The 72089-nt window shown below is 43.6% G+C and overlaps 1 long non-coding RNA gene across 1 annotated transcript; it reads right to left on the reverse strand.

Moving 5' to 3' along the window:
* Positions 1 to 23407: 23407 nt before the first annotated feature.
* On the reverse strand, positions 23408 to 40470 carry Gm41031. Its single transcript, XR_873842.1, has 3 exons — positions 39934 to 40470; positions 27728 to 27939; positions 23408 to 23885 (listed from the first exon to the last, which is right to left on the reverse strand). It is a non-coding gene; the product is annotated as a predicted gene, 41031 (long non-coding RNA).
* Between the last annotated feature and the right edge of the window lie 31619 nt (positions 40471 to 72089).

Below are 72089 nucleotides of genomic sequence, written 5' to 3' on the forward strand. Positions count from 1 at the left end.
ACACGATAATGTGCCGTTGATGGAGTGGGCTTGTCTTCCACTGTGGTACATGGCGAATATAACAGTGAATGGATTTGCAAGGGGTGGGGGTGGGGAGCCCGAGGAGCAGACAGACCCTGACTTTATCCCCAGCAGCTGCAACAGAGAAAGTGAGAAAAGCCCCGTTCTTTACCTAGGGAATGGCCCCAACTTTAAGACATATTGAACTATGTTCATTTACAGGCCTTCCAAAACAGTCATTTTATTTCATCCAGCTGTGGGGCCTGACTTTTGGCTAGAAAGGAGAGCCAGAAAGAGGAGGGGGTCAGAAATGGAAAAATAAATCCACAGGATGCCTGTCAGTACCTGCTTCTAGGCTGGGAGGTGGGGCAGGGGGTGGTGGTGGTGGTGCAGCAAAGTCACATGGGCAATTTGACATATGCCACCATCTCCTGCTAGCTTTGAATGCCCCCCTGTTTTCCTCTGCCAATGGCTAGAGAGGTAAAAATCCTCCAAGCTTTGAGCAGATCATGAAACTCTCCAGCTTTCAGTCCCCTTCAATGAGATGCACATAGCCATTGAACAAAATGCAGAAAGGCTGGGCTAATCAGGTGGCTGCAAGTAACAGAAAACTATTATAGTTGACTCGAGCTGAAAAAGAATTCTACTAGAGGAAGACTGAATAGCTCGTAGAGCAGAAGAAGTGCAGATAGAAAGGGAGTCATGTTGTGACCACGGCCAGGATCACATCACAGAAAGGCCTGGGTTGTCACTGCACTTTCCCTGAATCCCCCAGTAAGTAAGCATTTGCACTGCAGACAGGGACCCACTTAATCCTTGGGTATTCTGTGGTTCTCTGCATCATCCATTTAGATCCAGGACATTTGCTTTCAACTCTCGTACCAAGTCAGGACAGGGAACTCTGACCTAGGTTACCTCTAAGATGTCTTGGGATGTTCTGGTGTCAGGATGACAAAACTACCACCTTCTTCTTGCAACAACAAGGCCTTCTCTAACATCAAGAGCTCTACTGGCCTCAGGGGCCTAATGACCTCTATAGATCACGTGTACTTCAAATTTCCTAGATGTTTCCATTTCTCTAGTCCAATCTGAAGGAGAATTGGCTTAGAGGTTGTTTGAGCCCGGGATGTTCATGTGGAGGGTTTGGACACCTGGATCCGTGGGCCATACTATGATGGCATCGTCCTTTCACACAAAGAACGGAGCAAGAGATGCAAACATCCCACACCCATAAAACCACAGTCTCCTCTTTACAAGCTGAGGGAGTAGTTTGATCCTAATAGAAAAATCAAAGGCAACTGTTTATTTCCCGAAACGCCTCACCAGACATGATCTGTCTGGTTAGCCTGGAGACTTAAAGACACAGCTCAGGGTAGAGTCTGTTTGGCCTCTGTAGTCATCATATGTTTATGTTGAATCCATGTCAGCCAACACAGCTCCCCAGATCCAAACCTCACACTGCTCTGGAAGGGAATAATTTCCAGCCACCTGTCCTCCTCCTCTACTACTGTCCTAAGGAGGGGGTGGGCTGAGATACAGAGAAAGAAAGCCACTGGAGGACACAGGCTCAAGAGAGCACAGCACCAGACCCTTCAGGACATTTACCTTAGAGATATGATGAAGAAAGACCCTTCTGCTCTGAAAATGAGACAGAGAAGTATGGACTTTAAGCATAGTGGCTAAAGGTTTGGTGGCCCTAAAGAGAGATAGAGAAAAATACGAGACTACCACCCATCCTGAGGTTCAGCATTTCCGACAGTTCAGATAAGTACAGATTTGTCAATTGTTGAAATATGTCTGTGTGTCAAGCACCTACTGCTACTCACTTGAGACTTCCTAATGCTGTCTACGCATGGATTTTCCCTCAGCTGAAGAATTCACAGGAGATAAAATGCTTCCTACACAATAAGCATGCAAATTCAATACTGATTTCATAACAAAGCTGGAATTGTAATGCACAAGTAATTAAAAAATAAAACACACACACACACAGTTCACCGGAACCGGAAGCTTCATGTGTGATTAGGTACAGAGTAATGAGAAAGTAAGCTCCAAGCAGGGGTGCCCAGGAGAGCAGAGAGGACACTAAACCAGAGCTACTCTCCTGCCTCACCACTACTACCACACCTCTTGTGGTAACCAGTTTTATTGTGACTATTAGTACATACCCAACAGAAGCCATTTCAGGGGGGAAATATGAGTTTTATTCAGGTTTCAGTCAAGTGAAGTTGCACAGAACAACTCACACCACAGAGGACAGGAAGCGTCATGCAGCAGAGACAAGAAGCCAGGGCAAGATACAGCTTCCAGGGATACACCCCAGTGGTCCTCTTCAACCAGGCCATGTGTCCTTAAAGCCACTATGTCCCAATACTCCATTCATGGTTTGAGTCCATCAGACCACTCACTGAGGCAGAGCTCCCATGACCATAGACACACAAGAGGAGTGCTTTATCAATCCAATCCAATTGACAACCAAGATTAACCCTTCGACATCTAAAGTCTGCCCAGGGACTTGTATGAGAATGTTCCTGGGATAGAGTGAATGGTTTGTGTTTAGCAAAGATTCTGCTTGTGGAATATTAAGATCAAATGGATGTTTGACTCGAGAGTTCAACTTGTGAGTTCTATGGTAAGATACGTTTCTTTCGGTCCCTTTCTCTGTTAAGAAAACAGGACACGTGACACTGAAAACATTGAGCATTTCAGATATTATGATATGTTCTTACTGATCCAATTCTTTGAGAAAATACGGGCTAGAACAGATACTCAGGGACTTTGTCGGGGTTAGAAGGCCCCACCTTTTCATCTCTGGAGACTTAACAGGAGGCAACTTGGGGACACCTGTCAAGTTTCACTCTCTTGATTGGCTCCTGAAGACAATTCTCCTTGACTAGAGATGAGAATGACAGTGACAATATATCCAGAAACCTCTCAGACCAGCTCTTATTGAAAAGGCTCCACCCCCTGGGACTTGTGAGACACTTGGGGTTGTATGCCCTGACTTCCAATTTGGCAAATAGGACCCCTGCCCAATATGGGTGGCACACAACTCTTCTTTTCCTCATCTCATGCTAAAGGTCACCAGATTTTATCAGCATAAAGAATGTCAGTGGAGCTCTGTCTCCACCAATAATGTACCTTCTGAAAGCCTTCCTATGACAAAATGCCCAGTAAGTTCTGGGAGGACAAAACAAATTCCAAGGCAACAGGAATGAAGAGTTGAAGCCCATAGTAAAAATAGACGATAAATTGTGACTGAGCCGAGCGTGCTGTACATTTTGGTGCTGTTGAGTTTTAAGATCTTTGCCAGTTGGGGTAGTAGAACCGAGACTCCTGTGTAAACTTTGGACCTCTGAAGTTGAAGTGTTGGCTACAGGGGAAGATTCTAACAAAAGATGGCAACAGAAAGTACAGGGTTGATCCGGGTTTTGAGTGGTGAAAAAGTCTCCTGGGAAATTCACAGCCTTGTGCTCAGCATCCTGTGAACTTGAACTTACACCACCTGTTCAGTGAGAAATACCATAAGTAGGGAAGTTGGCTCAAAGGTTTCCAAATGACAGTGTTTTGGCACATTTGGCTGGAACCAAATTAGAACTGACCTTAGACGATTCCCAGACAAGAGAAAACAGAATCGGTGTTAGTAAAAGCAAAGGCTGTAGCCTGTCGTTTGATCTGCCCTGTGTGAAGATTTTGATGGAATAATAAATTTGCATTTGTTCTCACTTCTGGTTCTTGGCATGGAAGAATCTCTAAAGCTTTCATTATTTCCTGGGCCATAGGAATGCTAAGTATGTCTTTCATTTATAGCTAGCCTTTGGGTTCAGTTCCTGACCACACTTCAGATTGATAGGAACATCTGATGTTCTACGGAGGTGACCTGAGTTCCTGGTTGGGTCGGCCACCAAAAAGACCAAGCCATGGGTGAGTTGATGCCTGGAACCTGCAGCCTGACCCCTTGTCTTCCACCAAGGAGATTTGACTTGGAGACCTACTTAGTATTGATTATGCCTGGGTGGTAAAACCTTTATACAAATCCATGAATCATAGAAGCCAACAAACTCTAGATTTCTGAACCTGGTAGATGAACCTGAAGGCTGACCTCCCCAGAGAATACACAGAAGCTCTGGTTGTCAATGGCCTATGCATCTCTTCCACTGAGCTGTTTATCTGTATCTTTTTCAACCCATAAAGTAAATGAGTAAGAAATCGTTCCCTGGAGTTCCCTTTGCCAACTTAGCGGATGGTCAAAGAGCCGAAAAGGGAGCTGCAGCAGCAGCATCCACAAATCATGGCCAGGCAGAAAAAAAAACAGGTCACAACCCGCTTGTGGCAGGATGAGTTGATAGGGCTTTCTAAATGCTGAAGTGGGGAGGAGAGCAGAGAGGAAAGGAAGCCAAACTGTAGAAGGGAAACATCCGGCGTGAGCAGAAGACACACCCACACTTCCTTCTCTCAGCCCCACATCAGATTTCCCATGTAGGACAATAAGCCATAGTCTTAGCCTGTAATCTGCTCCTGCAGAGACCAACCCCTACACGTTCTAGAAGAAGAGTTGAGAGGCTTTAACAGTGAAGAGTTCTCGTGTGTCTTCTCTCGTCCCCTTCTAGATCAGCTCTTATTTCCTGATACTCAATCTGTCCCACTCTACACCTCGTGGGAGTATTTTGCAGATATAGGTTAAGACCTTCTTAGAGCGGTAAGGGGATAAAAGGGGTACAGAACAGTGAGAGGGGGAAGCTAAGGTAGAAGAGGGCTCAGGTCAGCCCTCTCCCCACCTCAGCTGCTGGCCGTCACTCCAGCTCTTGCTTCTGCAGGCTTCTAGTTCTTTCCAGGACTTAAAGGCTCTACAAGACCCAGAGACAGACAGTCAAAGTGAACTTGTTTGCTTTGTGATTTTGAAATGTAAAGTTATACATATACTGTTTTAAGTAAGGTACAATTCAAAGTAAATATTTTTAATAAGACTCTCTAAATCGATTTCCGTGTTTGATTTTATTTAAATTATCTCTTACAACTCCATTTAAGCAATAAAATCATCACAGTACTAAGTCATTCTATTTTCCACAAGCCTAATTTCTTGCAGGGCTGCAAGGTTTTAGATTACAGAGTGTTTTTTATTGCTGCTTAGAGTTGGAACACAATTTAATTTTACAGCTTAAGAAACGGTTCACATAGCAAATATTCTTGAAAGAAATCTATGACATGAGTGAGTGTTTAAAATGGTAAGGATGGAGTACTGGTGAGATGGCCCAGCAAGTCAAAGTGCTTGCTACCAGAAGGAGAATCTGCCTCCTACAAGTTGTCCTTTGACCTCCTCTACCATGGTGCAGGTACAAATACAGGCACACACACACACAATTAAAAAAATAAGTCTTTACAAAAATTGTATAGTTAGTGTTATGGCATAAATGAGAAGGAGGTGCAATGTCTATGAAGACCAAAAATTCACGGGCACATGTGAAAAAATGATGACATAAACATTGGGGCTACTGATTATTCTCCCAAGTAAAGTCCCACATCTTCAAAGGAAAGAAATGCGACATAACTGGTTCGACCTGAGCGAAGTCTCAGCCATCATTTTAGAAATGCACTTCTATGCACGGTACAGAGTGTGCCATTACTTTGCCTCCTGAGGTAGTCCTGTGTGTCAAACTCAACATGGGAGAGCAGCACAAACAGGGGGAAGTGTAAGAAGTCATTCTCTAAAACTCACAGGGGGTTGGTGTTCAAGCTGCCTTGCTAGGAGAATGCTCCAGCCGAGTGTAATATAGAAAGTAAAGTAACATAAAATATGAAACGGTTGGGTGTGATGGTGGTACCCATGGTGCGGGCTGGCATAGCAAGATGGTGGGACACAGGGGGAGCTGGCAGCGCCATATATAACAACACCTACTAATACTGGCTCAAACATTGGAGGGGCATTTAAGAGAGAAAAAGAGTAAGTGGGGGAAATCAACTGTGGGACCAGAGCAATGTTGTGCATTAGGCTGCTGGCTGCTAGGCTGCATCTCTGGTTCTGTCTAGACCTCTTTGTGTTCTTCTCTCCCATCAATCTGTCACTCAGGCAGCCTGTTTATGAGGATCACACACACAAAACACATAAATACACAGGTCATAAATGTATTCAACCGAAAGCTCTTTGCCCGGAGGGATGGAGGCACAGCCCATGGGCAGGGAGCTTCACGGTTCTTTTAAATTTCTGTTACACTCATCTCTTTGGGGCTGCATAACAAGCTGGTGAGGTAAGCACCCACTGAGAAAGCCTGATGTAAAACCAAGCGTAAGTACAGCCTGGTGGTTTGAAATCCCTCTTCTCTGTAGTCCCCGGCTCCCTCTAACAACTACCAGCTCTGCAGAGGAGCCAGGTCTGGCCCCTCCTGTGAGCCAGACCCATGTGGTTATTTGAGATCTTATCAGTTCTGGAAAGGAAAGAAGTTAAATTCTCTTCGCCTTCTGGAAAGGATCAACTGCTTTGCCTTTTTACCTGGAGATTCGATTCTTCTTGACAAGGGGGTGATGAGCTAATGTAAGGAACACGTTTTTACAGACCTGGTTTGTTTTCGGCTGCGTTTGTGAAGTTTTCTTGAAGATGTGTCTACTTGTCCATGTGACATACACCAGTGTGTCTGCAGCAAGGCAACCCCTCTTAAAGACGTTACCCCCCAAAGGGCCTTAAAGCCTGGTCATTAACCTTCCCCCTTCAAATGAAGACACCTCTCACTGTGTGCCTCTGGTTCTGCCCCTTTCTGCAACATCACCAGGGAGGGTAAAGAGTTATGCAAGGATATAATATTTCCACCTCAGAAGCCCAACGTCCCATCCTTACATATTCATCGCGTGATCTGATGGAGCTGCGTCTCCAAAGTCAAATTTCTAGGGAAAGTTTCTTTGGGTACAGAATGGCATGCTCAAAAAAAAAAAATCTCGGGAGGTAGGCGGTCCTTCTATCTATCTGTAGCATCTATTGAGATTTGTTCTACTGAGATCAATCAATCAATGTCTTTGCTGATCAGTGGGCTGACAGGAACCTGTCTGGGAGCTCTATTTTAGATTTCATTGCACAAGCTTGGCTGTACCACACTGTTGTGGGTTGCCCTGGTGCTGTTTTGTATTCTGATGTTAATTCTGCTTCCTCAAGAGGAGAGGATCACTCACTCAGGTGGTTTCATGTGAACCTCCTCCCCATTTTAACTGGTCAAATAAAGGCTGTAACTGGGCAGTGGAAGGGAAGCGTGGGGCTGGAGGTTTTAGAGAATGGGGGAAAGAGAGTGAAAGAGAGAGGAGAAGACAGAAGAAGAGGAAGTGTGAGGAAGATGGAGCAGAGCAGAACCACACGGCTTGGAGAAGCCACAAGTAGCGAGAGATCTCATAGCTGGGGAACAGAGTAGTGTAATCTGCCCAGTCTGGGTGTGCAGCTTAAAAATATTGTAATTGATTTGTGTGGTTTTGTATAGGCTTATTGGGATTGGAGATTTATTATATCACCCAATTAGTAGTAACTGCATATCACAATCAACTTCTATTTTCCTAACTAAAGAATGACATTGAGTGTGTCTAAGTGGCAACCACTTTACCAAACATCTTACAATGCCATTCTGTTCTCCTCCCAATCTTCTAATGGGAAAGTTACTGTTAATATTCCCATCTGGTGGATGAGAAAAGCGGAGGCCGGGGGGGGGGGGGAATTGGAAGAAATAGTGGAGCAAACGTCACACTTAGACAATGTCTTGACCTTGGCATATTGTGCTTCTGGGAAAGTCAAGGTGAGTCAGGTATGGGCCAAAGCTTCACAAGCCCACATTCCATGAGAAGAGGCAGAATTCTAAAATAAAAACAACGCAATATAAATGTGATCCTAAAGGAAGATGCTATGAAACTGGCAGATGGTGGGTGTGAGGACAGAGGGGAGAAACACCTCGGCCTGCTTGACTGGGAGGGATGAAAGTCCAGGGACTCTTCAGAGAGTCGAAGACAATTATTTCCATGAGAAAATGTAAACTTCAATGAGCAAACCTTCTCTGATAGATGCATAAAATGAATCCCAAAGCGTGCCCTTTGTAGAAGAGATGAACCTTCAATTAATAAGAGAGACACAGAATGCTCCTGAAGAATTTAGATATGGGGAATGAGTAAAATCTTGCCTCCAGAGAATTAAAGTCCAGAGATGAAGACCCAGAAAGAAATATTAAGCGTCCACATCACTCTGACTCCCTTGGAGGAAAAGTGTTAACTGCAAATAGTTAACGTGGATAAAGAAAGTAGGTACCGTTAAACTAGGAGGTTGGTGAGGCACACTCATGAGCTTAGGTAAAGAGATTCAACACTAAGGGTTAGAATGTTCCCTCTCATTACAGTCATGAGTGGACATGCTACTACTTTAAGACAAAACTACTTCCCAATATGCTACCCCAAACTGTCTGATCCCAGGTGACAGCATTTATAAAAACATCAATCATTCCTTCTATAGAATAAACTCCCCAGATGCTGGTCCCATAGCTTTGTTGCGTTTGGTTTTCAGCTACTGCCTTTATCTCTGGGATAGCAGCTGTGCTACCAGCCCCCACCCAGCTTCCCATGAATCCTCAGACAAAACACACACACACACACACACACACACACACACACACACACACACACACACACACACACACACACTTTGTTCTTTTTCAACTTGCCTTAGGGTACAATTACTGGGTGTTACTATTTCCTGCCTGGAAAAACATGCCCTTAATAATATATTTTGTTCTGCTCCTTCCACCTGCCCTGAACTTCAGAGGCTAGTTCCTAGCCCCTACCAAACATCTATTACCACCCACCTATAGTAGTGGCCACAGGCCCAGCTCCTCCTGAGACCTCACATGGCTGCTGGTTTCTTCCCCCCCCCCCCCCCCAAAAAAAAAACATGGCAGAAATCCTCTCCTTCCTTGTATCTGCCTTTTCCTCCTGGGACCCAGAAGTCCCACCTGTACCTTCGGCCCAGCAATTGGCCCAAAGCTTTCTTTTACTGTCAGATCAAGAACCAATTGGGGAACAGGACCTTAGCATCAGAACTGCCCCTTGCACCTTTGCTTTCCTGGGTTTTGTCTGTAAGGACAGAGTCCTTAGGCCAGACAACCTGTATACCTGCCTGGACTTGACAATAATATTTCTCAGTATAATACAATAAATACCTGGCAAGACCTGCATGGGGTTAGGATTGACCTGACTGGGGCAATAGAGAATAAATTAATTTCAGGCATATATCCAGGAAAGCAGGATCAGGTGAGTTGTGTGCTCTCATGGAGATGCACCAACAGGCCAGAAGTTCAGCACATTTATTATATATAGCTGAACAAAGAGATAGGTTATCTAATCTCTACGTGTGTGTTTGGGTTGTCTCTGTATGGGGGCAGTCTCATCTTGCAGTCATGTAGGAGGAGGAAGTGTGGTTGAAAATTTCTGTATACTCTGTTTAACACTGTAGCTAATCTGTGTGTGTATGGGGTGAGGATTGTCTCTGTATGGGGGCAGCCTCATACTGCAGTCATTAGGGAGGCAGAAGCTATGGTTGCAAGTTTCTGTATACCCTGTCAACACTGGTACTCTGAACAGTGGAAGGCTTTGCCAGTCCTGTGCGTCTGAGCCATTATGGTCCTTGACACGTTCATCTCATGAATGCTCATTTATACAGGGGTATGTATGCTCACTCCTCACAAACACCTATTAATTTTTGTGTATGGTATTAAGGATCAAACATGGGGTCTCTCACTTATCCATCAGGATAAGTGCTATACCACTGATGTACAGGCTAAGCTATGATTATATATATATATATATATATATATATATATTTCACATCAGCCATACAAGAAAAAAAAAACCATAGATTCCATACAACTCCCTTTATATCCTTTCATAAGATATTCTCATCAAACTAAAATCCTGCCATGAGGAAAGCCCTCTTCCCCACTACACTGCACAGAAACAATTTGACTCTAAAATACATTTAAAACATAGACTTATTGGAGTTCATAATTTATCAGTGAGGTGTGAAATATCAGAGATCAAGGACTCCCTTATATACTTGTTTACTTTGTAGCAAATGCAGGTGTACAAACACCATCCCTTCTGTTTAAGTTCAGGAACTAAATCTGCATCTTCTATTCTTTACCTCATTCTCTATCATATTTGTAACCACAAGGGAAAGGCAGCAACACTAGTATTACTATAATAGCCTGACTCTTCACATCTTCTAAATGTGCTTGCTTTTGCCTCTGTTGCTTTAATACCATTACTTCTTTGTTCATAACTTGACATCACTCAATGGGCAGAACATTAATGATGGCTTCCAGTGACACTCTCAAATATTGTCTCTGGGTTTTAAAGATGGATAGCCACAAATGCAAGTCTTGATCAGAGGGTGCAGGAAAAGGAAAACAATGATTTGTTTTTCAGCCATCTTAAATCTGTGCTTGGGAATTTTATAGCACAGCTATAGAATGGCACACCTTCCAAGCACATATTCTCTTGAAAACTTTAGGCTTCAACCAGAGCTTTGGCAGAACATGGTGTTATCATGGTCCTGGTTATGTTCGCTGTGTCTTCCAGCAACCTCCACTGATACAGAACGGGAGCCAGGGACCCTGAGTTGCTGGGGTGTGGTCCATTCTGTGAAAACAGAGCATGTTAATAAAACCATTCTGGTCATGTTCATCTGTAGAAGAGGCTAAGGGTGGACACATTCAGCATCATACAATGAACTGACTGTAAGGCCAGTCTAATTCCAGAGAAACAGACCACCTTATCACTGAGAGTATATGTTCTTGTTAGCAACTGGAGGGAAAACAGACAACCCAGTCTCCACAAAGAGCAAATGATTTCTGCTACCCTATAGTCCAGCATCCTCAAGCACCAGAGGTGCTAACAAACGTGCTTCATAATAACATGCACAGATCTTCCTGCCTTGATAAAACTGTCAACCTTCCCTTTTGTCCATTCTCGAAACATAGCAGGGCTGCCTGGCCTGTGAATGTGTGTCCCAGATGGCAATTACATTCTTCTTCCCAAATAGAAGTTTCCTCATGAAGATTTGTCTCCTTATTTTTGTTTGACAATTCAAGCAAAGACTGTCATTTATCTGACAGGGATTAAAACCCCCAGGAGAGAGCACTGGGTCACTGAATCTCTCAGATGCAAGAGAAGATGTTAATTGGGAGGCTCTGCTAGTACCCTAGAGCAATTGACTTGCTGCAGGCTTTCGTGGAAGCCAGAGTGACCACTCCTGGACATAAACTGTAGTCCTGAGCCTGTGGAGAGGTGGTAGGATTGTCCTGGGAGACTTGCTGCCACCCTCCACGGTGGGCATGTCACTGCACACTCTCGCTCCAACACCCATGGGCAGTTTGACTCCACCATTTCTTCTCTGTTCACAGTTCCATTTAAATGCACAAGAACCCCTCCTTCTTGCTTATGTACACACATAAGTCTGGAGTTGGGATTTTTATTCTAGTCAGTGGGGTAAAGTGTCCTGCAATCACGGCTCCTTATTCTCAAACTGTCCCAGATTAAGAAACAAGTATTTCTGTCTCTAAGAAGTTAAATCACTTTGCGTTTTTTGAATTACAATTTCTCATTTTTGTGTGACAGGAGTTACATAGAAAAAAAAAGTCCTTCATTTCCTTTTCTACGTGTTGATCTGAAGAGCCAAGATACATAATTTTCCTTTTCTTCTTTTTCTAAAGGTCTTTCTAAAACTGCCATTTTTGTTTTGAGGGGATTATTTGCATTTATAAAACCATTTGGCTAAGGCATAATAGTGGTCAGTTTAAAATAGCACCTGATTAGGAAGCCCATTTATTCCTTCACACAGGGAGAAGGAGGGAGTTCGGCCTTTTGTATCAAAGGGCTTGGAATAATTTGAAATCCCCTGACCCCTCAGCGGGGCAGATTTGCCGCTTTCTCTAACAATGGCAGCACTCCTCAGATAAGCCAATGTTCTTAGAACTCATGTACAGAGAAAAAGCAGTTCTGGCCCACCTCCTCATCTTCCCTCATGCCCCCACCATCTCCCCCACTGGGAGAAACCCAACACCCACAGCCCTAAGGGTCTGTCTGTCTCATGCATGCTTTCACGAGCCAGGATTTGATCTCGTTAATGAGAACTGCCAAGCTGATTTGGAGAGGATGACCCATGTGTTTCCAGGACGGCAAAGCCTGACTATAGTCAGTCAAATTGTTCTGTGGGTAGTGTGTGCTTGCAAGCATCCTCCTATATCTCTGGGGGAGGGGGGGATCACCTCTAACTCCAGCATCTAATTCCCTTTAAAATATAATTTTAGCTAGTCTGCAACATATATTGGTATTTTGTTGAGTTGTCATTTTAGACTTTCCAATGCTGATGAAAACATACTAAGTCTTTCTGAGTTAGAATTAAGAATAAAGAAATAAAGGTTGAAATCACAATGAGGCATAAGTGTGAGCTTTTTAAAGGTGGTTCCCTTAGATCAGAGACCGACAAGCATCTCTGGCGGGTTGTTTTGTGATTTCATTCTTTCACCTCACAGCCAGGTCAACAATGGAACAGGTGACCTGAAAAGGGTTTGTTGTTTATGTGTTTGAAGTATTCCTACCAGCCTTCTATTGCAACAGTAGTCTCACAACAGCTCATCTTTCCAAAGGCTTTAACTTGGACTCGGGGCCCTGGATGGGAGATTCTTTATAAGATATTAAAGATAATACTAGCTAAAAATCAGACCAGTACAGACTTTCCTTTCTCCAGATTTCCCAATGCCTTATATTTGCTCACATCTCTGGCTAGTTCCTTCTCTGGGGAATTCCATGGAGAAATCCATGTTGACCTAAATAGAGCTTGTATGTCAAAGTTTAGACTCTGTAGCTCTGAATCCACTGGCCACTCACCAGAAACCACACATCTTCAAGGGTTAAGAAGAGGATGGTAGACTCTGCATTTTCATCCCGGGCCCTCAGAGCTCGAGTGCCCCAGATTCTTGGTCTACACTGGCAACTTGAGGAGCACTTTCTGAATGGAGAAGCCACTTAAGTCTAGTGACACTGAGAAAATGCGTTATTCTTGTCACCAACCAGAGAGATTGCCATTCGAGCTAGAGAAGCAAGCAGCTCTACTCTGGGGCATGAAATCAAAATTTCCAGGTAGCAGCAAGTAATTGATACTGTGGGGTGACCTTTGCCTGCAGCAGCCCATTTCAATCTGGGGTATACAGCCATGGGGCCAGCTCCCCTCTGGTCACCCTCACAAGCCAAACCTGGAGAACAATGTGCCCGGGTCACTTCTATGTCATTCTGCAAGTGTCCCCCACTTTTGTAAGCCTTTGTTCGAATTCAGATGCCCATGATGGACTCATACATTTTTTATGAAATTATTAATCTGTCCACCTGCGACACTAAATTAGAATCAGATTTATCAACTCACTCTGTGGTGCCAGGTTTTGTTTGTGTTGAGGGCACAAAACATTGCTTTTATTTTTTTAAATGGATTTTTTTTCTCAGGTCCTGCCTTTAAAAGTGTATTCATCAGAAAGGTTTTTAATAAACAGAAAGAGAGAAGCCTGGATAAGCCAGATCATTTTTTCCCCCTGACTACTCCTTTATATATTCGAAATTAATTGGCTTCTTCTGGATGCTGTCAGAGCATCTATCACCAGGAGTGAACTTCAAGATGAATACTGAGTAGATTTAAATATCAGCCTAGGATAGGAAAGGTAATAAATAGGAAGAAGGCTTTACGTGCCTGTCTTTTGGAATTGCCTAAGAATTAAATTGTTGTGAAAAGCTACCTTCTCACCTATTTCTGATCTGGAAGTTATTGACGTTGAATATGTGAAGGTTTTCAAATCAGGATTATTTGGTTCAAAGCTCAAGGTTTTTTGTAAATTCCTTAGGTAAGGAAAATGTACTGAAAAATCCTAATGTAGCAGTTTGGGACATAAATTATGTAACTGCAAAGAGCAGAGCAAAAGATCACAGCTCCTAGAGCCAATTTAGATTTTAATCAGATTTTTCATTCCAGTTTTAATTAAAGCATTTGACTTAGAAAAATGACTATTAGTAAAACTGACTGCCAGTAAGGCAAAAGAGAAAAATTAATTGGAAAAAAATGTACCCTGACTGGTCTGAAGATTTGTAGCATATGCTGTGAAAAGGGAACCTAAGGTGGCTTTAATGAACTCTTCTAACATACAGTAGTATTTCTTTTTCCAGACATATAGAAAAATGTGTGTGTCAGATTTTTCTCTGTAGTTGCTGATATAAGTAAAAACAAGCAAAAATCCTTTTTTTTTTCTTTAAAGATTTAAAAAAATCTAGTAATAGCTTCAAAATAACGGTGTGTAGCTTGTGGCTAACTTTTCTTCTCTGGTCTCGTCAGGCTAATCTCTACAGATATGAAGCAGTTAGCTTATATTTGCTGAAGGTTTGCTTGCTTGCCTGGACACCAGGAAGATGGTTGACGGGATGTCAGTCACAGGCCCTGCTCTTCGGAAGCACGCAGCCTTACTGAGCGAACGAACAGAGGGGAAGGGCTGGGAAAAGAGTGGCCAAGCCTTGGTACTTTCAAAGCTAAGCTAAGCTGACAGCTGCCTGGGTTCATCTACTCCACCAAGTCTAACGGGGTAGGAGGCTGGACCCTGGACAAGATTCAGGTAGATGCAGATAAAATCAAGAGTTGTTCCAGGGGAGAGGGGATGGCGAAGGATCCTGGGGCCAAATAGGACTTTGGTAGAAAGTTCAAAGAGCCTGGGGGAGGACAGGAGCTAAGCTGTACAGACCTGGTGCACCAAAGACTTTCACATCAGATGAGATGCGGCCTGGTATTTTCTCAACACTGTGACTATTTATCTGTGCTGTGTTCCCTCTATGTAGACACTGGAGGTCTAGGGGCAAGGATACAACTCTGAACAAGAATCTGTAGGAGACAACAAAGACTGAACAGAAGTGACAAGTAAATCCCCCCCCCCCCCATCACATTTAGCTGGGCTTTAAGGGACCCATCAAGTTTTGCCAAGTAGAAAAGAAAGAAAACACAAAAGTGGAGGATCAAAATTAATTGGAAACTTAGGCTGGCAAATTAAAGACAGGAATGTAAAAAAAACCCATCAAAAGAGCCGCCAGTATCTTCTTTAATCTTAGCCAGCCCAGCTATGGGTTTCCCCAAAGGGAAAAGTAAAAAGAGAAAGGACTGCAAACCTTGGCAAACACAGAAACACTCAGAGGAAAAACAAAAATCTTGGAGCTGTCATGGAAAACTTCAGGGGAGATGGCACAAGCTTGAAACTGCAGCAGCCACACAAAGAGCCAGGCAAATGTGGTATCCACTTGTGACCCTAGCTTTCAGGGAGCAGAAACAGGGGCTACCCAAGGCAAGCTGGCCTGCTAGCTAGCCACAGTCAGTGAGCTCCAGGTTCAGCGAGAGACCTTGACTCAGTAAAGATAGTGGAGAGTGATAGGGGAATGCCTAGCATCAAGTCTCCACAACAGAGGCATATGCACACATGTGCACAAACAGGCACCAAGGAATGTGATGCCCTAATCAGCAGGAAGTACTATGATGACATCATTGCCCCTTTCCCCTCTATCCTTTTTTCTCTCCTATATAGTGTTAGGGGGTTGAAAAGGAAGAAGAGGAGGAGGAGGAGGAGGAGGAGGAGGAGGAGGAGGAGGAGAAGAAGAAGAAGAAGAAGAAGAAGAAGAAGAAGAAGAAGAAGAAGAAGAAGAAGAAGAAGAAGAAGAAGAAGAAGAAGAAGAAGAAGAAGAAGAAGAAGAAGAAAGAGTGGAAGAAAAGGGAAGCTACAAAGAAGCCAAAAGAATGGCTACAGAGGCTGGGCAGGCCTGGGTGTATGGGTTGTTTTATGTGTCACAATGATAACATTAGCTGTCGGAAGCAACTTAAAAAAGGAAGGATTTTTTTTTTTTTTTTTTTTTTTTTTTTTTTTTTTTTTGGTGTTTGCAGGGAGTTTCCGTCTACCCTGGTAGGGTTGGTATGGACAATAAGCAGCCTGTGTACAAGGGAACATGACGTGGGTGATCACACTGAATCAGGCAGAGAGGAAAGCATTGGGTTCTGAAGCAGGGCCAAACAATATCCTTCAAAAACCTGTCCCCAGTGACCAAGCAGTAGCAGGCAGGCCTCACCTCCTGAAACTTGGACAGTTACTCAGAACAGTGCTAGCCACTGTGGACCAAGTGTGCACACACCCGAATCTGTGGGAGATATAACACACATCAACCACAATACTGGGAAGGTTTTCAGTGTCCCTGCACTACTGGGAAATATCAATACAGGAAAACTAGAATAAGAGAATAAGAAGTTAGGGGAGGGTGGATGTGGGAAGAAAATACAAGGTTTCACACACACACACACACACACACACACACACACACACACACACACACACACACAGTCCTGGCTACTATGTTACAAGACTCAACTAAGACAGAGCCAGCTGTTTGCCAGTGTACCCTCCAGGAAAAATCTATAACCCAAAACTGCCCAGCCCAAGGATGGAGAGAGAGAGAGAGAAAGCCCTCTGTAGACACTCTCCTGTCTCCATCTGTCCAAAGGAATCTTGTCAAAGTTAATCCCCCTATCCTTCTGGGTTGAGTCATTTGGCCATTTTGGACACACATTTCTCTCTGGGAAGTAGATTCAGAACCACTCGGGGTGGCCACTGATGCAATTTGTGGGAGGTGGCAGGGGGAATGGGGGGTTCTGTAGCTGTCCAGAAGCCACGGAGAACTGGGTACACCTAAAAGGGAGGCTGGGAATGAAAAAGGACAGGCGGGTAAGAGAAGAGTGAAGCCAAGGCAAAGGTTTTCTGATTAAGGCTCAAAGTTTAATTTTCAGCTCTGCCGTTTATATAGGGGAAACTCAAAGACCCATTCTTTGTTTCAGCTGGAGTATGTTGCTTTGTTTCGGCTGGACACTGTTGTAAAGCAAGCTCAGCGGGCAGTCTGCTCCTGCAGGAAGCTGCGGGTGAGGCAAGGCAGAAGACCTCCACTTAGGTCAGAAGTCTCCACCCTAGGTGAGCCAGGTCAGTGGAAGACAATTAAGGTGCAAACAATTTAGCTCTGTTTAGCCCAAGGCTGGGAGGAGGGCACAAGGTTTGAGACAATGTTGGAGACCCTAGAGGTCCTGAATGAATTCACTTCCTTCCTCAGGCTGCCATGCCAGTCTTAGAGCTGATGAAAGGGAGTGGTGAGGTTGGGAGAATCCGGGGAGACCTGACCACACATGGAATCAGTCGTGGGCAGTCTTCTTGGGTGCAGACAAGCTTCCAGAGCTTTCTGCACAGTCATCCTCATTCGGTCCAGTTATTTAAGTCTTCCACAAGGGCAACGTGAGGCTTGGAAAGCAAACCCCACATTGGATTGATGCTGTCACTCAGGAGTTCTCTGGCCAACTGTCAAAGCAAGCTGTCGAAGATTGAGGACAGTTGTCCCGAAACTCAAGAATAAGGACAAAATTAGTCCCTGATCCAGTTTGCTTAAGTTTGGTTTCTCAGTAAAAACTTGTTTCTTTTTAAACAGGGATGGGGTGGGGTGGGGTGGGATGGGGTGTCAAGATGTGCTTGCCTGTGTCTGTTTCCGACCTCCTCAGGAAAAGGAGAAGGGAGGAAGGTGAGACACACAGAAAAGAAGGAGCAGAAGTAGCAGTTGGCACACAATGTCTTTGGGAAACTAAGTCTAAGGTAGCCCTGAGACATGTGGCACAGGAAAAGCTCATGAGTCTCTCTGTCACTGCCTCATCCGACAAATGTGTGAATTTGGAGCCAGCTTCGGGACCACGAAAGCAGTTAAAACCACGCTTTGAATTTCTAGACATGTAGTGAGGTGGAGGTAGTAAACCAGCCCATGGCCGATATTCTGGTCTCCCCTGGAACGTTGATCTTAATTAACTCTAAAAACGCTGGTGATATCAGCAGTTGATTGGCAACTTCTCAGTCCATATGAACTGCTTCTCAGCTGGTAGCTTCTAATTAATTTCTGTCCCTGTCCTGTCCCCCCACCCCGTTGTCACTCCTCCCCCCTCCATCTCTCCCCCTCATCCCTTCCATCCCATAAATCAGAAGGATCCGTCATATCTTCTGCTTTTAAGTCAACTGAGGCCCTAGGGCCTGCTGCCTTCTGCCTGGCCAGGCTAATCCTCACAGTACTTTTTCAAAAAATAAAAATAAAAAGATTAGCATTACCTGAAGCTACAAAAGAGCAGAGGGAAGAACGAAAGAGGGTTTTTTTTTTCTTTTGTGCCCTTGGAGTCCCAGTGTTTCAAGGCCTCCAATATAGCTAATTAGAAGAGAGAATTCAGAATAATGCTCCCTTTCAAATTAAACATAGCGTCAAAGGAATCAATTTGATTACTTTTGTGTAAACAGTTTGGGTACTGTGGAAATTTTTCACCTGGTGGGTATGTTCTTTTCAAAAACTCCGATCATTTTTTACATCACTTTATAAATCCTGATGTCTCCCAATAATACTTAAATTGGCTGACTTTTGTGAAAGGTTCTAGCCCCTTTAGCCTTCACTAAGATCATATTGTGAAATTTCAATTGTGATGTGCTGGGGAGATGTTTAAACTTAAGAATGTTTCTAGAATGTTCAGTACCATATGATTCAATTTTCAGGGCCCATGGAGCACAGTAAAGAGTTGATGCGATCCTCTTCAAGTGGAAACAATAAAGTGGAAATAAGAGCAGTACCCAAGACCTTCTACACTCGTGGCAATAGAAATGCCAGCCTACACGGCTTTGCTTTTTTATGTTTGTTTTTAAAAGAGAAGCATTTCAGGCATGGAGAGATGATGGCTAGGCTATTAAGAGCCCTGGCTTCTCTGGGTTCCCTTCCCAGCACCCATATAGCAGCTCACAACCATCTATAACTCCAGCTCAAGGGCATCTTGCTTGTTTCCATGGGCACCAGACACTCGAGTGGTACTTAGACAGACATGAAGGCAAAACACTCATTCATACATATAAAGGAAAATAAAATTTAAAACTCAAAGAGAAACATTACAGTTGTTACCAGCTTCGGGGAGCTTTGATGCTCTGCTTCCCGAGAAGCAGTCTGCGTGAATCTATACTTTCATTTGTACACCTTCAATTTTTAAAATAAATGTGGGTTTGTGCATGTGTGTGTGCACGTGTGTGTGTGTGTGGTGTGTTTGTGTGGTATGGTGGGTGTGGGGTGGTATGGTATGTATTTCGGTGGATATGTGTGGAGGGTGATATGGTGTGTGTTTGTGTGGTGTAGTATATATGTGGTATGTGAGGGGGTTGATATGGGTGTGAGTAAGTGGTGTGGGGTGTATGTAGTGTGATTTATGTGTGTATGTGCATGTGTGTATGAGTGGTGTGTGTGTGGTGTGGTGGTAGAGTTGTATGGTGTGTGTGTGTGTGTGTGTGTGTGTGTAGTGTGGTATATATGTGGTATGTGTGTGGTGTGGATATAGGTGCAGTGTATGGGTATGTGTAGTGTGGTGTGTATGGTATGCATGTGGTATGGTGTGTGTATATGTGTGTGCATGCCGTGTGATGTGTATGTGGTGTGTATGTGTGCATGTGTGTGCACGTGCATGTGCGAGTACATGGGGTAGGTGTCCTCAGATGCTGTCTACTTTATTTTTTAAGACAGCGGAGTCTCACTGAACCATCGAACTGCCTCATCAGGTTGGCCATGAAGCCCCAAGGAAGCCCCCTGCTTCAACTTCCATAGCACTCACAGTACAACCACGAGCAACTATCCATGCCTGGGTTTTTAGGTGCACACTCCAGATTAGATTCAAGGCCTCCTGCTTGCATGACACACACTTCACCTCTCTTCTTCACCTTCTCTCTGAACTTCCCAGACCCTTTTAATTTAAGTCCTTTCTTACAGTGTACCTAAAATCACCACCAAAATAAACTTGCTCTGTATTATGTCACACCACCCCATGTTCTGTATGTATAGCTTACAGCAATGTGTTCAACTGAATTTGGCTGCTTAATTGGAGGGAGATGTTGTAGTCACGTTTCTTCAGTCCAGTGGGTTTACAACAGTGAATTCCTAGACTAATCGCTGCTGGTGTCTGCATGTCCTACTCACTAAGCCCAGCACATTGAGGACACTGTACAGAAAGACCAGAGCAACCTGGGTAGACACCCAGGCCAGGATCGCATTCCTCTCTCCCTTTCTCCACCAGGAAGTTGACTCATTTCATTGCCCCAAGATTCTGTCAAATAGGAAATACTAATTAAGTGTGCAGACAGTTGAACAACCAGGGAGTTGAAGAAAAACAAGCTATGTGCGAGACTTGAGGGGAGCAACGGGCGGCGTCCCCTTGAGAAAGGCAGCACGGACCCACAGAGCTGCTGCTTGGCAAAACAGCCAGGACAGGTGGGAATGACTTTCCAAAGCAGCCAATCCTAACAGATCTCTGACAGTGTCCTAAGGCGAAGCAGAAAATTAAGAAGCATTTGTTCAAGAAGCTCCAGTCCCGTTTGGTAAGAACAGCCAGACTGTGTGGCACATGGATCCCCATACCTCCCACACACCCCACGGCTCCAAACTCAGAAGCTCCGCACTGGGCATGTGTGGCCAAGCAGAGAGACAAAGCACTTGACTAAGGCTTGGCCATGGCTTCTCAGCCTCTAAAGTCCCACCGAGTTCAGCCAGGAGGTCACTCCCACCCTCTCAAAAATCCGCAATGGTAAGAGAAGTTGTAACGCAGCATTCTGGAGACCTATTTTCTCTGGCCTCAGCTTGCTTATAGAGCGCTGGTTCCAGGCTGGTAGAAGCAAGCCAGGAATCCCAGTGGTTACAGCTCCTGCCAAAGAGTCTGCTCGTGGGAGTGAGGGTCTCACTCATCCCTGATATGGAGCAGCAGCAGAGAAAATTCACCCAGGGCATAAAGACCATGGAGCGACCATATGAACAGAAAGCCAAAGGTGTCCATGACAAGCTGACTCTGAAGCAGACCATGGGGGAAGGTCAAGCCTGGAAACACTCTTAAGGAAGAGGAGATTTGGGCAAGCAATTAAGAGGCAGCCAGTCTCTTAGGAGAGCTCACTCCTAGGCCATCTGTTTCATCAGTTTTTCTTTTTTAAAGGGGGGCGGGAGGTTTACGTTTTAAAAAGACTTCTTTGGTCAGAAGAAACCTCAAAGCTACCCCACCAAGGTGACCGGACTCAACAGGATTAGACAGACTAGGAAGCAACTACACACCAGACTGTGCTGAAAACAACATTGTGTCCATCCGCCAGGAATTAGAGAAAGGCTAAGAGCGATGAGAGCCCAGGAGGGACAGACAGGATAGGGGATGGCCCACAGTAGAGCACTGGGCAAGCTGCGGCCACCCTAAAGTGACCTTGTATACAACCCAGTCACCATCCTCTGACTATACCCTGAGCCTCCCAAGGTAGGAAACAACTGTAAAATGAACCACGCAAATGATTCAGTAGACAAGAGCCAAAATAAACCTCAGAGAGGGAAAAGAGACCAGGGCGGACAACGGCTGCGACATTGTATCTAAAACCATTTAACAAATATTGAGCTGTGGAAGGAACGCAAGGAAGTGAGAGACCTATGCACAGAGGAAACATCCAGCCGCAGAAAGCTCCTGGAAGAGGGCAGGCTACTGGGGCTGACGACAGAGACTTCAAAACACCCAGGAAAATATGTTCTAAAAATCAAAACGGTCTGACAACAATATCTAATGAAGTAGAGAATACTAATGAAGAGATAGAAATTCTTTTTTTTTTTTTTTTTTTTTTGGTTTTTGAGACAGGGTTTCTCTGTGTAGCCCTGGCTGTCCTGGAACTCACTCTGTAGACCAAGCTGGCCTCGAACTCAGAAATCCGCCTGCCTCTGCCTCCCAAGTGCTGGGATTAAAGGCGTGCGCCACCACGCCCGGCTGAGATAGAAATTCTTAAAACTGCAAGCTGTTTCGAATTCTTTTGTAGCAGAGATTTGTTTTTTTTTTTTCTTTCTCTCGATTCCTATTTTAATGAGTCACTAATTCATATCATTATGGATCCTTATGCGTTTATTTGATCTTCAGTTATGAACCAGTACTGCTTTATTTTATTGCTTAAATTTCCAGCTCTGGGCATTTGAGAGCTATTTCTCTTTTTAATATATTTTTATTAATTCCTTGAGAATTTCAAACCCATGCATACAGTGTATTTGACCATATTCAACCCACACACATTCCCTAACTCCTCCCAGATCCACAGCACCCAACTACTCCCAAACCTTGTTCTCTCTCTCTCTCTCTCTCTCTCTCTCTCTCTCTCTCTCTCTCTGTGTCTCTCTGTGTGTGTGTGTGTGTGTGTGTGTGTGTGTGTGTGTGTGTGAGACTTACCAGGGGCTGCACCCTTAAAGAAACCTCTTCCACAAGAAGCTACCAACAGTCCAATGGCAGCTGGCCCCTGGTTCTCTTTAATGAGGCCCCATGAATGTGGTGTTGGTATTTTAGGTATTTTGGTCAGTTTTTTAAGAACTTCTTTACTTAGTTGTTGATTCAAAAGTACTCTCATCTCATCTATGTAATCCCAGGTTCAGTTCCAGAATCATCCAGTCTTCCCAAAGACTCCTACACTCTTCTATTAACGACTGAGACCTGGGCTCTGAATTTGCTATGCTTTCCTTCTTACAGTGATGTGGATGTTCTAAACCAATGCCACTGACGGTCGTACAGTTCTGTGACTGTGCTGAAAAGACACTGAGTTTTCCACTCATGTGTGTTCTCGTGTATGTGCATACGTGTCTATTTGAGCATGCATGTACATGTGTGCTCATGCCCGTGGAGGCCAGAGGACAGCCTTTCACCAGACACCATTCACCTTGTATTTGATACATGCTTTCTCACTGGCCTGGGCCATGCCTGCTTGTGGGCCCAGGCGTCTGCAATCACTGCCTCTCCAGAGCTGGGATTCCAGACGGGAGCTTCTAGGCCTAGCAAGACCTCGAGCTTGTGTGGCAAGCACTTTACCAACTGAGCTATCAAGCTCCATAGTCTACTTTAAATGTGTGAATTATGACATATGACTACAACATACTAAATATACATACATAAAACATGCATATACATACAACATACTAAAAAATAAAATGGGGCTGGAGAGATGGCTCAGCGGTTTAGAGCACTGACTGCTCTTCCAGAGGTCCTGAGTTCAATTCCCATCAACCACATGGTGACTCACAACCATCTGTAATGGGATCTGAAAGCCCTCTTCTTGTGTGTCTGAAGACAGCTAGTATACTCATATGCATAAAATAAACAAATAATTCTTAAAAAATAAAATAAAATGAGTCTGGGGAGGTATACTATTTCATAAAGCAAAGAAGAGATCTATAGACAGAAGAGGTATAGAATGACAAATCCCTTGCCAATTAGAATCAAGTGTGGAGTCTTGGATCACCAGAAAGAATATATTTAAAATGGTGTCTACATACCACTTACTTGTAAAAAAAAAATGTTTTAAAGAGAATCAGACTATCCCAAATCATTCAATTTCTAGCTCCCTTCATGCCTTGGGAGCAGTACATGTGGCCCTCTTTAACTGGAGCTTTGAAACAATGGGGTGGAAAGAACAACAGATCAAAACCTCCTACATTCCTGGAAACATTCGGGAGTCTAAACTAGTCTGTCCTTAATGGGAAACACAGCAGTGGTTTGGGGGCATCTGCGGTGAACCTTTAATGTGTTCTGGCTGGCAAGATGTCTTCTCCATTCCATTCACCGCAATGAAACCGAGACCTGGGGCCATAGCATACTGCTACAGCCCTCAGAAAACACAAGGCTGGACAGGTGTGACGGCTGCTCACTCTGAGGGCAGGCAGAAGCCAGGGCTCTCTGTTTCCATGCGTGGGAGACTATTTATTGGCATAGAACACTGTAGGAGAAAGAAAGGGAGATGGGGACTCAGACAGAGGTAGGCATATAGACAGACACCTCTGCTGTTTGTTTCATGAGGTGTCCTGTTGGCTTTCATTCTTGTGTTCGATTTATAGTTTGTTCCACAGCCAATACACTTGAAAAAGTACAGATGTAAGCAAAAATGTGTATAAAGAGATAAATAAGGATGTATATGGCCTTCCGTAGCCATCACCCATAAATTCAAACAATCATGGATGGACCAGAAGTATTTGGGTAAAGACTGCATCTGTGCAAAACATGTAAAGGTTCCTGTAACAATACATTCTCCCCATAAGCTACTTAGGACCATAGACTTAACATTGTGTTAGATACTATAAGTAATCAGGAAATTATTTCAAGTATGCAGGAAGACAAGCAAAGGTTAGACTCAAATGTTGTATGTCATTTTGTGTAAGGGACTTGAGCATTCCCAGATTTTGAAATTCCTGGGTGGTCCTGGAACCAACTTCTTGCAAATACTGAAGGAGGTCTATATTTGGTGAGATTGTAAAGTTACAGTTAAGATACCTCCGTAGAGCTAGACTTAGTGCATCCAACTCGGGCTCTGCTGCTCATCAGCATAGGGCCAGGAAAGTTTTCTCTCTGGCCATGATACCTATTCGGTGAGAAAGAAGCAAAGCAGGGGTAGGGGTAGGAATGGAGAGATGGCTCAGAGGTTACGAGCACTGGTTGTTCTTCCAGAGGACCTAAGTTCAATTCCCAGCACCCACATGGAAGCTCACAACTGTTTATAACTCTAGTTCCAGGAGATCTGACACAGACACACGTGCGGGCAAAATACCAATGCACACAAAAATAATAAAATAAGTCAACTATTAAAAAGGAAATAAGGAAAGTGACTTAAGAGCAACAAGCACAGGTGGTGTTAATATTGTTGCTTCTTCACGGGCAGTAAAATCAGAAGTATCCAATTGTGCACAATTCCAGTTGCAACAGCATGCCTACAGAAAAACACTTCCCACTGAGATAATCTCTTAATTGCTTATTTCCTCTACTTTGAAAACTATTTTTAGTAATTATTTATTTTGGTCACAAAAGTCATTTTTGCTGTACATAGACACTCGGGAAGAAAAGGTTTACAGAGGAACTAAAGATCACCGTTATCCTGTCTCTTTGTGTGGAAAGGTAATACCGCTCACATTTTCTTTTTAATGTTTTTTTATCCTGTACATTTAACCACCTTGAGATAATGGTGTTTATAGAGACTGTCCATTTTATAGCAAGCATTATAAAATTAGCTATTTTATCAAAATTATTCATAAGCTTCTTGTTAAATATGGCATATTGACCAAGTGTGTTTATATTCGCTCCCCACGAAGGCTATTTAAAATAAGAATACAGAAATTTAAAGTGTATACAATCAGAGCGACAAAGGGAATGTGAGTCAGACAAGTAAGAGGCTGCAACAGAAGGCTGAAGCAGAAAATCAGCACATTAACTCCAGAGCAGGCAAGGTTGCAAGCCCAGGATCCACGCTGGTAGACAGCCCAAGAAAGGCAACTTCATCTGACAGAATTCATTCAGGCAGTCTGGTCGAGGACCAAGTGTCGGTAGCTATCAACAAAGGGCAGAATGAGATGCTAAACATAAAACTGGATCATTCGCCAGCACACACACACACACACACACACACACACACACACAAACACACACACACACACACACACACATGGGGGGGGCACAAAGTTCAGTCTCTGGGAAAACTGTACTGAAGAAAATCTAGAGTCAAAGGTGTCAGCTCCAGCAAGGATGGGGAAGAAGGAAACATGAGAATACATTTAGCAGGACTAAGGGAAATGTGGGGTATGAGCTGGGAGGCTCCCCGGTTCTCTTTTCCCTTTCCTTCAACAATGCTAACAACCGGACTAGGAGATAATCTAGGAACATGGCTCAGTCGGTAACATGTCTGCTGGACAAGCTTGATGCACTGAATTTGGGTGCACAGAGCCCATGTAAAACCGAGACACTGTAGCATACACGTCTGTCAACTCTGCACAGAATACACACATGCTCAGTGACCAGCTAACCTCGCAAGTCACAGTGGTGACTTACAGCAGACCCTGTCTCAAACAAGATCAGGAGCAAAGACTGATACCTGAGATTATCCTCTGGCAACCTTGTGCCTATGCACTACACACACACACACACACACACACACACTCACACAGAGAGAGAGAGAGAGAGAGAGAGAGTAATATTGAAGTTTTTATATGTCAATAAATGTTAACAGCAGATGTACAAAACAAAACAAAAGACGGAAAGGTTCTTCACTCCCATCACAAAATGCATGCTCCTGAAGAGGAGAGAGTAGGGTACTGACAGCCCTTCAGCATGTAATATCAACCTGCTGCATGCCTTCAGTTAGGGAGTGACATTCCTGTGTACAGTCTCACTCTTCCCAATGACCAGAGGCTGATGTCTTTTAACAAGGATGTCTGTGAGAAGGCTGCTAAAGTTCTCCTCTCCTCTCAGCCTACATGAAGAGAGGTCCACAGCCCCACATAGGAAATAAGTGAATGAAGATGTTAAAAATGGGAGGTTTCAGAGCTGAGAAGGAGGTATGCCAAATGTGGTACTTGAGTCAAGAAACTCTCCCAGAAAGGAGAGTCAAAAAGCAAATTAGCGGGAGACAGAAAATTAGAAAATTAATCAAGGAAATTGATGTGTAAGTGATGTACTAACAGAAAAAAAGAGAAAAAGAAAGGAAGAAGGAAGGAAGGAAGGAAGGAAGAAAGAAAGAGAGAGAGAGAGAGAGAGAGAGAGAGAGAAAGAAAGAAAGAAAGAAAGAAAGAAAGAAAGAGAGAAAGGCAGAAGAAAGAGAAAGGCAGAAGAAAGAAAAAGACAGAAGAAAGAGAGAAAGAAAGAAAGAAAGAAAGAGAGAAAGGCAGAAGAAAGAAAGAGAAAGACAGAAGAAAGAAAAAGACAGAAGAAAGAGAGAAAGAAAGAAAGAAAGAGAGAGAGAGAAAGGCAGAAGAAAGAAAAAGACAGGAGAAAGAAAAAGACAGAAGAGAGAAAGAAAGAAAGAAAGAAAGAAAGAAAGAAGGGATGGAGGGAAAGAGAAATAAAGACAGAAGAAAGAAAGAAAGAAAGAAAGAAAGAAAGAGAGAGAGAGAGAGAGAGAGAAAGAAAGAAAGAAAGAAAGAAAGAAAGAAAGAAAGAAAGAAAGAAAGAAAGAAAGAAAGAAAGAGAGAGGGAGGGAGGGAGGAAGAGAAAAATTGGGTGGGAATTTTTTTCAAAGAAATAATTTTAAAAGTATGTTTCTTGCTTTAGGGGAATCATAAAATTTATAGCAAGATGAAAGCAAACATACTCAATAGAATAATATTCTTTGAAATGTGAGAATGCTAGAAAGAAATAAAATCTTAAAAGCTGTGGAAATCAGAAATAGTGTTACGTGTGTATCAGACTTCTTTTATAAAAGCTTTAAAAATGTATTTATTGTCTGTGTGTGTACACATAAGCATGTGCATTTTATGTACCTGTGCATGTGCGTGTGCATGCGTGTGCACACTCCTGCATTCATGTGAAAGTCAGAGGACAACTTGAGTGTTGGCTCTCTGCTTCCACTGCATCTCCATGCAGTTTAGGGACTGAACTCAGGTCATCAGATTTGACAACTGCCAAGCTGCTGCCTTTACTACTGAGCCATCTCTGTGGCCCCAATATCTAATTTCTTTACAGCAATCTCTAAAGATAGAAAGTACTGAGGAAGGATTTCAAAATCCTTAGAGGTAATGATTTTCTAACAAATTGGGGAAGTAAAAGAGACATTTCCAGGTAAGCCTTATTCACTTTTACCTTTTCTGTTGGCCGCAGTGGTAGAAACCCTGGCAGTGGCTATCAGTCAAGAGAAAGAAAGAACAGGGCTTTCGGTTTGGAGAGTGGGGCATCAAACTGGCCCTGCGTATACATATCAGGAACAGATGTCCATGTTAGAGAACATACAGATGGCCGGCCGGCTCGGACACTTGGCAAAGTGATATAGTGCTTCATCCCAGTTAGAATGCCTGCTGTCAAAAAGGGAAGAGAAAAGCTTTAGTGAGTATATAGAGGAAGGACGACTCTTAGCTGGTGGCTTTGGAGTGTACATTAGTGCAAGCATATGGAGGGAAACATACATGTGTGTAGATGTATGTATGTAATCTCAAGCATAGAATCTAACAACCCCACTACCGGTTGAATACTCGTAGGAAATTCAATCAGTATGTGGAAGAGATGATCTTCACCCCCATGTTCATTCACAATATCCAAAATAAGTCTGCTAGCTTAGGATGTAATTCAAGAACTTGGGAGGCCAAAGCAGGTGAATTTCCATGAATTCAAGGCCAATCTGGGCCAATAATGTGTTTCAGGCAAGTCTGAACTGCACAGTGAATCACTTTCTGAAAAACAAAACAAAACTACAGTCGCCAAAATGTAGACTTAACCTACATGTTCATCAATGGACAATTGAACTAAAAGGGGAGAGTCTATATAAACATAATAGAAGCTAGATCATCCTTCAAAATGACTGAAATTCCGCATTTGTAGCAACAGGAAGAAATGAGACTATAGAGTAGGCAGTGATGATCAAAGAATAACTCATATGTCCATGCTCACTGGGTGCTTATATGTGCTTATATGTGTGATAATACAGGAATAATGTCAATAATCACTTAGCACTAAGGTCAGTAAGGTGCTTTTCAGGTAGAAGTGTTCTATAATGTTTACAACTGATAGTGTGTATTGTTCACCAAAGCAGGAACTGGAGGATACAGCTCAGTTGTACAGTGCATGCCTTCCACGTGTAAAGCCCCAGGTTCAACCCCCAAGCTGCCTTTTCTCTCCAAATCCGGACTGGCATATGAAGTCTTATGATTATCTTACACAGTCTGGACATGATATATCCACCCACTAGCAGTCTGCACCAGGGATGGCCACACCGCCTCCCTTGCCTGTGATTCGCCACTGCTGCTAGCAAGATATAAAGTTCTGGGTGTTCCTTGTTGATGTTGTATACATTTCAGATGTTAGGTGTTCTGGCAGTTCTATGGTATTGTGATTTTAACATGCTTCCTGCCTAAATACTGTAGCCTTGTATACTCTGCTTCTATGCACTTGATTATCTACTCACAGAGGTAGAGTCCTGCAGTATTCATCCTACTACTGACATATCGGCTCACTTACGTTATAAACACGGGCTTTCTTTATTCAGCTGAAGACTATTGATAGTGTCTATACTGTGTTTTGTCTATTCACCTTTCAACAGACTCTTAGATTGCTTCTGTATTTGGGCTTTCATAGCTAGTGCTGCCCTGGATAAAGATGTTTGGATTCCCCTTCAAGATCCCAATTTCAAGACTTCTGACATATCCAGGAAGTAGGATTGGTGGATCATACGGCAGCTCTGTAAGAAACAGTGATCCTTCATAATGCAAACACTCCCATTTCATAATAAGAACAGTAGAGGCTTAGAGCAGTGCAATCAACCAGGCAGCTTATTTAAGGACCTTGCCAAGTCAAGCATCCATCTAGATTGGGTTTATGAAACCTACATGCTTCACCACTCCGCCCTTTGGTTGATGACTGGGAGAGTACACAGCTCCCCATCGATGCCTGCCTCCCTCTGTCCCTTGCGGTTTCCTTTTTCTCAACAAAAGTTGTGTGAGGGTTCATCTGTAGGTTTTATAACTTGTCTACTTGAAAGCTTATCGACTGCATACTCTTGTCTGCTCATATTTGTCTACTCTAAACTTCTGGTTTGCAGGGAGGAGTTTAGTGGAACTTGGATGTTGGGGGAAATCGCTAGACCAGCAGGCATGCTCAGGGGCTAGTGATTTCTGGTGATTTGTAGCTGGACCTAAACAGGCTCCTTTGAAAATGGACCACCAGACTAACAAACAAGTTCAGCTTGGGGTTTTCACACTAGTGATTCTGGTGTTAATATTTGATCACTTTATTCTTTATAGGTATTGGTTCTCAATAAAAGAGAAAAATCTTACATTTATACTCACAAGTAAATGAATAATTCTTTCTTTCCCCCTGAGTTCTTTCTCATCTTTAGAACCAAAAAGTGCACTACATTTACTCTTTTTAAATGGTGAAAAAGAGAAAATACAAACTAAGGCTTTCACATTGTATAATACCAGAAAAAAAGCACAGCAGAGCTCAAGGAGCCCTCACCTCAGTACTTGTAGCCAAAACAATAGCACTGACCCTGGATTTTGCCTCACAACCCAAAATAAATGTCTGTCAGATTAGGCAGATATTAATTTATGGGAGAAGATGGAGGCTAGTTTTTCCTTGCAGAATGTCAATCAAAAGCTCTAACGAATAAAGAAATAAAGTCTCACCCTCAGAATACCAAATAAGCATTGCTCCAGGCAAGATCGATCAATGAATGCTAAGAGTGGGCCAACTTCAAGAGGAAATAGAATTTTCTTATCCTCAAAGTATCTTCCCCATAAAAATCTTTATCAAGGCCAAAGAGAAAACCAGTAGCTTTATTTTTGTGGTAGAGACACTGAATAGACACAATCTTTGCCAAAAAATTAGGACTCACACTTACCCAGTTAGAGGAACTATAGCATTGTGTGCCATTATGCACAAAGGACATAGGTCTTGTAGTTTGCTGAACAAAATGATTGTGATGCTATTCCTGGTTGTCAACTTGACTACATCTGGAATGAACTACACTCCTGAATTAGAAGACACACCTGGGATCCATCTCTTGAGGCATAGTGGCCATGAAAATCTTTAATCCCAGGAGACTGAGGCAAGCAGATCTCTGAGTTCAAGACCAGCCTGGAAAAGAGCAAGTCCCAAATCCAGGGGTGGTGGTACACACCTTTAATCTGGGCCATACCTTCTGCTGGAGACCTACGTAAGGTCAATGGAAAAACTATTTGTTCTTCTTCTTTTGGCTTGCACTTACTTGCCAGCACATCTGTTGGAACCTACTTCTTCAGGATTCCAGAAGACGGGCTGAAACACCTAGCCTTATGGGACTGAGCAACTACTAGATTCTTGGGCTTCCCATTCATTCACAACTGCCCATTGTTGGGTTCATTGGACTGCAGACTGTAAATCATTCCAGTAATTTCCCTTAATATATAGACATTCCATAAGTTCTGTGACTCTAGAGAACCATGACTAATATAATGTATGCACTTCAGTTGGGATCCAGAAAGTAACAGCCCAAACCAAATGGAAGAGGGGGTCTTCACCAGTGATCTTCAACAACAAGGTCATGGTGTTGACTTTATCTTGGAAACATAAAGTGTGATCCACTAAGGGCAAAAGAGAAATAACATGTAAAGGCAGCATAAGACCCTGAAGATATTAGCCTTGTGGGAAATATATGTGTGTGTGTGTGTGTGTGTGTGTGTGTGTGTGTGTGTGTGTGTGTGTGTGTATATATATATATATAGAGAGAGAGAGAGACTTTTATTAAAAATGGGAGAGACAAATGGAGATTTTTTCATTAGTGGCTCCTCCCAGTAGTATATTCTCTGCCAAATCTTCCCAGTACCTAAGGAGCCTGAGATGGAGAACTTGTCTGTATGGCCGTAGGGCAGCTGGAATTGGCAGGAAGCTGCACTCAGGCACAGGTCCTAACCCAATTGCCACATGCTGCCATGTGCCCACCTCCAGCCTGCAGCTGTTACTGCTTTCTCTAAGCTTCCAACACAAACACACACATACACACACTTTTGTGTGTATACATGCATACACAAGTGTGCATGTGCACATAGATACATTTACGCATACACACACACACAGAGGCAGCGATGGAAAAAGACAGACAGAGAGACTCAAACAAAAAGTTTGAGTCCCCTTAGGGCAGTGGTTCTCAACCTGTCTGTAGCAACCCCTTTGACAAGCCTCTCTCTCCAAAAAGTATTTACATTATGATGATTCACAACAGTAGCAAACTTATCATGGTGAGGTAGCAACTAAAATGGTTTTATGGTTAGAGGGTCTCCACAATATGAGGACCTGTATTAAAGGGTCACAATGTTAGGAAGGTTGGGAACTGATGCCTTTGGGGGGACTTTATGGGTTAGTGTCCTGTTTGCTTTCTATTGCTGGGATAAAGACCAGAACCAAATGCAACTTGAGGAGGAAAGACTTTACTTGGCTGACATTGAGAGGAGCCCAGGCAGGAACCTGGAGGCAGGAAATGAAGCAAAGACCACAGAGGAAAACTTATAACTGGCTAGTTGTCATGGCTTGCTCAGTTTCTCTTATTCAACTAGGGAACATCTGAGTGGTCTAGATGCCCCTCATGCCAACCATTAATCAAGAAAGTGCACTCCCACAGACTTGCCAATAGGCCAATCTGATAGAGGCGATTCCTCAATTGCGTTTCCCGTTCCCTGATGACTTAGGCTTATGTCGAGTTGACAAAACAAACAAACAAAAAACAAAACAACCCCCCAAACAAACAAACAAACCCTAAGTAGTACAGTTGTTTCCAAAAATAAATGCCATAATTTCTCCAGGGTTAATACTGGGAGAACCAGGGGCCATGGCAAACTTCCCCCTTGGCAGGAGCCAAAAATGGTCTTCATTTTCGGCACCAGCTTAGCAGTTCTGAGCTGCATGTCATAATACATAGTTTTCCAAATTTCTTCCCCCAAAACCCTCACTCTGTGGTTCATCATTCTCGTCTTAGCACTGGGAGTAAATTTTCAAATAGCTGACTGGTTTATGACAGGCACAATTGCCGGATGGACATCTAGTTATATGACTTGGGATATTCAATTTTGTTTTATGTGCTTCAATAAAATTTTATCCCTTTATTGACACAAGTCTCACATAATTCTTTTTGCTAGCGATTTACGGCTCTTACGGCCATTTTATATAGATATATTTTCCTTTTGTTTTGTAAGTTGTTAATGCTGGTCTATAGAAAAGTTTATTGATATGTATAGCTATTTTTTAAATGTAGCTCTGCACTCCTTTCCTGTACATTATAATAAGAATGGGAAATTTTATTTCTAAATATTCATTCAAAACACAAGAACAATCAAAGCCACTTTCTTATACTAATAAGACAATGGAAACATTTATTTGTCATTTTGCAACATTTTCGAGAGTGTGTGACCAATCTATTTAATATCATTCCTCATCATAAATGTAATACATAGTTCAATCTACAGAAGACAATTTTAAAAGGTTCATTGTATTAAGAAGAAGCATAATACTTGGGAATATCTAGAGTTTATAATTATATGTGAACATACACACACCCTTGAATACAATGTGCCAAAAACACAGAGGTGTGTGTATGTGTGTGTCTGTCTGCAGTGTCAGGATTTGATGAACAATAAAATCACAAAGTTTGGCAGATTTACTAACAACAATGTGTCACAAAACCCTCCTGCCTTGGTGGCTTGGGTGAGGAATGCAGACTTTTCCATCCTAACCTTAATTATTAATACAAACTCTCACATCAAATAGTATATAGCACATAGCAAATCAATCAATTTGTGCATTCGTGTGTGTGTGTGTGTGTGTGTGTGTGTGTGTGTTGTGGTATGTGGTTTGTGTATGTAAGTGTATGGCATGGTGTGGTGTGTATGTGCTGTGTGTGTATGCATGTGTATGGACGTGTGTGTGTGTGTGGTATGTGTGCATCTATGTGTGTATGTGTGTTACAGAATGAATACAAGTTAAGCCAGGTGCGGCAGAGCTCAGTCTACAAAAGTGGGTTGAGAAAGAGTCCATGAAGAAAAAGGCCAAGGCCAAGCTGGGACTGAGCTGCCAGTGAAAACTGCTGGCGTCCAGGTTTAGGAGAAAAGCAGCAGATTCGAGAGTGAACAAAACTGAGCCAGGCTGAGAAAAACCACACCCGGATCAGGAGCTGTTTCGGAAAATATTTTTAAAAAACGACCCTTTCGATAAAATCTTGCTAGTGTATGCAATGGTGTCAGCGTTTGGATGCTGATTATGGGGTGGATCCCTGGATATGGCAGTCTCTACATGGTCCATCCTTTCATCTCAGCTCCAAACTTTGTCTCTGTAACTCCTTCCATGGGTGTTTTGTTCCCAATTCTAAGGAGGGGCATAGTGTCCACACTTCAGTCTTCATTCTTCTTGAGTTTCATGTGTTTAGCAAATTGATTCTTATATCTTGGGTATACTAGGTTTGGGGCTAATATCCACTTATCAGTGAGTACATATTGTGTGAGTTCCTTTGTGAATGTGTTACCTCACTCAGGATGATGCCCTCCAGGTCCATCCATTTGGCTAGGAATTTCATAAATTCATTCTTTTTAATAGCTAAAGGGATCTGCAACCCTATAGGTGGAACAACATTATGAACTAACCAGTACCCCGGAGCTCTTGACTCTAGCTGCGTATGTATCAAAAGATGGCCTAGTCGGCCATCACTGGAAAGAGAGGCCCATTGGACATGCAAACTTTATATGCCCCAGTACAGGGGAACACCAGGGCCAAAAAGGGGGAGTGGGTGGGTAGGGGAGTGGGGATGGGTGGGTATGGGGGACTTTTGGTATAGCATTGGAAATGTGAATGAGCTAAATACCTAATAAAAAATGGAAAAAAAAAAAAAACCGACCCAGCACGTTCCCGCACTTGTGCCTCTGCCCTGGCAGCCAAACAGGCCATGAACTGTCGGGGCAGTGGCCACCTGTTTTTATCTCGTGGAGACTGACTCAGAACTCCACAATCTCTCCACCCAGCTCTCTAGGTTCCCACTGGAGGTTGCTACCATGCTAACCCTGTTTCAAATCCCCCACGGCCTTTGTGGTACACATCTGGCAAACCCATGCTTGGATGCTGTACCTTTCTCTCTTGACCCCAGATGAGCTGCCACGTGAAGGAAAACGCAACACAAACTCAGCTCAGAAACGATGGTAACTCAATCTCTGGGCACGACAACTAAAACCTAATTTTGTAAACCTTATTAAAATCTGATTCTTCTAGGGGCGAATCTTTGCGGATCTGCCATGTTACTGGGAAACTCTAGCAGCTACATCTTACCTCTCTGCTGTCCCATCCCAAAAAGGACCTAACTCTCCCCTGCTTCCTCTCTTCCTTTGTCCAACCTCGAAGTCCCGCCTACTCACCCAGTGATTGGCTCCTTTGTTCATTAAGGGATTGGTTCACAAGAAGCCACCTGAGTACTTAGCCCAGAGCCAACCACAACAAGGAGCCAGAAACAGTGGTCAGAGACAGATTCAGACAGGTGAGCCAATGGTCCGACGTGCGCTGAGTAGGCCAGATCACTGGTGGAAAATGGATTCAAGCTGGGGAGTCCCGGGTTCTTCACAAACACACACACACACACACACACACACACACACACACTCTCTCTCTCTCTCTCTCTCTCTCTCTCACACACACACACACACACACACACACACACACACACACACACACACACACACACGTTAGGCGAGAGGTTGCTATAGGCAAGGGCATTATACCCTTTCCTCAATCTGGTATGACCTATAAGCTCTTAAATCTAGCCTCCCCAGTATGATTTTTTCATTTTTCTCAAGTGCCTTCCAGAAGCTCTCATCCTATCACCTGGTGTGTACATCAAACAATGGACAGGCAGAGAGCTGATAATCACAGGGCCTTCAGCTCAGCTTGGTCCCCAAGGCATCTTTGAATTTCTGACCCTGTCTCTGCTCTTCATTTCTGTGGCCTTCACAGTCCTATGCCTCACTTCAGCAGCTCGATTTGACCCTGAGACTTGGCTCAAAGTATGAGCCTCAGGCTCTGGCTGGACTCTGTATCAGTGACCCTGGCAAGGTGCATGTTTTATTCCTGGGGGAATTCGTCTACCATCCTGAATCTGTCTCTTGGGCCTCTTTGGAGGGTTGTTGTTGTTGTTGTTGTTTATTTGTTTCTGAGATGCGGTTTCCTATATCCCAGACTGGTTTCTAAAGTTACGTAGCAGATGATGACCTTGAAGTTCTGATCTTATTGCCTCCACTTCGAAAACTCCTCTCCTTGATCTCTATGCAGCCTCCTTTACCTTTTGTGGCATTTCATAACCTACAGGCACTCACACTCACACCACACAGACACACACCACACACATACACACACATACCCCACAGACACATATGACACACACACATATACACACATACAAGTATTTACTGGGTGTTGTATAATGTGTGATTGAGAGCTAATATTAGTAGTCAACTTGTCAGCTTGTTTTTTCTTTGAGAGAGGGAGAGGGAGAGGGAGAGGGAGAGGGAGAGGGAGAGGGAGAGGGAGAGGGAGAGGGAGAGGGAGAGGGAGAGCACCAGCATTTGTCTTGGCTAGTTATCAAGAAAGTTGGGACTCTAAGGCAAATTGCTGCCAAAGAAACTGCTGTGCCTTGTGAATTTATTGCTAGTCAATAAATTCTGACACTGTGGAAAGACACAGGGTATTTGTCTATGTTTCTGACACAGTAAGCTCGTGACAGTGATAAACTTACCTAGTAGCAAAATCTTAGGGACAATCTGAGCCTGACTCCTGAGGTAGGAGTCCTCGGAGTGGCTCACATCTGTGCCCAGCCCCACTCCCTGGGCACATCTGTGCACTCTACAAGGAAACTGGGCAAGAGATATCTATACACTTCAGAGGACCGCCAGCAGAGAACTATGGGGGGGGGGTTTAGGACCATGATGGACTAGCAGGAGTCAGCAGCTGGGACCCAGAGGTAGAGCAGTCAGAGGCAGAGCTTCAGTCCTTTAAAGTCCACTACTGTCTTTCGGAAGGCACTGTGAGGTATAGGATGTGCTTTGTTGTCTCTGAGGGCATTTGGGCCAACAGTAAGAGAAGTAGAAGTCCTGAGTGAAACCTGAAATGGTTCGTTTTCACTGTCAACCTGAGAGGGTCTGGAATCCCCTGGGAAGAAGATCCTTTGAGAGATTAGCTAGAGTATGTGGGAATCACCTTGACTAGTGAGGTGGTCTGCCCACTCTGGGTGGCACTGTCCTCTGAGCCAGAGGTCCTAGATTATATAAGAATGAGAGTCATGATCGAGCACCAAAAGTCAAACTTTTCAAGTCAGAATTCTTCTTCTTTCATTTGACACCCTGTGGATGTTCAAAGCTATTTTGGGAATAACCTAAGCGTTTGCAAATCTTACCAACAAAAGTAAAGCTGGATCCGAGGAGTGTCTCGGATCAGAACTTCTGATGGCTGAGGAAGAACTTCTCATTCTAACCCAGCTCTGTTAGCTGACCATCGGTCTCCTGGGCTTTAAAGCAATAAGATTGTCACTGCCCATGCAGCAGTTGCCTGTAAAGAGGCAGTGTTCTCTTGCATGTGACAGCTTAACTAAATAACACACACATGCATATATACATGTGTTTATGCATTACACACATATACATATATGTGTATATACACACATGTGGGCATGCACACACATACACACATATATGTATACACATATGTTTGTGCATTACACACATATATATGTACATGTATACACACAAATGTGGGCATGCACATACACACATACACACACACACATACATACATACACACACACAAATGTAAAGCTAAACAACTCTGCAGGCAACTACACCAGAGGACAAATCACTCCCTCTCCCCTGCCTGCCTTTAGGGGTTCTTGTGGGACCTGGATGCACTATCAGGAATCAGCAGCTATATATTTATAAGTATATGTATATAATCTGCATAATACATACAGATATGTAACACACAAATACATGTTTATACTTATATGCACCAGGAAGAAAAGGAGAGTGGATATTGGGCAGCAGGCCGAAGCTATGCTTACCTCCCCTCAGAAGCAGACATTCACTTTAATACATATTTATGTGCAGTTGACCCTCATCAGACTCTTATGTCTGTAAATGGACTCCCCTCAACCATGACATCCCATGGAAACAAAACTCAAGAGCATCGTTTTGGAAGTCGCCCCCACAGTTCCACTGTTCAGGGATGAGGGAAGAAAACCCTTGGCTAAATGTATCAGAGTAACAACAAAATATATTTCACCTCAAAAAAATATTTTTGAAACCAGATTAGCAAGCCCAAGTTTCTAGCTACCTTTCCTGCCCTTAAAACCACCCTGTGCTGGCTCATCTCATTCCTTCTCTGTCTACATTGCTCGCCCCTGGACCCACGTCCTCAAATCCGTCTCCCAGAGTTCATAACAGAGAGATGAACTCTTGGGCACAACTCTTCCCACTTCCTAACGCTCCTCAGCGTGGCTGTACCCAAAAGCTTGTCACTACTGACCTTCCCAGTCCTAAGGAGGGAACAAAAAGAAAAAAATTTTTTCACACTCATGTAATCCTTATTTCCAGTAATTCTTCACGTGTATGAGAGAAAAGGGTGAAATAAGATTATTTCTCCCCCTACTTAGGACTTTCTCAGTCTATGAGCAAGCTGTCCTAACCTAGAGTAAGCCTCAGGAGGACGACAACATAGAAGGTGAATATTCCCACCAACAAAAGAAGTTCCTTTCTTGTCATTCATGAGCCCCTCCCTTCCACAGCCCCTCCCCACCAGGTGTGTGGCTGTGTTCACTATGAGAGAGAGAGAGAGAGAGAGAGAGAGAGAGAGAGAGAGAGAGAGAGGAAAAAGACTGTTTATCTTCTCACAGAAACTCTGCCATCTGGGATGGCACCTGGCGTGAGATGTCTGCGGCTCAGCCCTTGTTTCCCAGAATGCATCACACCGACCCTCTGCTCGCCTCTTCGGAAGCTCTTATTTATGTCCTGTGTATGCGTAGACACAATAAACACGGGTGCACGTCTGGGAGTGGGAGTGTGGGAGCCAGGGAGCCTAGGAAAGGGGCTCCTCAGCTTTGTCTGAGAAAAGGGAAAACGGCAGCTCTTCCCTGACCAATCCCAGCCCTTTTCTTCCAGCCAGAGTGCAAGTGCCAGCTGAGCCCCAGCACCTTGCTTTATTGTGCGAAGTCAGGAAAGAGATCTCTCAATTATCTTCAAATTAACTGCCTCTTGCCATTATCCGCTCCCTGAGGACCAATCAGAGCGTGCGCATTAGCAGAGCTGGGCATCAGCCTAGCACTTCATCCACTCTCTGGGATTCCGTCCCAGCCACCTCCTCCCAGGCAAGCACTGAGCCAAAGTCATCTGCGGCTGCCATTTCTCATGACAAACTTTAATGCTTTAATTAGGAAGCATCCGCGTGTCCACTCTTCACAAACACCATATGGTGCCTAGCGCGAAATATGTTTCATTTTCACGAAGGCGAAGCCTTGGGAAAGGGCAGCATTTTGAATATCAATTGTTGTTCCCACACTCGTGAAGAATACATTTTCTGTGCTTCAAAAGAGACCACGATGTTGAAAAGAATGAGGGGGGATTTTTCTCTACCTGACAAAACTGGGTGGGTCGAGGAGACATTTTTGTGTGTGTGTGTGTGAGAAAAAAAGTAGAACTCAACTTCTAAAGATCAGAAATTCAAAGTCCTTTAGAAGTGAATTCCAGGAATCTTCTAAGCATTCTAAAGATTTAAGATAAGAGATGTCCTGTGTTCATATTTCCATTTAAAAAAAAAAAAAACTATGGAATACCATCTCTTAAAGAACACAGTGTGTATTGAGGCGATTTGGGGCTAGTCTTACCATGTCAAGCCCCCACCCCCACCCCCCACCCCTTGCCCCAAAAAGCCTTCTGCCTAGATTTCTTTAGGAGCATTAACTACTTTGCATCTTGGAAGGTGTGGACTGGCTAGGCATATGTGGTCAAGTGGGATATCGTCTTTGGATTTGGTTTCTTTTCAAACATCATGTCCCTGATAATAACAAACCCACATTTTCCAAAGTCCAAATGTCTCTAAAAATCCAAGAGCCGAAACGAGGCTGGGCTGGGGATGTTTTGTCAGGTGGGGGGGGGGGGGTGAGGATGAGGAGGGAGAGAGGCCAAATGCCAGCATGGGCCTTTTCCTGCTATTATGCAAATCTCTCAACATGCAAATGATTAAATAATCAAACCATTACAGGGTATAAATCAGTGATTTATATGTTCTTCCTTGCTCAGGCTACTTACTTTTCCTTTGTTGGAGGCCATGGGACAGGGTTACACACAGTCCCTGTGGAGGGTGGAGGGTTGAGTCAGGAAGGCTGTAATTAGTCATTCCCATCTTAAAATAAATACAGCAGTTGACACTGGGGAGAGAACATCAGCCCTGTCTCCCTGTTAGAGAAGACTGGTTTCTTTCTCCTTCATCACGGGTCCATATTCTCCTTCTCCACCCTAGCTCCGCCGTCAGTCACCTCAGCCTCCTCAGACTCCTCTTCCTCTGAACTACATAATTATAAGCTACCACATGTGGCGTTGGAGACACAACTTTAATTATCCAAACTGGAGCACACAACAGACTCTGAATCCAGTGAACAAAAGCCTATTAGAAGGTGATCCCCTGTGGTCACATCGTAATTATTGTCAGGGGCCATGGGGCCGTGGAATTATCCTCCGCAATATCTCACTAACCTCCTATGCTAGAGTCACGTGGCCGATGATTTGTGCCATAATCTCATTTCCTTTCATGGTGCGACACTGGAAATAAAGAGCCGGGGGGGAGGGAGGGCTCGTGCATAAGTCTGGTGGAAACTCAATTCAGGAGGCCACCGCAGATGTGCAAACACAGCACGGGCAGTAATTACTGCAACGAGAACCTCTGGCCTTCCACTCAGCAAGTGACGGCCTGGAAGGGAGGGTGTCACTGCTCACAGAGGCGGCCACTAAGGCACCTGGCTCCTGCAGAAGGTCCCCCTTAGGAAGGAAAAGAAACTGGAAACTCCCTGCCAAGTGGCTCAAGCACGTCTTCCCTGAGACTGTCAAAGGCCTATTCCCTTGCAACGGAAAGTCTTGCTGGAAACCTCACATGTAATGATCAGGCGCCTCTCCTTTCCCGTAACCTGCTTGTTTAACCCCACGAGGTGCTCACGTCTAGTTCTTTGACCATTGACAGTAGTACTGTAATTCAATACACATCTTTTACTTCTTAACGATGAAGACTGGACTGTCTGGCTCCTGCTCGGGACCCTCAGGGCACCTTGGTTCAGGAGCTGGGGAGATGGCTCAGCAGTACATTGCTGCTTTTGTTGCTGCTTGGGTCGAGTTTGGATCCCAGAACCCACAGCATTCAGCCCACAAAGTCTTGTAACTACAGCTCTAGGGGATCAGACACCCTCTTCTAGTCTTCAGAGACCCTGTACTCCCTTGCCCGTACTCCAGCACAAATGCACACATACAAGTACATAATCAAATGTTATTTTAAAAATTAAACGAGTGTTAGGTTCACAAGCACTGCTATTTCATTGTTTCTTTAACAAAATTGCTTTGACAATTTATTGACTGGATATTTGATTTCTCATTATGAAAATGAACAGATTATATCATCCTGTTCTTTCCTTTTCCTCCAATTCTTACACCTAGTGTGTTTTCAAAAACTGTTCTTGAAGAATTCTACTCCTACTCTCAACCATTTTCTTCTTATAACATGTCTGTATCTATTACAATGTCCAGTTAATAGACAGAGATGTTCAAAGGCATGCATCTGTCCCCTAGTCTGTTTATGTGTGTGTATATGCATGCATATAAATATGTTTGTAAAGATATATGTGTGTGTACATGTGTACAGTGTACATGTGTAGACGTGCATATGTGCATAGTACTTACATGCCCATGTATATATGTGTGTCTTAGTCGGGGTTTCTATACCTGCACAAAATATTACCACCAAGAAGCAAGTTGGGGAGGAAAGGGTTTATTCAGCTTACACTTCCACATTGCTGTTCATCACCAAAGGAAGTCAGGACTGGAACTCAAGCAGGTCAGGGAGCAGGATGATGCAGAGGCCATGGAAGGATGTTACTTACTGGCTTGCTTTCCATGGCTTGCTCAGCTTGCCTTCTTATAGAACCCAAGACTACGAGCCCAGGGATGGGATCACCCACAATGGGCCTTGATCACTAATTGAGAAAATGCCCCACATCTGAATATCATGGAGGCATTTCCTCAACTGAAGCTCTTTTCTCTGTGATAGCTCCAGCCTGTGTCAAGTTGACACACAAAACCAGCCAGTACCATGTGCATGCATGTATACATGCATATGGGCATACATATACATGAATATATATTTATACATGCATAGGTACAAATGTATATATGTATACATGTATATATGCCATTCTCCACTCCTTACCTCCATGTCCCTGCCAGTCATATAAGCAAAACCTGGTTTATATAGCATAAAATTGGTCCTAATTTTCTTTCTTGTTGTATTGCAATGCCTTTCCTGGTTTCACATCCCAATCCTGGTTATGATTTCTTATCCAACCTCTCCAGACAGCCTGAAGAACTGCTGGCCTCTGCCTACTTCCCTGGGTTTTATAGCTCTCAATCTCTTCAACCCTACAGAGATTTCTTCTGCATCTTGCCTCTAACACAGCACTTGCTTCCTTCCTCCATACACTCTACTCACTCATCTGATCCTCTGTGTTTCTTTCCAGGGTGTAACCTCCAGGCACTAGTTAATGAGAACTATTCTCTGCTATGACTTCTTGAATGTCTTCTAGACGCACAGGTGTTAATGTCCTAATTCTTAGGGTGGCCATGTCAGGCAATGCTGGAACCATGCACCAGGATCATCATTTAGATGTCCCCCTGCAGGGACTGTGAACCTCTGGTCCCTCCCTCCCTAGCTGCTGATGTGAGTGATTTCATGCTACCATGTTCTCCCCCTGTGATGGGCTATCTTGCCCCATGTCCAAAACAATGGGCCAACAGACTGTGAGCTGGAACTCCTAAAGCTAAGAGCTAAACACATCATTCATCTTTCTAAGTAAATCTTCTTATAACGTTTGTTATAATATCGTGACACTTACACATTTGTGCATTCATCCAACCAGTCTATGTGTTGGTTATTTCTCCATTTTTTTTCCTGGTACTTGATAGTAGGGATTGTGTCAGGCACTGAGCATCTAGGCAGAAAGACTAAGTAAAGCCTGGTGCTTGTAGTATTGATCAACTTAGAGGTAGTTTCTGGGTTTAGAGGTGACAAGCAGAGAAAGGAACTGTCACAGTTGCTCCTTGATCACTCTGGTCCCTCACTAGCACTCAGCTGGCATCTGGCTGTCTTTGCAGCAGCAGACAACTATGCGAAAGCATCAGAGGGTTTTGTTCACCATACCACATAACCACTATAAGGTCAGGAATGTTTCCTACAGGAAATGCTCTCTGATCCAACTCCAAATAACGAAAGATTCCCTATGCGTCCACAATGGGAAAGTAAGTTCCTGGGTTTATGTATTCGCTCACTTTCTGTTGGCTATGACAGAATACCTAACAAGAACAGCTCATGGGAGGGATAACTGGCTGGATGTACTGCTTTCTGGTGGGGGAAGTCGCAGCAACAGGAATATGAGGAAGTTGGTCACTGTTTGCAGCCGGGAGGCAGGGCCACCCCTTCAGGTTAAAGGATGGTGATGTCCATGCTCACCCTGGGTCTTCCCTCTTCAGTTAAAGCTCCCTGGAAGCACACTCAGACACATCCAGAAGTATGCTTCCCAGGTGATCCAAAAAGTTGGCACTGAAGATTAACTCTCAGGGTCAAAATCCTAGCCTTACAACTTTCATCCCTAGATCTCCAGCAGACAAAATAAAGATGATCAATTTCTAAGATGAAAACCAAATCAATGGGTACTTTAAATCTTTAAATTTAATGTAGGTCTTTGTGGTGAAGGTCAAAGTTGAGGGGGTATGCAATATTAAATCTGGGATTTAATGAGTAGGAATCTTGCTAATGCTAATTTCTTAGCTTTGACATATGCGACATATTTGTGTGAGGGAAAAGCTGGATGAAGCATTCATGGAACTTTGTCATTCTAAGTTTGCAACTTTTCTGTACATCCAAAATTCTTTCAAAAACTTTTTAAATGTATTTACACAGTTAAGACGAATACACCTCTGGCAAGTGGTCCCCAGGGAATGTCAGTGACATTTGGAAGCAGGCAGTGTGAGTGCTCCATCTCTGTCCATACCAACTTCCAGTTTTTGTTTGCACACATGCTTTTGCTGATGCAGCAAATGGACCATCTGCAACCGCTTGAGCTCATGATCCCTTTGACTAACATTATTGGTCCAAGTCGTCTTGACTGGCTGGAAGAAGGGGGTGGCCCAAGTGACATTTTTGCCTAGAGGTGCTAAAGTGACATGGGCCTTCCCTGGGGTTCCAACCTCAGTCTGTCATTAGCTTGCTACCATTGTTTTGTTAATATAATGAATGGCTCTGTAGGAAATAACAGAGGAAAAGCTTATTAAAGGCGAAGGCTTCATCCATTAAGATGTTCTTTGTCCTTAATGAAGGTCAGGAAAAGACAGATTGTAGGAGGAAATCTTGCTTTATCCCCAACCCATGTGTCTTAATTAATCATCTTGTCCGTCTGGGCTTGTGTTTGTCCTTCTGTGAGTGGTTGCGGAGGACGGTTACTAAAACCATCACGTTGTGTTCTGCCAGCAGAGCACTGTGCAGTGTATAGCATCTCCCCAATGTTTAAGTTTAATTTCTGGAACATGGTATCTCCCGGAATGTTTTTCCTTTAACCTCTAATCACACAAAACCTGTTAGATTTGCACTGTCTTTGCACAGCACCACTAGCCGTGGTTAAAGTGTAGTGTGGATTAAGTATAAAACTTGGCACAGTGGATTTCAAAGACGTTACAAAAATATACACGATTCTGGGGATGCTTCTACATCGATGGTGTGCTGAAATAATATTTTAATATGCTAGTTAAATAAAACATTTTGATAAATGATATTTCACATGTCCCCCTTTTTCTGCTGTGGCTAGCAAAAAAAATTGAAATTGCATATGTAGCTCAATTTATATTCCTGTCAGACAGTGAGTGCTGGATTAGAGGACTCAGAGAGATCTGTTCGGTAACTTTTGAACCAACTCTGCTTCAGAAGGCTGCTTTAGGTAGACTTCCACAACGGGGCATGGTGGAAAGTGTGATTGGCCTTTTCCCTCTATGATGTAATAAGTTAATTATATTAGGCCTACTTTGTTCTTCTTTAAAATATACTTTGGGCTCTTTGGGCCACTAACCTCTTCCCAAGCACCTGAGATCATCTTAGACACGGGAGATGTATTAGGTACCAGCGTTGAGTCGGTTTCTTTCCCTGATGCATTTTTTCCTCCATGCCTTACAATTACCTACCACCCACTTTGACAACTTCTTCCTGTTTCTTCCCAGGTTATCCTTCCCTCTATCTTGATGACAAAGCCCGTGTACATTGTAGTAATTCCCCTATCTCAGACCTACCACAGGACAAGGAAGGTATTGGCTTATCCATTCATATGTATCAAAATGAATAATAACAATAATTGTATTGTTTGTCAAACATTGATAAGAGTCATTTTTTCTCTAAATATGTTTTCTGTGACTCTTTTGTGGACCCTTCATAGCAAACTCTACGGGTAAAATTCAAAGTCATCTCTATTTTACACCAAGAGAAAGCAAGGCACAGTGAGGTTCCACAAGTTAACTGGATCTTACTTGAGAGGGAAGAATAGTGCTCTACCTAACCCACAGTGAACACCATGATATAGGGTGGGTAGTGGGAGGAGACATTAACAGTTTCATAATGACTTGGTAAGGCTGAGACAGCAATCTCAGGCTGAACTGAAAATGTGGAAAGAGTGAGAGATCTGTTCTAGGATCTCCTTCCACTAAGAGTCTTGGTCTCTCGAAACGACAGGCCATGCTCAGTATGCTTTCTCCCAATCCCAGTCTGGGATGATGGTTTAATTAAGGTAATTGTCTGTCCCACACAGCAGAAAACACGTGTTAGCATGTAGTGCTACAGCTGCCTAACATGGCAGCGCTGTGCCCAGTGATGAAGTTGGGCTGTGGAATCCATCCAGAGTGGTACTGAGTGACAACTGGAGGGTTAGTCAGGTGAGTGAGCTCAAATCTCATCCATCATCTTGACTAGGGACACTCATGGCATTTTTCTTCAGGGAATCTTATAGCTTGGGTCTTTCCTGGAAGTTACAGACAGAGGCTTTCACAACTGGTAAAAGAACATTTGGGAATAGATGGTAACAGGCACACAGCATCACAGAAACTCCCCCCTCTTAAAAAGAGTTATGGGGAAAAAAGTAGGTTGAGGGTAGATGGTGAGAGAAGCAGGGTAGAAGGCAGATGGGGAGCATGAGGACGAAATGGAAAAACACTCCCAGGTGACTGTCATTCTCATTCCAACTCTAATATTCAATAGTTCCATGACCTTAAACAAGTCACTTGGCCTCAGACTCTCACCGTGGTCATTGTTAAGTGAATGAGGTGATGTAATCCGCAGAGTCCATCAAACAAAGCGATTCTGAACATAATTCCATTTCTCAATAAAAGGTCAAGGGCATGACATGAATTCATTCTGATAGTTTCTTTGCCTGTAAAAGGGACATGGGGCAAGTTACTGCCCAAAAAATGCAACGGGATTCTAGAATAAATACCATGTGTACACTCTTGCTTCTGCCAACCGACATGTGACCCTGATGCAATGTTTCGCCCAATCTTCTTAGCCGTGGGAATGGTTTCCTGATTGTTCTTAAGTTACAGGGAGGAGCTGTCTTCCAAATGACTTCTGGGCTTGTCAGAGCATTGCTTAAGGGTCACAGCCCCAGCTTTTGAAAATAGGTTCTTCACTGATGCATTCTTCATAAGATTACATTTTCATGAATGAATCTCAGTGCTATTGTTAACAAACTTTTAAAAAAATATATTTGTTTATAAACAGCATCTACACAGCTGTCCCTTTTTTTCTCGAAAAGTTTCATAGATGTTCTTTTCTGAAGAGTGTACTTTGCTAGGGATGTGTTTAGAGAACACACACATAAAGTATTGAGTAGTCTGGGATTTCCAGTTCTTTCACAAAGCATTACTATTTATAGACGTTAGCATCTGTCTGATTTTAGACCTGTCTATCTAATTTTAAACAGTAAAAGCTTTAGGCACTAACTATGACTAATTGTATGTTTTAGAGAGTACTTAGCGCATGGTTGGTGCTCAATAAATGTTAAATAATTGAAAATGTTAACAATAATCATGTTTGTAAGCACACTGAGCTGAGGCTGTTCCTAAATATGTTTCAGTGAAGGGCTCACTGCACTGTTGGCAGGCAAACAACATGGAATGATAATAACACCAAATGGTCCTTCTTGTTTTTTTCCAGAAATAAAAGAGGAATTTGGTGGTGTGCTGATTTTAGGGTATGTAGAAGGTTGATAATGTCCTCCTAAGGATGGTAGTGTAGTCTCTAGAACCTATGACTATATGAGGCTATATGACAAAAAGAAATTAAGGTGTGGGTGGACTTGAGATGGGAGCTGGACTTGAGATGGGAGAATTAGCCAGGCTTCTCCAGGTAAGACGGATGCAATTATAAAGTTCTTACTGGTGGAAGTGTATGATGGGAGAGTCACAGAGAGAATTGAGGATGCTTTGCTATTGCCTTTCCTGATGAAGGAGGGAGCCATGTTCCAAGAACATGGGTGACTCTTGAACCTATAAAAGGCATGAATGGCTGCTCTTTCCTGGAAGATTCTGAAAAGAACACAGTCCTGCTGATACCTCGATTGTAGGACCTTTGACCTTTGGAACACTATGGTAACAGAAACTGGTTTTGTAAACCCATGGTTCTATGATGATTGTGAGAGCTAAAATACAAACCTAAGACAGAGTCTCTTCAGCATGGATGGTGACAGATATTCTGGGTGGGCTTTTGGTATGGCTTAGAATATTATCTGAAAGAAAAAATGGGGGGAAAATCAACCCTCAAATGTCTAGCTTTACATCAGCAGGCATTACACAGGGACGTGTTTATGAACCATGGAGCTGTGGAAGGAACATAGACACAGTGCTTACAGAGGCACTGCGCCTGTAACCTACTAACTTCCCTCCTTTTTTGTTTAATTTAATGCTTCCTTGATAATTTATTAATGTGTTTTAAGAAGAAAAGGAAAAAGACCCTTAATTTTTAGAGACAAGCATGAAGAGTGATGTTTTTCAAGACTCTACATTTCAAGAAAATATAACTTAGAGACAGTTTTCCCCAGATCTTGAGCTTCTATATGTATTTTTTTCCCTAACACAAATCTGTCTCCAAAGAATGTCCTAGAGCCACATAAAAGAAAGCTGAGTCCTCACTCATCTCACTTGCCCTGGTACATGGCAGCAGGGCTGGGTCTTTCCGGGGCATCAGACAGACACTGTGGTCTTAGAGCCGTAGACGTCTCTAGCTCCCATGTCTCCATGGTGGGTTTTATTTTCCCTTTATTATTTTTCTCCTTCTTTGTACCAGCTGTTGTCGCAATCCTTCCCTTTCAACAGTGAGTTGAGCAGACTGAACAAAAGAGACCAGAGAAATACTGGACTCCTTAAGTGACTTTAACCCAGATATTTAAATAAAAGTCACAATAATCAACTATTCTCCAAAGGAGTTTTTTTTGGAATATGTCACTGCCTGGAAAGAAAAACACACATAGTCTAAATAGTTCTCTAAGTATCCTTTCAAACATGAACAGATTGTGTCTGTGATAATCTAGTTCTCACAATACATTAGAATAGACCTCTTAGTTTTAATCCCAGCATTCAGGACTCTAAGACAGACAGACAGACAGACAGACAGACAGACAGACAGACTTCTGTGAATTCAGGGACAGCCATAGTAAAATCCTGTCTTAAAAAATGATTTTTAAAATTAATTTATTTGTAATTTGTATACATTGGGGGTTTGACTATATGTACATCTGTGTGAGGGTGTCAGATTCCCTGGAACGGGAGTTACAGACACTTGTGAGCTGTCATATGGGTGCTGGGAACTAAACCCAGGTCCTCTGGAAGAGCTGCCAGTGCTCTTAACCACTGAGCCATCTCTCCAACTCCCCCTTCCCCCGCCAATTTTATGTAATTGTTTTCATTTAGTATATGTTATTAATAATATATCTAAACTATTTTATCAGATTTGACTACATACATATCCCAGTTATGATCAGTCCTCATTTTATTTCTTTTAATAACGTACATAATATTTTCTACCACTAATCTTCAAAAATGTCATTATATATTCTTTGACAGATAGTTAACTTTCATTGGTATATAACTTACTCTTTTATTAAATGTACAAAAGAATTTCTAATAAAATTAATGGAGTTATCTTTACTTTAGTACACGATTGTATTGTCCTCAGATACCAAACTCCAGAGTTTAATCTTCACAAGTACACAAAACTTTACCAAATTGTTATCATGGCAATTACCAGTTACCAACAAATAATTGTACTTCTTACTTTTCCCCCCACATTTAACTTTTATTACCTTCAAGTTATCTCACATTATTACAAATTAGAAGACAATATTCATTTATAGTTCTGTATTGATATTATTAAAATGAGCTAATTATGTTTAATTTTCATCATTTTTAATCTTGACCTATCTCAAGATGCATTTCATAATGATTTTCTCTTTAGAGCTTATACTAAAATGAAAGTCATAATCTTTTGGCAAGAGGCAATAATAATTTGGTTAATTTAATTACAAATTAATATGAGCCTTGCCAAGAAGATTCATACTAATAGTTCCTAAAGTTAATAAGTTATATCATCTTTATCTTTTGAAATGTACTCATTCAAAGCCTATGGCAAAGAAAAAGCATTAGCAAAAATAATCAGAACCATATATTGGCAAAGGTATAATAAAATTAGCAATATATTTTTAATTAATAAATAAATATTTTTAGCTAAGAAAATGATCCACCATGTTGGGCCAGCAAGAGGCTTTGTGGTTAAAAGTGCTTGCCATCTGAACCACAGCCTGTTGCTCCTCACATCTGTAATCCTGGCACTCACTCCTACAACAAGATGCTTGCAGAACCAGGAGAATCAACCAGAAACTCACGGGACAGCTAGGCCGGGACACACTGCGCAGTAGCAGAAAGGAGGGGGACCGTTTCACTAGGGTAAGGAGAGTGCAGGCTCTGAAGGTTGTCCTCTGACTTCCTCTTGTGCTTTGTGGAGGGCACACATGTGTATGTACACACACACACACACACACACACACACACACACACTATAACCTAAAAACACACGAGGTGAAACATAACTCTTCTAAGCCCTATTCAAATCAAAGAACTGGAACCCACATAGCTTGCAAAATAATTTGGCATTATAGTTACTTATTTTCCCAGTTTCTGGCATGAATAGCAGAAACAATGAAGACTTGTTAAATGACTATCAAGCAATTAAACAGGATTGGGAGGAGTTCTCACTAAAGTCACCCACTAACAATCTATAAACATTTTTTTAATAATAGGACACAATTTCAGGGTGGTCCCCCCAAAAGCATTGAATAAATTATTAAAAATAAAGCTTTCCATTTTTCTTTTAAGAATCTATATGTGTGTGTGTGTTTATTCATGTTTCTTTTTTCTTTCTTTAACAAGCAATGCATCAATGTATTAAAGCAGCTGACTAAGGCCAATATAGTGTGGCTTGACATTGATCATGACTCAATCCTGCTCAGATCCTCAGAACCAAGACAAGAACTGGTCTGGAAACAAGCCTTCAACATAAAGTGGGGTTCTTCTGTTTATTGTGTGTGTATGTGTACATGTATGTGTGTGTACATATATGTATGTGTACATGTATGTGTGTATGTGGGTGTGCATGCCTGTAGAAGCCAGAAGTTTATGTACAGGGTCTTCCCTACTTGTACTCCACTTTATTTTTGGAGATAGGACCTCCTGCTGAACCTTGAATTCACTAATTTGGCTAGGTTGGCTAGCCAGCAAGTTCCAGGAACCTGCTTGTCCCCATCAAACTCTAGTGCTGGGCATATGCATGCTTGCCACCAGCTCAACTCTTTACATGGGTGTGAGTATCCAAACTCGGGTCTGTGTGCAGCCATTACTCTATAGAGTTATCTCCCCACAAGGGGTCTGGGGACATGGAAAGTGGTCTTTTCACACTGAGAGGTTTTGCTCTTTTGCTTCTGATCAAGAAAGTGTCCAGAGACCTCACAATGTGGTTGAAGTCGGTAAGTTTACTTTTGTGAATCACTACTTTCTTCACTAAAGTTCAGTGTTTTGAGCATATTCCCTGAAGTTCTTCTAAGAGAGGTTAGGAACTGGAGGGTGACTGAATTCAAAGGTGGAGATCTGGAGAGAGCACACAGGTTGCTCAACATAGGTTGGTCTCAGGAGCTGGAACATTCATCTTACAAGGACTCCCCATTTTTTACGGGCCTCTCTTCTCTGGGTTCCTCATATATCTGTGCCAACTATGTGTTCATCTTAACAGAAATGCTCTTTGTTCAGGCATCAAGGCTATGGCAATGGCTTCAGACCTGAGTGCACTGAACCTTTCAGCTCAGTAACCCATAGCTAACTGGCTCAAGTTCCCTTACTCCAAGGGTAAAATTTCCCATCCCAGCTAAGATGCCCATTTCTGAGCTAAACAGCTGTGACTTGAACACATTTACGTAATGCAATCTCCAATGGCGAGGGAAGCAGAGGGACCAAAAGGCGGAATGACTTCCCAAAGAAGAGCCAGGAGCAGACAGGCACACATCAGTCAGGATCCGCCATCACAGTAGAAGTTCTTGGGGTTGGCAAGCACCATAGCAATGGCACTAACTTATTTCGTTTTAGGCACAGCCCCAGGAAGGCATTTTTCATATCCACATTTTACAGATAAGGAAGCTGAGGCAAGGGAGCATAGGTAAATCAACCAGAGTCACATATTTGATAAGGGGCAGAGTCTTTCTTTAAACCAAACCCATTGATCTAAGTTGTCTCGAACATTTCATCTCTTCCTATTATTTGCTATGGCAATAAAAACGAAATATCTAGCCAAAGTTACAGGTGGGAGACTAGAGTGAAGAGGAGGAAGGGGATGTTTTCCGTCTGAGATATGAAGGAAAGATGGGCAGATTAAAAGGTAGACTGTTAGAGCCAGAGTGTTCATCACAGGGAATGCCATGCAAGAGAGAACGGACATGCAGATCCAAAAGCCAATCTCCAGTCCTACAGTTGTTGGGCGTCTGCCAAGAATCATAAAAGAATCTGGCTCAAGAGTTGATCGTAGTTGAAAGCAGCGAAAGTACTCTCTGCGCTGGGCTCCTCTGCTGTCTAAACAGCCTGCTGGAACAGAAGACACTGCAGGACACCATGCAGATGCAAAGAGCTCACTGGCCCAGCTACCCTCCTCTTCAGTGTCCACCTTGCCCAAGGTCACACCCATCCAGGTAGCCCACAGCCAGTGACTGAATGTTCTTGAGTAAGTACATCTGGAGGTTGGCCAAGGTCACCCCCACACCCACGTCACAGCTTCTTCCTGCATCCAGTCCTGCTTCTTCTGCATTCTCCCCTCCACAGAAAAGGATCCCAAGGACCCTCTGGAACAACCATCCTGTACCGGAATTCTATCTCTAAGCCTGCTCTCTCAGCAACCAGCAACCAACCACTTTCTATGAGCAAAGTAGAAGCTCTCAATCCCTGACAGCTGTTCCTGATGCCATCCATCAGGCTTGTTCTGGATACACAGCAAAAGGTTACTAGGTCTGTGCCGGCTCCAGGACTTAAGTTGGTCTTCTGGGTAGCTGAGTTATTATCCAAACAGCCTCCCACGATAGGACACTCTTCTTGTCAAACACCTCAAAATGGTCTACAATACAAAACAGACCAGTGGGCTGGGGATGTGGTTCAGTTGGTAGAGTGCTTGTTCTTGTTTGGCATGCACAGAACCTATCTAGCTTCACTTGTCTGCATCACTTGGGCAAGCATGGTGGTGCGCACCTGTAATCCCGCCCTTTGGTGAAGGAGGTGAAAAAATACGAAGTTCAAGGTCATCCACAGCTACTATTGTTCTTAAGACCAATTTGGGATACTGGAGACTCAGTCAAGGTGAGGGAGGACTCACTTAATACCCACCAAGGCACCAACCATATTGTGGAGAAGGACACTGAGACCAAAGAGCGTAAAAGACTTGCACAGTAAGAAGATTCAAAATTGGAAAAACAACCCTGTACTTACACAAGAACACAGTTCTCATCTCAAAAGAGATAAAAAGTAGTTTATTCTGGAGTTAAATATGACTGACTGTGGTCCCAGAACACAGATTATCCCAAATTCCATTTTCCTTCGTGGAAATGGTTTCATGAACTTTTTATAATAACAGAGCAAAGAAAGTAATAAATGAAGCCACCTTTCAAATATACTGATAGAGTCATGAGAAAGATGGGTTACAAGAGTGGAGAAATCTTAGCTATATGGCTTATATGTTATCTGATGACGCGTTTAGCTTTTGAGTTGGTGGAAGCTGGTGATCTGTCAAATCAATGCATCCCAAATTTTATTTTTCTTCTGGTAGTCACAGTGTTAGGTCTGGCATGGAGGTAAGCAAGAAATGGCTATTCAGTGGGCTAAAGAAAACCCAAGAAAAATTTTAAGTAGGCTCTGGATCGGCAACATTCCAACCTCTTCCCTTTACTGAAGTTGTGATCAATCAACCTTTGTGGACACAACTTTGTTCCCAAAATTCTTGTTCACTCGGGAATTCGGGGGCCCCCAGTTAAATGAAAAGTACGACATCCAAAATATGGGGTAGGGAGGACTACAACAGAAGAGAGAGCAGTCTCCCGTGAGTCCTTGGTGGGCATGACTGGAGTTTTAGGGGAGCTGAAGGAGAAATGGACAGAGCACAGGGACGGACAGTGTAGCCTTCCTTGTCATCACTTGGCCTTGGCAGTGAGGACAACGTCCTGGAGGGACTGTGTAGGTCTGATCATGCCTCATCCCCTTCTTACTGTGCAAGTCTCTCAACCTCTCTGGTCTCCATGTCCTTCTCTAGAAGATGGCGGTTATCTTTAAACCAGCTTGGACTACTGCAGCAAAATAATACAAACTGAATAGCTTAAATAACAAATCTGTCTTCCTCAGAGCTCTGGAAGCTGTGAAATCCAAAATTGAGGTCCTGGCAGGCAAAGTCTGAGGTGAGTACCCTCCCCCTCCCCCCACCTCCGGGATTCAGATGGCTTCTCGGTGAAAGGGGAGAGAGCTAGAAGCCATCTCACTACTGACTGCTCTGATAATGTCTCCAATCCCACCACGAGGGACCACCCTCAGGTCTCTGGTTAACCCCCAGCCTCTCCTAAAGGCTCCATCTCCATCACCATGGGGCCAGGGCATCCTTATGACTTCAGTCTGGAACAGCAGTTGGAGAACTGTGAGAATCTAGTGAGCCAGGACCTGCAGAGACCAGAGAGCGCAGGGGCCAGAGGCTCCCACACGACAACACTCCTGTGTAAGAGCTCGTATTTTATTAAAGTCATATGAGCTGAGTCCTAAACTGTCAAGGGTATCAAGGCCTCTGCTATGAAGCTCAGCTTTTTGGGGGTCCTTTTGTTTCTCAAAGGAAGAAGGGGAAATGATCTTATTCCTGGGAGTTAAGACAGGCTTTTTTTTCCATGCAAATATTGGCTTGGAGAGTCCCTTTGCAATCAATTACCAAGGTGCAAATCATAAACCTCTTACGACCCTCACTTCCTACCTTCTTTCTGCTCCTCCCCCAACCCTCTCCTCGGAGATCAAATGCCTGACAGTCTTAGAACTCTGCCCACTTAGGGGATTATTCCTGTTAGGGAGTATTTAGCCTTTAATCCCACAGGGCACAAGCAGGTTGAAATATAAGACATCATAGAAAAAGAAGAGTTTAGCAGGGTTAATCGAGAGGTGAGAGGTGAACAGGGGTGAAATAGAATCTAAAGTAAACCCGCATCCACGGTCGAGAAAACACCAGCGAGCTCTAAGACTCGCCCTGGAATCGTGGGCAGAAATCAATCGCATCTCTACTCCACTTTGTCTTTATCTTCAGAGGCTTCTGTGCATTTCCTGCTGAAAGCAATTGTGGATTCTGTTTTGCATCCTGATGTAGCGTAAAGTCTGTGGTTCACGTACACAGAAGTATAGCTGAAGTCATGTAGGGTGGAATAATGAGTCCCTCCTCTGCCTTACTAGCTACCAAGTTCTTCAGCACTTGTTAACAGGTTTGCTCTATATACTGTTGCTATCTTACTCCTGTCTGCTGTTGTTAGCTGACTGGCTGACTCTTACAATCCCAAGTTGGACTGTTTGATCATGTTTCCTGCAGGGTCCTCCTTCTTTAAGAAGAATAGAGAAAGCCTGTGACTACGATGGTGATAAAAGATCTGATTGTACTGTGGTGGGAGGAGAGAGAGCTGGGTACTCAGTTAAGCTCAGGCTGCAAAGGGCTTGCAAGGCAAGCATCAGGACACAAGTTCAAACCCCAGAAACACAAAGCACTGTGCCCTGCACATGTAACCCTGGAGACGGGGAGGTGGGGGTAGGAGTGGGGTGGGATGGATGGGGTGGGGTGAGATTCCTGGGCTTTGTATGCCGGCCACTCCAGGTGAATTGGTAAGCTGCAGGTTCAGTGAGAGATCCTACCTTAAACAATGAAGGGAGAGGGACTGAAGAAGACAGCCAGCATTGACTACTGGCCTACACACACACACCAGCTTTACTGAGATACAATCCACCTATCATAAAATTGATGCCTTAAAAAAATATACAACTTGGGATTGTTTGCTAATATACATATACATATACATATACATATACATATACATATACATATACATATACATGTACACACACACACACACACACACACACACACACACAAGTCAGTGGTACAGCATAATCACCCGGGCAAACAGAATTCAGAACATTTCTCCATCCCCAGATAAAACCGGATGCTTCTTTGCGCTTATTCCTTATGCCCTCCCTCACTACCACTCAGGTGACTACCATCTACCCCCCCCCATGCATTGGATGGATGTCACATTACATGGGGATCATAAACAACTAGCCTCTGTCGCTGTCTTCTTTTACATCACATACTCATTTTCAAGGTCTCATGCCGTCTCTGTTGTATCCAGGAAGGATGGTCAACCTGCCGGATAGCTGGGGGAGAGTGTATGTCTATATGAAAACTTAAAACACTTGAACTGACTGCGAGATTGTACATTCAATACGACTGACTACCTCAGGAATATCTGCACATTCTTAGAGATAGCTATAGCGAGACAGTCATCGCAGCATTGACAGACTGGGGAAAAAGCCAAATTAGTGAGGGAGTTGGTGACATAGATTATGACTCAAGCCTACAGTGGCATGGTGTGTGGTCATTCATGGCGTAAGTCAGTCCAGGCTGGGCTGGCACAGGACACCCTCCAGAATCCATTCATAAAAGAATATAAGGGAAACAGCCAAACGCACAAGTGTGTAAAGTTGACTTCTTATTTTTCCCCTTTGCTTGTGTTTTGTTTTGAGATATGCTCTTAGGCTGAAAAGTCTTATCTCAAACTTATTTTTACAGCCAAGGATAAACTTGAACTCCTGAGCTTCTGACCTCCACCTCCCAAATTCCAGGATTCCAGGAGTAAGCCACCATGCTAGCTAAAGCTGACTTATACCTGTGTAGGGAAAAAAAAAAAAAAGGTGGTGACAAAGAGCAGATGCTCCCAGCTAACCCTGCCGGTGCTCCCAGGGGCAACAATGACAGTGGACTGTGTTTCTGAGGCCTGACACTTGGTAGTTTGAGTGTATTAAATACACTTGTCATGATATTTTCTATTTAAGATGGATTTATCAGGACATAATCCTATTGTATGTCAAGGGGTATGTGGGGAACAGAGAAACTACAAGAAAACCTATTCTTAATAGGGTGCCCAAAAAAACCTCCCAGTGCCTCTAGCAGGAGGCAGGCACAGCTAAGAACACAGAAGGCACATCACTTAGGAATAGAGTTTGGTTTTGTCTAAATTTTATTTACCAAGTAACATAGTCCTGAAAAAATGTAAATGGAGATGAGGTCTTTTTTGAGTAGTTTCTGAGCGTTTTGTTTTTTAAGTATCAGGAGACCACAGCAGGAATCCCATAGCTTCTGCCTTAAGGGTTTTGCGGTCAGTCACAACCCCAAGACTGTCCCCATTAGAGACCGGCTGCAGTGAAACCTGAAGATCTTGGGTTTAAGATCCAAAGCTGTTGGTTCTTATCTCTCCAGAGACCTGCTGACACCTGCCCTGCATTCTAACCTGCCAATTAGAGGTGAGAGCGCTCTCACACTTTGATGTCCAAGACCAACTGGAAAGGTAACTTGGACATGCCCACCTACCCCCCATCCCACCCCCAAGTCTGCTCTCAGCAGTGAGTGACTCATTGTGCTTTTCTGCCTTTAGAGAGAGGTGCTGGGTCTGCATTCCTAGCCCTGAGACCTTTTGAAGAGGATCCTCATTATTTGGTCTGGGAGAAGGCCAATATCTTACTGCACCCTTAGACCTTTGGTGGAATAGTTGTCATTTCCTGTCTGGTTTGCCCAGGTTGTGGGATAATCTTGCCCAAGCAAGTGTCTACGGAACACGGATAAGTAATGCTCTCCTCCCCAACGCGCAAAGTCAAAGCCACTGTCAAGTTTGGCTTGCAGCCAGAATTCCTTTCCTCCCACCGGTGTTGGGATGAAGTCAAAGACAAGCAAAGGAGAGATTGGGTAACTTTTATTTTTAAAGGAGTGCCTAATTATGGAAGATATGGTTGATATTTTGATATTGTTTATAATGGCTTCATTGATTTTTTTTTTCCTTAGCCAATAAGAAGTGAGAAGTATCAACCCCACCCCCACCCCAGCCAAAATCCAATAGAATTCCTCCCCAGCTATTCAAAGTCCCTCTGGTGTGATCTAGAATAGAAATATCAATGCACACAGTGTACTGAAGAAATTCATCCGTATTTACCTGACACCTTTTAAGAGCTCTCCCCAAACTGCCCTAACAACCTCTGGCATCAAAGCCTGCTGAGACTATGTGGAATTTTTCCTTCCTGTTTGAGTAAAACTTAGGAAGACGGGTAGCAATTAAAAGCAAATCATAATTTTTAAAACCTTAAGGGAAATTATTGTGGTATGCTGAATTATCGGGATGTCAGCTCCCACCCACTTAGGATATGGCTCGTAATAAAACAGCAAGCGTCAATAGGCCTTAAAACCAAAGCACTCCTCCAAAGACTCTCTACCTCGGTGATTTCCTATTGCTGTGATAAGACACCATGACCAGCTTATACCCGAGTAAGAGGCAGAGAGGGAGAGACTGGGAATGGTGAGAATCTTCTGAAACCTCAAAGCTCATCTCCAATGACACACTTCCCCCAACGAGGCCACACCTCCTCCAACAAGGCCACACCTCCTAGTCCTTCCCAAACAGTTACACCAACTGGGGACCAGGTATTCAAACAAATGAGCCTGCAGGGACCATTCTCATGAAAACCGCCACAGTCACAGTAGAAATCACCATTCTGCTCACTCAAGTGGGAAATGCCATCCTTTCTTTGTAGTGTTATAACTGGCTGCCTAGGCAGTGCTCCCAAGCACTAACTCACCCCTGGGGCTTTGAGGAGATGGGTTGCTTTCTCCTGTAGCATCTCAGCATTCAGAATATGCTAGAAGTGCCTCCATTTGAGCAATGTAGCCACAGACGCCATCATTCTCCTGCTCAGCGAAGCACTTTGGGCTTGAGAGCTATACATGCTGAAGGAAAGCTCACCAAAGTCAACTCCATGGGACTGTATTTAGTTTCCTTTCTATTGCTGTGATAGAATACTCCGAGCAGAAGTGACTTGGAGAGGAGAGGACATAGGTCATCACCAAGGAAGTTAGAACAGGAACTCAAGGCAAGAATCTAGATCAGAAAAAAATGGAGAAACACTACCTGTTGTCTGACATCCTGGCTCATTCTTGACCAGCTTTCTTACACAGCCCTGGCTGGACCACCGTGGAGGGGAAAGACCACGATGACTCACAGTGGGTGGGCGCCCCCCTCTGTCAATTAAGACACTCAGGACAATCCCTCACAGACAGGCCCACAGACGAATCTGATAAAAGATGGTTACTCAACTGAGACTCTTTTTCAGATGATTACAGGGTATGTCAGGTTTTGAGTTCATGGTAAGTAGGACAGAATGTTAAACTGTTCTCATTTTTTGTTTGTTTTTAGAAATCTCACTCTTGAAACACAATCTGAACCCCAAACAGCTTTCTCTCCACAGTCCACTCTGGTCCCTAGAGTGCTGAGCCCATGTCTGGTTACCAGTGTTCAGTGTATCTGCCACGTGCCAGCAGATACAATAGACCAGCACCAACAAACACCCTGCCCAGAAAGGTCTCCTCTGTATTTTGGTGCCAGCCTAGATGCTTCTAATACGCAGTGAGACATAGACACCCTGAGTGGATCTAAGTCATCTTCACTCTCTCCGGATCATGGCAAAACTGGAAGTAACCTTCGTCTATTGCTCCTACGATGAATTCTCTCAACATTTTAGAGCATTCAGTTTATTTCTCCTAGTGACCCGTGTTTGATCTAGAAGACTGAGCAAATAAAAGCGAGCAGAATGAAGGAACCTAGACACATCACTTGGCGGTCAAGCTCCCAGAACTCCTCTTATCTACACAGGTATCTTCAAAACAGAGCGTTCGTTGTGGTTGTTCTCCAGTATCTTTCTCCTCGAATGCGTTTGCTGGTGTGCTTCCAGGTCAGTAAGCGGAGCACCCCACCCTTCTGAATGGCTGCTTGGCATCTGTGTGTGCCTCTACCATCCTTTCAAACAGACTTCTAGAGCAGGGCTGGGCGTTTGCTTGTGGGTTTGGGCTGCTACTTTGGTTTCTTTGGGGTTCTTCTGTATTGTATTGTTTTCCCACTGTAAGCACCGTTGAAGTGGGTGAGAGAGGACTAAGCTGGCACATTTCCTTAGGAGATATTCCTGAGAGTAAATTTGCTGAGGCAGGGTGTGATGCTTGCTGCAAATTGTTCCTTAAAACACCCTCCTCCAGACTGTGCTAACAAGTACTAACTTCGACCCAATACAGGCATCGCTGTCTTTGTTTAAAAGAAAAATCTATTCAGTCTAGCAAGTAAAAAATTTGTATGTGTTATGTGTTTCCATTTCTTTTAACTGGTGGGTCTTTTTTTTTTTTTTTTCCTTCTAATAATTTGAATGTCTCCTTTGAAAATATTTTATTCATGGTTTGGGCCTATTTCCTACCAGGTATGAACACCTTCCTCCCCATTTCCCTCTTTCCAGAGACAACCATGAAAAGTTAGATTTGTCTTCTTCCTGATCTTTTGCTGTGCATTAGGAAACACACATAGAGTTCTCAAATTTACTGTTACAACTTTTGCCAACTCTCAACTTCTCACCAACCAACTTCTTTTACATATAGTACCACATCAGCCATGTAAATTTACCTCAGTATATTGAAATGCTGAAAAAAAAAACCCACAATATGGGCGTATTGGTGCTTAGAATATTCCAGAATTCCATCATCAGTGAACATTTGAGTTGTATCCAAGTGTTTGGGGTTGTTTAATGCACATAATTCTTTATGCCTCTTTGATTATAAATGAATGTGCTCCAGGATCAGTACTTTGAAGAGAAATTAATGATTGTTATCAATTGCAATCAAAGTGCTCTCCGGAAAGCCAAGCTGCCTTCCACCAGGGGCATATCAGCGGGCCCATCTGCAGCAATGCTGACCTGTGGCCTCTGATTGCTTGCACTTATTTTGCAATTTGTCTTAGAACGTTGGTTACTAATTTTTAAAGCATCCTTTCTTGTCTCATCCTATTACTGAAGAGAGCACTCGCCCTCTCCACAGTAGGAGCCTTGTTCACGCTTTCCTTATGACTGTCAGCATTATTCCAGGAAATCTTTCACATCAGCCTGCCCAGCCTGGTGTCCCTGCCTGTCCCCTGAGCTTGGTTCTTGTCCTCCCTAGACTTCCTCCAACCTTCTGACTTCTCAGAACCGTGATCCTCAGCTGTCTTTCCATGCCAATTGCAGATCTCCCCTTCATGACATTTACCAACCATTCTTTGAACTTCTGTAAACGTCCTTTGCTTTGTTGTTTTAGAATTGCTAAGCCTCATAATAATAATGTTCAAAAATCTATTTATTAATCCTTGGCTCCGTATGAGCTGTTGTGCTAAGTGCTTTTGTAGATATCATGTCACCTATAACCTCTACACTATCAACATTTAGATTTTAAAAAAAAAATCTGAATATTGGAGAACTAAAACCATCTGCTCAAGGCCACCCATGAGTGGCAGGCCAGAGACTCCAAGCCACATTCCTCTGCTGCAGGTCCCATGCCTCCCACCACTCCACCCTGTGCCCTTCTCTCTTCTATGAGTGCTATGGTCTGAGTACTGTTCCACCTCAAAATCCATTTGTTGACATTGATTTTCTATTCAACAGAATTGAGATTTGTGCCTCTTGGAAGGTGATATATCCTACCCTCACTAGTAGAATTATTGTCCTAAGAGAAATTTGTAGGATCGCATTAGCACCTCACACCACAAAAGAAGATTCAATCTATGAGAATTCTGCCCTCACTAGACACCAACTTTGTTGATCTCTTTGTCTTAGGTTTCCCAGCCTCTAGAACTGTATGAATAAATGTCTGTGGTTCATAAGCAACCCAGTACTTGGTATTTTGTAAGAGCATCCTTTTACTACCCAGGCCAGGAGACTGGAGGTTCTTGAAACAGGATTTTGCCCTTTTTGGCATCTTCCATACAACATAACAGAATGCCGTAGGTGATCAGTTACCATGGTGATTGTTGACTGGTGTCCCTTCCAGGATCACATTCTGGGTGTGAATTATTAATCATTGATGGTGCCATCTAAATGATCAGGAAAGATCCATCTAACATTTTATGAAATGAAAGCCATGTCCACCCCTGCCCTGATGCATCTGTCTTATGCAAGCGCAATTTGGGATAAACAGGAAGTGCAGAACACAAGTCCTTGGCGTAAGGAGCTTTCATCCCCTACCTGAAGGGCAAAAGATAATTGAAATACTAACTGGTCATCAATCAAAGTGTCCCCCAAACACCTACCTAGAAAACAATGACGCGAATCAGGCTGAGAGTAATGACATACAACATACGCATTGTTAGGGAAAGAAAGTTTGCAGAAAGGTGAGGCCTCAGGAAGTAGCCTTGGCGGGAGGGGTGAAATAAGGACAGGCAAGGAAGGCCCTGCCAAGCAGCTTGAATGAGGTCTTGGGGCAGATTCGCAGCTCCTACAGCTTTCCCATGCTCAAGGTTCCCAGCATTCCTTCCCTGTCAAATGGGGCTAATCATACGGCAGCACATCACTCAGACTCACTAACATAATGTGGTCTAATTAGGCAGTTCCTGCAAGCACTTTGAACTCCATCACAGAAGGGAAGTGACTGAGCGAAGAAGTTATTATTAGTGGGAATGTGGGACTAGCCCTGTCTTAAACACTGAAGCAACTCTCTCATAACTAAGCTCGGCCCTGTGAAACAGTCACCGGCAGATCTCTGTACAGGGAGTGTGCTCTCTTTCTGAGTTGCAAGGACATTGGACCAGAGAGGAAAACTCTGCCTTGAATATGGGAATAGTCTGTGGGAAGCCGCCCCCACATTCGCCGTCACAAGATGGCGCTGACATCCTGTGTTCTAAGTTGGTAAACAAATAATCTACGCATGTGCCAAGGGTATTTACGACTACTTGTACTCTGTTTTTCCCGTGAACGTCAGCTCGGCCATGGGCTGCAGCCAATCAGGGAGTGATGCGCCCTAGGCAATGGTTGTTCTCTTTAAATTAGAAGGGGTTTCGTTTTTCTCTCTCTCTTGCTTCTCTCTCTTGCTTCTTGCTCTCTCTTGCTTCCCTCTCTTGCTTCTTACACTCTGGCCCGATAAAGATATAAGCAATAAAGCTTTGCCGTGGAAGATTCTGGTTGTTGTGTTCTTCCTGGCCGGTCGTGAGAACGCGTCTAATAACAATTGGTGCCGAAACCCGGGACGAGAAAAAACTCCGGACTGGCGCAGGAGGGATACTTCATTCCAGAACCAGAACTGCGAATCAAGGTTATAAGGTTCCCGTAACACAGACTGTTGAGAAGGATTCAACTGCCGAATTCAGAACTCATCAGCTGGGGAACGACGGTGATAAAGGTTCCCGTAAAGCAGACTGTTAAGAAGGATTCAACTGTATGAATTCAGAACTTTTCAGCTGGGGAACGAGGTAAGTCTGATCTTGAACTTTCTAAGGAAATTCAAGACAGTCTATCAGAAGTAAAGTGGAAAATGGCTTTACAAGTTATGTTTGGCCTTAAATTTTTTCTAGTGTTAGAAGCCCTTTTGTTCCTTTTCACATGTTATATAGTGCTTAAGATAGGGCTGAAAATTCTAGAGGAAATTCAGGACAGTCTATCAGAAGTAAAGCGGGGAGAGAGAGTAGGAGCAAGGAGAAACGGTAAGTATACAGGCCTTTCCAAGGGTCTTGAACCCGAGGAAAAGTTAAGGTCAGGTAGGAATACCTGGGGAGAGATTAGAAGGAAGAAAAAGAAAAAAGAAAAGAAAAAAGATCGATTAGCGGAGGTCTCTAGGAGAAGGAGCCTGTGCTCTGAAGAAACAGACTGGGAGAAAAAAGCGGCTCATTATGAAAGAAAAGGATACCAGCCGCCAAGTAAAGTGCTAACTAGTCATTTAAGGAAAAAGCCAAAAGCGGCTGGCGAAGGCCAGTTTGCTAATTGGCCTCAGGGCAATCGGCTACCAGGTGCACTCCCGCCCTATGCGGAGTCCCCGCCCTGCGTAGTGCGTCAGCCCGTAGTGCGTCAGCAATGCGCAGAGAGGCAGTGCGCAGAGAGGCAGTGCGCAGACTCATTCATTCCCCGAGAGGAACAAAGGAAAATAGAACAGGCATTTCCAGTCTTTGAAGGAGCCGAGGGTGGGCGTGTCCACGCTCCGGTAGAATACGTACAGATTAAGGAAATTGCCGAGTCGGTTCGTAAATACGGAACCAATGCTAATTTTACCTTGGCGCAGTTAGACAGGCTCGCTGGTATGGCACTAACGCCTGCTGATTGGCAAATGATTGCAAAAGCCGCTCTCCCTAGTATGGCCAAATATGTGGAATGGCGAGCTCTGTGGCAGGAGGCGGCACAGGCGCAGGCCCGAGCAAACGCTGCTGCTTTAACTCCAGAGCAGAGAGATTGGACTTTTGACTTGTTAACGGGTCAGAGAGCTTATTCTGCTGAACCTGATAAGAGGTATCAATGGAAGATCTTACCACAGGGAATGTCCAATAGTCCTACAATGTGCCAGCTTTATGTGCAAAAAGCTCTTTTGCCAGTGAGGAAACAATTCCCCTCTTTAATTTTGCTCCTTTACATGGATGACATCCTCCTGTGCCATAAAGACCTTACCATGCTACAAAAGGCATATCCTTTTCTACTTAAAACTTTAAGTCAGTGGGGTCTACAGATAGCCACAGAAAAGGTCCAAATTTCTGATACAGGACAATTCTTGGGCTCTGTGGTGTCCCCAGATAAGATTGTGCCCCAAAAGGTAGAGATAAGAAGAGATCACCTCCATACCTTAAATGATTTTCAAAAGCTGTTGGGAGATATTAATTGGCTCAGACCCTTTTTAAAGATTCCTTCTGCTGAGTTAAGGCCTTTGTTTAGTATTTTAGAAGGAGATCCTCATATCTCCTCCCCTAGGACTCTTACTCTAGCTGCTAACCAGGCCTTACAAAAAGTGGAAAAAGCCTTACAGAATGCACAATTACAACGTATTGAGGATTCGCAGCCTTTCAGTTTGTGTGTCTTTAAGACAGCACAATTGCCAACTGCAGTTTTGTGGCAGAATGGGCCATTGTTGTGGATCCATCCAAACGTATCCCCAGCTAAAATAATAGATTGGTATCCTGATGCAATTGCACAGCTTGCCCTTAAAGGCCTAAAAGCAGCAATCACCCACTTTGGGCAAAGTCCATATCTTTTAATTGTACCTTATACCGCTGCACAGGTTCAAACCTTGGCAGCCGCATCTAATGATTGGGCAGTTTTAGTTACCTCCTTTTCAGGAAAAATAGATAACCATTATCCAAAACATCCAATCTTACAGTTTGCCCAAAATCAATCTGTTGTGTTTCCACAAATAACAGTAAGAAACCCACTTAAAAATGGGATTGTGGTATATACTGATGGATCAAAAACTGGCATAGGTGCCTATGTGGCTAATGGTAAAGTGGTATCCAAACAGTATAATGAAAATTCACCTCAAGTGGTAGAATGTTTAGTGGTCTTAGAAGTTTTAAAAACCTTTTTAAAACCCCTTAATATTGTGTCAGATTCCTGTTATGTGGTAAATGCAGTAAATCTTTTAGAAGTGGCTGGAGTGATTAAGCCTTCCAGTAGAGTTGCCAATATTTTTCAGCAGATACAATTAGTTTTGTTATCTAGAAGATCTCCTGTTTATATTACTCATGTTAGAGCCCATTCAGGCCTACCTGGCCCCATGGCTCTGGGAAATGATTTGGCAGATAAGGCCACTAAAGTGGTGGCTGCTGCCCTATCATCCCCGGTAGAGGCTGCAAGAAATTTTCATAATAATTTTCATGTGACGGCTGAAACATTACGCAGTCGTTTCTCCTTGACAAGAAAAGAAGCCCGTGACATTGTTACTCAATGTCAAAGCTGCTGTGAGTTCTTGCCAGTTCCTCATGTGGGAATTAACCCACGCGGTATTCGACCTCTACAGGTCTGGCAAATGGATGTTACACATGTTTCTTCCTTTGGAAAACTTCAATATCTCCATGTGTCCATTGACACATGTTCTGGCATCATGTTTGCTTCTCCGTTAACTGGAGAAAAAGCCTCACATGTGATTCAACATTGTCTTGAGGCATGGAGTGCTTGGGGGAAACCCAGACTCCTTAAGACTGATAATGGACCAGCTTATACGTCTCAAAAATTCCAACAGCTCTGCCGTCAGATGGACGTAACCCACCTGACTGGACTTCCGTACAACCCTCAAGGACAGGGTATTGTTGAGCGTGCGCATCGCACCCTCAAAGCCTATCTTATAAAACAGAAGAGGGGAACTTTTGAGGAGACTGTACCCCGAGCACCAAGAGTGTCGGTGTCTTTGGCACTCTTTACACTCAATTTTTTAAATATTGATGCTCATGGCCATACTGCGGCTGAACGTCATTGTTCAGAGCCAGATAGGCCCAATGAGATGGTTAAATGGAAAAATGTCCTTGATAATAAATGGTATGGCCCGGATCCTATCTTGATAAGATCCAGGGGAGCTATCTGTGTTTTCCCACAGAATGAAGACAACCCATTTTGGGTACCAGAAAGACTCACCCGAAAAATCCAGACTGACCAAGGGAATACTAATGTCCCTCGTCTTGGTGATGTCCAGGGCGTCAATAATAAAGAGAGAGCAGCGTTGGGGGATAATGTCGACATTTCCACTCCCAATGACGGTGATGTATAATGCTCAAGTATTCTCCTGCTTTTTTACCACTAACTAGGAACTGGGTTTGGCCTTAATTCAGACAGCCTTGGTTCTGTCTGGACAGGTCCAGATGACTGACACCATTAACACTTTGTCAGCCTCAGTGACTACAGTCATAGATGAACAGGCCTCAGCTAATGTCAAGATACAGAGAGGTCTCATGCTGGTTAATCAACTCATAGATCTTGTCCAGATACAACTAGATGTATTATGACAAATAACTCAGCAGGGATGTGAACAAAAGTTTCCGGGATTGTGTGTTATTTCCATTCAGTATGTTAAATTTACTAGGACAGCTAATTTGTCAAAAAGTCTTTTTCAGTATATGTTACAGAATTGGATGGCTGAATTTGAACAGATTCCTTCGAGAATTGAGACTTCAGGTCAACTCCACGCGCTTGGACCTGTCGCTGACCAAAGGATTACCCAATTGGATCTCCTCAGCATTTTCTTTCTTTAAAAAATTGGGTGGGATTAATATTATTTGGAGATACACTTTGCTGTGGATTAGTGTTGCTTCTTTGATTGGTCTGTAAGCTTAAGGCCCAAACTAAGAGAGACAAGGTGGTTATTGCCCAGGCGCTTGCAGGACTAGAACATGGAGCTTCCCCTGATATATCTATGCTTAGGCAATAGGTCGCTGGCCACTCAGCTCTTATATCTCACGAGGCTAGTCTCATTGCACGAGATAGAGTGAGTGTGCTTCAGCAGCCCGAGAGAGTTGCAAGGCTAAGCACTGCAATGGAAAGGCTCTGCGGCATATATGAGCCTATTCTAGGGAGACATGTCATCTTTCATGAAGGTTCAGTGTCCTAGTTCCCTTCCCCCAGGCAAAACGACACGGGAGCAGGTCAGGGTTGCTCTGGGTAAAAGCCTGTGAGCCTAAGAGCTAATCCTGTACATGGCTCCTTTACCTACACACTGGGGATTTGACCTCTATCTCCACTCTCATTAATATGGGTGGCCTATTTGCTCTTATTAAAAGAAAAAGGGGGAACTGTGGGAAGCCGCCCCCACATTCGCCGTCACAAGATGGCGCTGACATCCTGTGTTCTAAGTTGGTAAACAAATAATCTACGCATGTGCCAAGGGTATTTACGACTACTTGTACTCTGTTTTTCCCGTGAACGTCAGCTCGGCCATGGGCTGCAGCCAATCAGGGAGTGATGCGCCCTAGGCAATGGTTGTTCTCTTTAAATTAGAAGGGGTTTCGTTTTTCTCTCTCTCTTGCTTCTCTCTCTTGCTTCTTGCTCTCTCTTGCTTCCCTCTCTTGCTTCTTACACTCTGGCCCGATAAAGATATAAGCAATAAAGCTTTGCCGTGGAAGATTCTGGTTGTTGTGTTCTTCCTGGCCGGTCGTGAGAACGCGTCTAATAACAATAGTCGAAGATGATCAGGTCCCACTGGTATCAGAGTAGGTGAAAGGTTTCATTACAGGAAACAAAACAAATAAAGCCAGGTGATATGGGTGCCTAGGAACCAGTGAGTCTATTACAAGCCTGAAATATAGCCAGTTTGGCCCTGAGCTAAAATGACCAAATCTCATACTACTGCCTATTAGAACGTGTTTGCACAAAACTGTTAAGCAATGCAGGGTGTTTGGGTCCAAAAACGCAGTCCACACAGTAAGCACATTGTTCCCGGAATGATACTGAGGCTTGTCTCCTGGAGCTGGACCACTTTCCCCAGAAAACAAGTCTTTCAAAGTAACAAATTGCCAGCAAGCTGGATGACGGGTTTCTGTGCTATCTGCCTCCTGTGGGGCAGGGTGGGACTGTGCCTCACACTGCCAAGAACACAGGACTGAGGTCAATCTGTCAACGTTGTCACGGAAAGGCGGAGTTTAGATTAACCCAGGGAAGGATTCTGTAACACTGAGAGGGAACAAGAAGTGACACAGGATTCATATGGGTGCTCCAAACCCCCCCAGTGCTGGAGCTGGTCAAATGCCAGACTAGAGGAACTACCAAAGCAGAGTCGGCAGGAAGTCAGTGGAGGGGTGGCACTGTCCTGAGATCAGGACACCTTCTAACCTAACATGGGGGCTGATGAACAGAGAATGAACCTGGACCCCGGAATGGGGTTCCAACCACAAACGTTTGGCACAGTGTGGGTACTGAAGCCAGGCCCGTACTCACCTGCTTCAACATTTCTTGACTAAGGATGAGCAGAGTTAGGCTTGGACATCTCCTATTTACTTTAAAAATATCTTTTAAAAAAATCAAGCCTGTCTCAATTTGACGGGAAATGTAACATGCCCTGCTCCAAATTGCTTACTATTTTTTTTCCCTCCAGAATTCCATTAATCTTGGGTTTATGATTGGCTAAGGTACTCTAGGTATGTAACTAGCAAAGATTTTTTTCTAAGATTATAATTTAATTATAACCTTTCTTCTCCCTGCTTTCCCTTCCCTCCAGACCCTCCCATTTATCCTTTCCCACTCTCCTTCACATTCATGGCCCTTTTTTTGTTTTGTTTTTATAATTGTTATTATATGCATATAGTTATATGAGCACATATGTACATTGCACAATATAACCTGTTCAGTCCATATAAAACTACCTGTGTCCTGCACGGATGTTTTCAGGGCTGAATGTCTGGCACAAGGTGACCAACTGACGTGCTCACTCTTAGGGGAGGCCACCCCTCTCATTTTCAGATTTTCTTAGTCCAGTGTAGATTTTAAAAAAAAAAAAATCAGTAACAAGAGCAAAACATTAACAAAAGCCACCGCTGAAATGGACTTGCTGGTCATTGTTCTATTTTAATTCAATCGTCTCACTTAGAGCTTCTATGTCTGGGCACTCAACTTTTTTGGTATACTCTTGGGCAGAGAGTTACTTATTTTCATCTTATGTATATAGGTATCTTGCCTGCATGTATTTGTGTGCAGCACATGCGGGCCTGATGCCTATGGAGTCCAGATGAGGGTGTCAGATACCCTGGGACTGGAGTTACAGACAGCTGTGAGCTGCCACATGGGTGTTGAGAAGCAAACATGGATTCTCTGCAGCAACAGCTAGAGGCTAAGCTGCCTCTCCAGCCCCCATTATTTGCTTGTATTCTTAACACTTTACATTTTTCTCTCCTTTTGTCCCTAAATGACTCATGCACCCTGTTCCCAGCATCTTACCTTTGCCCTTTGAGAACATGTGCCCTAGGGGCTATCCATAGCAGTAGCCTAGTGACAGGTAGAGGGGACCCTGTCATCTAGTATCTTGATCACCAACTATGTCACCGAATTATGTTCATCAAACCTGTTTCCTCGCCTTTAAATGGAGAGTGTGCCATCACCTCTCTAGGCCACTGTGAAGATGAAGGACAGTCATGTCTATGCTTGCCCTACTGTGTGGCCTAGCACAGAGAAAACCCTCAGTACATGAAGGTCACACCAGAGAGCAGCTTACAGTTCTGTGTAGTGTGTTTCCAAATACGGAAAATTTTACAGACTTCATGTTGATGATGAGGGTTGGCCATATGGTGAAGGTCACCTGGCAATATATGGACCGTCAGGACACCATGCCTGGGCTCAGGAGCCAAGGCCCACCCCTGGTGATATATGAATGAGTGAAAGAAACAAGTGTAACACGTGAAATACACCAGAGCTGAGCATAGTGTTTGGTGTTTACCGTCATGATGTCTGTCAGGCATGCTCAGCTGCTCTCTCTCTCCACCAATAGATGCTGGAGTCTCTGGGAAGCCAGCAGCAAATGTGATTCCATGAAGTCCAGGCAGGATGTGAGCAGAGAGCCTCTAAAAGTCTTACAGCAACTCGGATGAGTGCAGATTTATCTCACAATTCTAATAAATTGATTGGAGTCAGGATCACAGAACAGCAAAAAAAGATCCAATGATCTTCAGATGCTGGGAATTATGCAGCAAAGCTTCACCAGAGCCAGGCATGGGACTGGCACTAGTGCTTGCTGCTTTTTGAAGGTGGGGGTGGGGAGTGAGAGGGATGACAGGGCACACCTTTAGTCCCAGCTCTCAGGAGGTCGAGGCAGGTGGATCTCTGAGTTCCAAGTCAGCCTGGTCTACAAAATCCAGTTCAGGGCAGCCAGAGATGTTACACAGAGAAACTCTGTCTCAAAACAAAAACAAAAACAAAAACAAAAACAAAAACAAACAAACAAACAAACAAACAAAAACAAAACAAAAAACCCAAAACTGTCACTAGAAATACAGTGTTCTTAGCTGTGTCTCTTCTCAATTAACAAGGTTCTGAGATTAGTCTGCAGAGCCACAGGACAGATGCTTCCATCTTTGGGGGTGAGAGTGATGCCCAGCACCAACGTACAAAGCAAGGACCACACCACTCAAAGAGAAAACAGAAATTCGTTCCGCTAGAGTTGAAGTGAAGTGGAATTCTTCCCACACATGAACCATGTGCATTTAAAGTGTGAGAACAACCTGGATGCTTGGTGCTTGATACGCTTTTCTCAGTGCCACAAGCTGGGTGGTGGGTGGTCTGGCACTAATGCTTGCTGCTTTTTGAAGGTGGGGGTGGGGCGTGAGAGGGATGACAGTGTTACAATCAAAAGAAGAGGTACAAATCAGACTCTGATATGATCTGGAAGCTCTTGTTACAGAGGATGCCTACAATCTTCAAACCTCTTAAAACATGTTTCCTGGAGCTAGAGAGATGGCTCAAAGGTTAATAGCCACTGCTCTTCCAGAGGTCCAGAGTTTAATTCCCAGCAACCACATGGTGGCTCAGTACCATCTGCAATGGGATCTGATGTCCTCTTCTGGTGTGTCTGAAGAGAGTGACAGTGCATTCACAATCAATCAATCAATCAATCAATCAATCAATAAGAAACAAAACAAAACCATGTCTCCTAATCTGACCCGTTCTTTGTGTTCATGAAATGGAAGACAGAGGAAGTAGGTATCTTAGGGAGATGAGCAGGTTTCAAACCTTTCTCTCTCATTTTATTCCAAAGGTCAAGGTCTTTTACCACCCTGTACTTTAGTTTGCTAATCTACAAAATGGGAGATGGTGTCTGCTGCAAGACACCAGGGGACCAATAAGAGTCAGTGTGTTGGGTTTTGCCCAGTGCCTGCCTGGAGAACAATCAGTGAGTGATTTCTTTATCAACCTTGAGGGGAAATGGTAGTATGTAGGAAGATCCACATTGGTGGGAGGAAGGCTTTGGGATGGAAGGGTTCCTTTCCTAGCCTTCAGAATCTTCATCCAGAACCATGGGCATCTGAAATCCTTCCCAGTCTCATTCTTGAGAAGGCACTATATTAGCATATGAGCCCAGACCCTGATGAGTACCCATTGGAACTGTCATTCTGGATGCAGTCTTGGATTGCAAGACATAGCAGACAAAGTTCTCACCAGCTGAGATGAGAAGAGAATGTTCGCTGAGCAAGGAATCAGGATTTAGCTCTGTCTATCACAGAGAGATGAGGGTGGCACCAGGGGAACATCTCTGTGTGCCTAAGCTCCTGATGGCTGTGTGAGAAGCCAGCTGGTGACACTCTGGTCTTGAAGAGGCCAGAGCTGGTATTCTCCAACATAGGGTTAAGCCCAGGATCCAACTGTGTGTACCCTGAGACCCAGTTCCCTCTCCAACTCTGCACATCACAGGGATTCACAATGAATCCTTCTTGCTTCCTACTGTGGTTTTTTTCTGCACTAAAAGGCTTTGGCTTCCAGGCTGCTTGTCTATTTATAGGTTAGCAAGCTGTGTTCCCATTGTTTGGGGTCATATAAAAAGA

This window comes from Mus musculus, chromosome 13 (assembly GCF_000001635.26).
Source record: "Mus musculus strain C57BL/6J chromosome 13, GRCm38.p6 C57BL/6J".
Classification (NCBI taxonomy): domain Eukaryota; kingdom Metazoa; phylum Chordata; class Mammalia; order Rodentia; family Muridae; genus Mus; species Mus musculus.